The following is a 72089-nucleotide window of genomic DNA, read 5'->3' as shown; positions in this document are numbered from 1 at the left end:
TTGTAAAAAAGATTTTCAGTGCAGAAAAGTAAGGTCAAAAGGTTAATTTATTGGCTTAGATTTCAATAGTTATTAGCAAAGCATAACTGGAGTTCTGTTTATTTGAATCACATTTCTGTGAACAGAAATTGCTTTATTACAGAATCATTAATGGAATTATGCAGAAGTCAGGAGGAAATCAGAAAATTGGACCTTGAGCAAAAAATGTTTTTTGAGTTATGCTGTCATAGGAAAGTTCAAAAAACAAATCATACTTTAGGTATATTATTAGGTATGTGCTTGTATGTGTTAAAATATCTCTGTGGCATCAATTAGGGATTTCAACATCTTGACTTTTATTTATCCCCCACTCTAAATGTTAAGTGAAGGGGCTTATACCTTAAAAACTTTGAAAGGCTCTGGGAGTCCAACACATGGATACTGTGGAAAAAGACTAAAATAAGACTTTCAGTGATATTTAGAACTACAGGCCACTGTTATGCTACTCTTTAAAGGAGCACTTACAATTTTAGCTTGGCACTCATAATCCATTGATAAAAGAACCAGTCATTTGGTGGACAGTGAAGAGGAGAAATATTCTTTAATTTACTAACCTTTAGTTGAGAATGCCATAGGTGCATATGTCATTGTTCCTCCAGTGTTTAGAACTTTCATGCTATTACTTATTAGAATGGAGATATTTAGAATGCTGTTTCCATAAGCAACTTTATCCTTATCCCTTTTCATTGACATGGGAGAAATTTTTTTTCATTGTAATAAAGAAAGAATGAGTACATTTGATACTACTTTTGCTTTTTTATTAAAATGTACCTTTATTCCCCAGGTAAATTAATCTATTCAACATTATACAATGTAACCATTTTTTGTGGCCCTTTACCAATTTCTCACTAAACCCCCCTCTCCCTCTCCCGATTCTTTCCCCTTTCCCACCTCTGGTAACCCCAGTTCTGTTCTCTCCTTTTGAAAGCTCAACAAATTGTGATTGCTGTATTTTTCTTTCATTTAAAATTTTATTTGTTTGTTTGTTTGTTTGTTTGTTTGTTTGCTTATTGTTAGCGCACACTTATGAGTGAAAATGTGCAGTACTTTTCTTTCTGAGCAGGGCTTCTTTCACTTAACATAATTTCCTCTAAGTGCATCCATGTTGATGTGAATGGCAGAATTACATTCCTTTTTATGGCAGAGTAGTATTCCATTGAGTATGTATACTGTATTTTCCTTATCCAGTCATCCTTTGATGGACATTTTTGTTGGTTCCAACTCTTGGCTATTGTAAATAAGCTGTGATACACATGGGAGTGCAGGTATCCCTTTGAAATGATGATTTCCATTCCTTTGTAAACCAGAGAATCTTTTTTCTTTTTAATTTTTAAGACAATTTATTACACATACACGTGCAGTACAATGTTGATTCTCAAGAGTTGTGTACAATGTGTGATGGTTAGATCAGAATAGTAAGCTTATTCTTCATTACATTATGCAAACACTCTTTGTGGCTGTTGACCAGTTCCTCATTAACCTCCTCTTCCTCTCCAATCATTTTCTACCTCCAGTAACCATGTTTCCTTTCTCTCTTTCTAAAAGTTCAATATTCTACTGTGATTGTTGTTTCCTTCTTTTTCTTTCTTTGTCTTTCTCTGTTGTTTATTTGTTTATTTATGGATTCAGCTACTATTTATTCCCAAGAACACAAGGTATTTCTCTTTCTGTATCTGGGTTGTTTCACATAGGATAATTATCTCAGTCTTATCCATGTTGCTGCAAATGGCTGAATATCATCCTTTTTTATGGCTGAGTAGTATTCCATTGTGTGTATATATACCGCAGTTTCCTTGTCCAGTCATCCACTGATGGACATTTAGATTGGTTCCATTGCCTGGCTATTGTAAATAGAGCTGTAATAAACATGGGAGTGTAGGTATTCCTTCAACATGATGATTTCCAATCCTCTGGATATATCACCAGTAGTGGGATTGCTGGATTATATGGAAGTTCTATCTGTAGTTGTTTGAGGAACCTCCATACTGTTCTCCATAATAGCTGTACTAATTTACAGTCCCACCAACAGTGCATAGGGTTTCTCTTTCACCACATCCTCAACAGTATTTGTTATTCTCTGTATATTTTTATTATAGCCAGTCTAATTGGGGTGAATTGATATCTCAAAGTGGTTTTGATTTGCATTTCCCTGATTATTAGTGATGATGAGCGTTTTTTCACATATCCGTTGGTCATTTGAATGTCCTTCTTTGAGAAATGTGTATTCAACTCTTTTGTCCATTTTTAAATTATATTATTTCGGTTTTTTTTGCTGTAAAGCTGTTTGAGCTCTTTGTATATTCTGGTTATTAAATCTTTGTCAGATGAGTAGTTTTCCAATAATTTCTCCCATTCTGTAAGTTGTCTTATAACTTTGTTGATTGTTTCCTTTGCAGTGCCCAACTTTTTAGCTGGCTATACTCCCATTTGTTTAGTTTTTCTTTTGTTGTCTATGCTATTGGTGTTTTATTCATAAAGTATTTGTCCAGTCCTAAATCCTGGAGTGTTTCCCTTATATTTTCTTTTAGGGAGTTCTAAAGTTTCAGGTCTTATATTTAAGTCTTTAATCCATTTTGAGTTGATTTTGGTATATGGTGAGATGTACGGATCAAGTTTCATTCTTCTACCTAGGGGTATACAGTTTACTCAGCACCATTTATTGAAGAGGAAGTCTTTTCTTAAAAGCATATTCTTCATGCCCTTGTTGAAGATCAGTTGGCTGTAAGTACCTGGGTTAATTTTTGGGTTCTCTATTCTGTCCCACTGGTCCACATTTATTTATGTCAGTACTATACTTTTATTGTTACTATAGATTTGTAGTATAGTTTGAAGTCAGGAAATGTAATGCTTCTAGCTTTACTTTATTTTAGTTAGGATTGCTTTGGCTGTTCAGGGTCTTTTGTTGTTGTTCCTTATGAATGTTAAGATTGCTGTTTGCATTACTCTGAAGAATGTCATTGGTATTTTCATGGGGATCACATTGAATCTGTAGATGGCTTTGGGTATTTTTGATTATAAAAATGTACTTGATTTTGATTACAGCAATACAATATTCTCGATTAACTCACACATACAAGGGTACTTCAAAAAGTTAATGGAAAAATCAGAATTGAAAGATAGTAAAAATCTTTCCATGAACTTTTTGAAGTGTCCTTGTATATTTTCTGTTTTGCAAATGCATTCCTTTATGTGATCCTTCTGCAATTAATAATTGCCCATAAGTCAAGTATTGTTGTGTTGCCCTGGGGAGCAGAACCAGTAGAAGCAATTCTTTCCAAAATAATCCACTTAGAAAACTGTGTGAAAATACTCTCTTTGAGTTTCAAAACTGTCTTGAAATGCTATTTGGGCTTTGTTTGCAAGAACCATACACTTGAAAGGATTTTTTTTAAAAAAACATTTAATTCCAGTAAGTTTGGACTAAAAAATTAAAGTTTAACGATCTTGTAGCCTAAAGTACCAAGTGTGGAGAAATGTATGATGACACAATAAAAGGTAATTTCATGCAGAAAAAAGGTGTGTGGGGGAGAAAAACTAGGGGTAAAATCTCTGAAGAAGATTGAAAGAGAAGAGCATGAGTGTTTAGCTGTTAGTCTGGAGAAGAACTACCTCCTTACTTTTCCCTCATTGTGGATATCTGAGTGAAGATAGGGAGGATTTAGCACCAGAATTTCCAGAATGGCTTAGGGATGACAATCTGTTGATTAATGCCTCACTTTTTACAGTGTGAGCCAGGAATTTTACGCATGATCAATTGACACTGTGGTGGAAGAGTGAGTGAGCTCTTCAGGAGAGTGGGACTTAGGGCTGCCTCACAGAATATTGTGCACTGCAGTGAATGATAGGAGGAGCTAAAATTTCCTAATCTCCAGGAGGAATAAGAAGGGAAGTGGTCAGTAAAGAACATCTGAAAGGCTTGTGGTCAATAGGAAGAGCAGCAGAATATCTGAAACTGTTAATCAAATGACATATACTGACTATACATGTCAGCAGAGGATAAGATACAAATGTACTGTAAAAATCACCAGTGGAGAAGAGCTACTTCCCACAGGAGGCCAGCAGAGAATGGAAGATGACTTTCCACACAATAATGCTCCTTCAGTGGTAGGGCCATGCCTATATCCCTTTGAAGTCTAGGTCATTACCAAGCAGAAGAAATGGTGAGCAATGAGGGAGCAAATCCTGCATTTAGATCAAGTATTGTCCAGAAGAGACAAAATGGGTAAGATTTAAATTTTAACTGTAAATAAAAAGAGGAATGAAAAGCTAAATTATATTTGGTTTATAGTGATAATGTTTGCTGACTGCAGTTTTGTGAGCTGTCAGACTATGAAGTATGTTAGCTACATCAACAACCTTAGAAAACTACTATTTCTCCATAATAATGTATTTGGGAGAGTATGAACTTAAGTGGGAAAATATTTTTACTTGAATTGGTGCATATACTTATAAGATTATATTTATTACACCTAGGTTACTAAAATACAAACACACACACACACATGCACACACATGCACACCAAATTCAGTGTTTCCTAAACAGCCATCATCTGCTTACCATCTTTAGTACTTTTGTAATATCTATACCCACACTGATTTTAATTGATTTAATGTTTTCTTTATGCTTACTTTTAAAATATTACATACCTAATTATCTTAGCTCAAATCAATTGCATCAAATCAGTTACATCTTTATTATCATCATATGACTATTTTTACTTTATACATATTAATTATAAACAGTAATATTGGAAAAATAATAATAAATGCCATATTATAGCCCAAATCACAACCAATGCTATCAGGCATATATAATGTTATAAATACATGCACCAACTCAAATAAAAACATTTTTCTCATTTAAGTTCATACTCTCCCTTGTACAACATTATGGAGAAATAGTAGATTTCTAAGGTTATTAATGTAGCAAATATACTCACTACATTTTGGAAAATATTTATCTCCTTAATAATGAAGTAGAAAAACATTAAATGAAAGTCTGCTTATTCAGGGACCTAATATTCAGTATTTTCTAATGAGTTTAACATCTGGCATTTTTGAGGGGAATGGAGTGGAGGGAAATGCCTTTATTCTTTAAAATTTATCTCTCTTACAGGACATTAGCACCCCTCACTGTCATGTGCTAAATACCATGAGCACCTCACAATCAGTATGAAATCCATCCCCCCACCACCATTTCTAATCTCTTCCTATTAGATTTTGGTGACAATGGTCTCTATATCATGAATATGTATACACTCTAAAAAAAATGAATCTTTGATTAATTCAATTTCTTATTATAGTAAGTTTGATGGTTTGTAAAACAACAAACAAACAACAAAAAGCAAACAAACAAAACCCCAGAAAGGTAGAAACGAATTTTCAAAGAACTATAAATGAGCAGGACAGAATGGCAGGGCAGTAATATGTGTTTTGTAATTAAGATTTGGAAGAAATTAAGAACTATGAAAACACTCAAACTGGTGGACTAGGAATTATATTTATACATCTTATAAGAAAAGAGTTATCAAGGCTCATGCAAGAGGAACAGAGAGTGCCTTAGTTGTATCAAAGAACCAGTCAATTCCTTTCTAGATTCTGTCATGCCTTGGCATGAGGTTATGAAGAAATTGTGGGATAAACTAAAACTAACAGCCCTATGTACCAAGATGAAATTATCCCAGGGTATACTGCTGGTTCTCTTCAGGAGGCTGAGCTCAGAAAGATAAATAAATTTCACCCAAAGATTTTAGGTTACCAAGTAAAACTACTCCGTTTTTGGAGTTACTGTCTGTTCTTGAAATAAGAGCCAAGAATAAAAAAGAAATAATCCCCACAAATCTTTATTTCTGTGAATTCTAAAGTCTGCAAAAATATACGCCCTACTACAGTATTATGCAATGGATCTATTTTTGCAAATATGCAATAGTTTAAAATAAATAGGACAAGAGCACCTACAGGATCTGGGACAAAGTAAGTAATTTTAAAGTAATATGTTTGAGATTCTTATCTTATTATGTTATTATTTCTGGTGATATTACTAATGCTAATACTGATATAAAACATTTATATAAAACATGTTAAGGAATACCAATAATATCTAGTCGAATGTGGTATAGTTAGCTTCTATTTCCCAGTCCTTATACACATTCAAATATAAATCTATCAAACATATAAATAATTGTATACATACTTGAATTCTAAAATTTTCAATTATTTACATTGTTGAAAATTATTTCATTATACATGGCAATAAATATATTGTGAAATCTTATTAAAACTTCTATCTAGTAAAAATTATTACTGTGAAAATAATTGACATGGGAGTTCTTCAAGAAATCATTTTTAAAAAATAATGGTAGACACACCCATATAAAACACTTAAAAATTAAGTAAGAAAGTTGGAAAAATAAATTCCTAAGAGGAAAAATACATTTACTGAAGAAGAAAGAATTGGAAACAAATTTTTATTTAATGAAAACAAATCGTCTGAAGTTCTGCAGGACTTTATTTACATAAGTTCTCTTATTCCTTCAAACAACATCGTGAGGTGAGAATTATTATCCATCTATCTTTATGTCGCATATTTTAATTGAAACCCAAAGACATTGCGTTGCCTGAAGTGGGTGATGTAGTGGACTTTACCTCCTAGTCCAGTTAAATCTCCATATCCTCATTTAGTTATTCCTCAGAACTGTAGGTGAGAATCTGGACTCATTCAACTTTGCTTCATTTCAAAGCACAGAATATAATGACTTTCCAATGCTTTTCTAACTAGATATAATGGTAGAGTTTGGATATATTATATTTCAATTTGAGTATAATGCCCAAAATTACTATTACATTTGCTTGCTTGTGTTTTATGTTATAGGTCAAGTTTATATTGCTTAAAATAAATCTAACTTTAAAATTAAAGAGTCATGTCATGTTTAGAGAGGATTATGCTGAAGCTGACAGAAGCTGGAGGGGGAGAGTCAGTTGTAAATTAAATAGGTTTGTTGTACATGAAGAAAGGATAATGCGGATTTGCAGGGAGCACTGTGCAGTTAGTTACCACGATGGCAGAGGTGAACATTGTTCCCTTCTGGGTACCCCCAAACATACCAAGACAGGGATTCTGGGCAGACATCAGGTTATTTCCTCTTAATTTTCTTTTAGAGAGGAATAAGAAGAGAGAATAATACAAAAGGATGCTTTGCTTTCACTAGATCAGGAAACATAGCCAACAACTGCAGAGTCAAGTAAAGATTATGTGAATTAAGCTGCATGCTGGCATCATAGTAGTCAGCAGAAAAAGACTAACATTCACAATTGTGAGAATTTTATCATTGTTTAATAATTGCTTTCAGTCAAGTCAGTTATCTCTGCCATTAAAGAATCTGCTCTTTGGATCTTACTTCTCTACTTCTAAGGTGAAGGGCCAGGTTTAATGAGGTTTAAAGAGTTTTCTGCCTCTCATTTTATGATTTTACCTTTGTTTGCAATTTTCACAGAATGGCTCTTAAGTAAATGACATGTAATCATAAACCACAATACATTTGCAGTATTAAAAATTATTCCATTTTTTCCTAGAACTAAGTATAAGAATACAGTTATTTGCTAGTCTAAGTCTCCTTATTTTTAACATTAATTTTAGGAAGCTCAGCATATTAACTTTTTTATTATTAAAATATGATTCCATAAAACTAAATTGCTGAGACTATAAATAAAATGATCTTTTTTTCTTAATGTTGTACTATATGAAAAATTTGTTAAAATACTTATATTTAAATCAGATCATTTATGGATTCTTTTTCCTAATACATGCCTTTTTAAATTAGTCATACAATTGTAACATTTTCTAGTAAGAATAGAGGGATTGAAAACAGAAATCTTTACTTTACTGAGATATTTTACATCATACCAGATTAATATGAAAATCTTTATTATCAAACTATCTTTCAAAGCAAAGTAAAAACTAAAGTACATTGTAAACTATGTATTTTTTTGCTCTCCTATCAATTTAAATAAATTTGCTTGAGCTAGAAATCAATTTAGCTCAACCATTTCTCAGTTCCTGTTTGAAATTTTAAAATATATGTATACAGCTGACTGATTTGAATGCATTTCGGAATCTCTTCTTAAACCCAAGTTGAGACTCTAAAGCTCTCACTGACATGATCGCCTTTGCAATAACTATGCTGACTCCAAGGTTCCATTATGTAAATAAAGGAATACATCTATTTATGCCCTTCAGAGTGTGACTGAAAACTTCAAAGAAATACAGTGGAGCAGAATGTGACTGGAAAATTTTTACAGAGCTTTTTATGTCCAGTTATCAAATTCCACCAACTAATTACAGTCATAAAAATATAAAGAAAGGAAAAACACCCTTCCTTTACATTGAGTATAGTTTACAAAATAAAATGAGAACAGAGGCAAACATTCACTCTCATAAAATATGTTACTTCAATTTATTTACATTTAAAGCAAAAATTATTATTTTAACAGGCATGCTTTAAGGAAAGAGATGCATTAATCAAATTGTTGTCTGTTTTTGGCCTATGGTAATTCTGCTTATTTCTCATCAAACTATTATACTGAAATATATGACTTTGGGGATTTAATCATAAAGAAATTTTATTTTGGTTTCCTTCTATTCCTTTACATAGATACAGTAGAGCTAATTTTCTCACTGCGACTGGTCAAAATATAGAGAGCATTTTCTCTTATGACTTCTCACACTTTTTAAATACAAACTGTATTTACTTAGTTATTAGAATTCCCAATACCATGTCAAAATCAACCTTTGAACTTTATTGAACAGTTTGGATTCATAGCAGTGGAGAAGTCTCTAATGAAGGAAAAGGGACAATCGGCTGCTTCTACTTGACCACCTTGTGGACGGTTGCTTGTAATCCTCATCTGTCACCAATTTTGGAGTGGAGGAATTGGGGGAAAGATGAGCAGATTTTTTTTTGTGTGTGTGATTGGTAGTGTTGTGAGCAGGTGCACTCAGAACTGGGGATGTATTTAAAGATAATTCTCTCATGGGTGCTTTTACAGGGTCTTATACCCATTTTGGGCAAGATCTCATCTATAGTTTTCTTGTTGCAGATAATGCTTTTTCCTCTATCTCATTGGTTACCATTTATTTCTTAGACTCTGCAAATCTTGTGACTCACTTTGCCATGCTTGGTAGCCTTCTTAGAAAAAAACAAAATGAACTTCAGTTGATTTTCTGTCGTACGTGGCCCAAGTCTGGTCTATAAGAAAAGCTCACTGGCTAATTCCTACACAGGAGAATGAATACAAATAGAACAGGATCATTCAGTGGGAAAACTATGACAACTTTGAGGTTATAGTAAACAAAGAATACAACATAGGTAGATGCACAGAGAAATATTGATTATAATAAGTCGTAAATGTATTATTTATCTATTACTGTATAACTAATTATTTTAAAACTCAGTGGTTTAAAGTAATGAATATTTCTCCTGCCTAAGTGAAACTTTGTACACTTTGATCAACATCTCTTTCCCCATCCAGAGTAGATTTTAAATAATTTCACAACAAAATATAAATGTGTGAGGTGATGGATCTGTTAGTGCTGGATGGTGCTGATTTATTTAATCATTTCATATTGTACACCTACATCAAAACATCGCATTGTATCCCATAAATATATACAATTATTATTTGTCAATTAAAAATAAAATTAAAACATAATAAATACTTGTTATCTCGTAGTTTCCTTGTATCAGGAATCCAGGGGAAGCTTAGCTGGGTGGTTCGCTTGGAGCATCTCATAATGTAGATGCAAGCATTGCTGCAGTTATATGAAGGCTTGGGTTTTGGAGATTCTGCCTCCAAGATGGCTCATGTGTGTGGTAATAGTTATGCTCACTTAAGTGTCTCATGTCATGCTCTTGTCTTCACTCACAAAGAGTGAACAAAGGCAGAAAGACACAACCCAGATGGCTTTTATGACTTGGCCTCAAAAGTTACACTTCACCATTTCCACAGTATCTTAGATGTTACACAAGTTGGTTTTATTCAGTGTGAGAGAGGCCCTAATGAGTGTGAATACCAGGTGGCAGAAATCATCTGGGAGCTCTTAGAGGTTGGTTGCCACAGACATGCAGTTGAAAATATCCTATTCCACCTGAAGGAAATAATGCATTCTGATTTTAGCTTTAGTTTCTATTCCTTATTTCCTTAGCCAGCCAGCCTACCAATCATCTACACAGCCAAAAATGTCCAAATAAATTTAAGATGACAACAAAAAAGTATCAAAGCCATTTTTCTCTATATATTTCTATTAGGTATGACACACATAAAGTAGGTTACATTCAGGTATCAATAAAAATATTGTTATATTGCTAGGAAAAAATTGAAATTCAGAACAGTAAAATTAAAAGTTAAAAAGCAAGTATACAGAATTAATTTCTTCTACATAGAAGTACAAAGTGAAATTTAAAATGCAATACAAAATCAACATGCAAAAATCAGTAGTGCTTTTATAGTCCAATAAAAAACTTGCAGAAAAAAGAATCAAGAAAGCAAGCCCATTTAAAATAGTCACAAAAAATAAAGAAATACCTAGGAATCAATTTAACCATGAAGACGAAAGATCTCTACAATGAGAACTAAAAATCACTGCTGAAAGAAATTAAAGAGGACACAAAAAGATGAAAGACATTCCATGCTCTTGGATTAGAAGAATTAACATGGTGAAAATATCCATACTATCCAAAGTGATTTATGGGTTCAATGCAATCCCCATTAAAGTACCAATGCCATTCTTCACAGAAAGAAAAAAAAAATCCTAACATTCATATGGAACAACAAAAGACCCTGAATAACCAAAGCAATCTTGAGCAAAATAAATAAATATTCAATAAATAAATAAATAAGTAAAGCTGGAGGCATAACATTCCCTGACTTCAAACTATACTACAAAACTATTAGAATCAAAACAGCATGATACTGGCATAAAAACAGACACTCGACCAATGGAATAGAAGAGAGAACCCAGAAATCCACCTAGGTACTTATAGCCAAGTGATCTTCAACAAGGGTACCAAGAACATGCTTTTGAGAAAAGACTTCCTTTTCAATAAATGGGTGCTGGGGAAACTGGAAATCCATATGTAGAAAAATGAAGCTAGACCTGTACCTCTCACCACATACCAAAACAAACTCAAAATGGATTAAAAACTTAAATATAAGACCAGAAACTATAAAACAAAACTCCTAAAAGAAAACATAGGAGAAACACTTCAGGATATAGGACTAGGCAAAGCCTTTATGAATAAAATCTTGCCCCAAATCATAGGCAACAGAAGAAAAACAAACAAACAAACAAACAAGCAAAAAAAACCCCAAAAACAAATGGGATTATATCAAACTGAAAAGCTTCTGCACAGTAATAGAAACAACTAATAGAATGGAAAGACAACCTACATAATAGGAGAACATATTTGCAAAGTATACATTTGACAAGGGATTAATATCAAGAATGTATAAAGACCTCAAACAACTCAACAGTAAGAAAACAAGTAACCCAATTAAAAAATAGGCAAAGAAGCTTAAGACATTTCTTATATGAAGGTACACAAATGGACAACATACACATGAAGAAATGCTCAGTATCACTCAGCACCAGAGAAATGCAAGTTGAAACTATATTGAGATATCCCCAGTTAGACTGGCTATTTCTAAAAAGACCAAGAATAACAAATGCTGGTGAGGATGTGCGGAAAGAGCAACTCTTCTACACTCTTGGTGGGACTAGCACAGCCATTATGGAAAACAGTATGGAGGTTCCTCAAACAGCTGCAGATAGAACTGCCATACAATCCAGCATTCCCACTGCTGGGTATATACCCAAAGGAATAGAAATCATCATGTTTAAGGGATACCTGCACTCCCATGTTTATTGCAGCTCTATTTACAATAGCCAAGAGTTGGAATCAACCTAAATGTCCATCAATGGATGACTGGATAAGGAAAATGTGGTATAAATGTCCAATGAAATATTGCTCTGCTATAAAGAGAAATGAAATTCTGCCATTCGCAGAAACATAGACGAACTTAGAGAGAATTATGTGAAGTGAAATAAGCCAGGCACAGAAAGAGAAATACCAGATGTCCTCGCTCATAAGTGGGAGCAAAAAGGAAGAAAGAAATAAAAGAAAGAAAGTAAGAAAGAAAAAAAAAATCACAGTAATACATTAAACTTTCAAAGAAAGAAAGAAAGAAAGAAAGAGAACAGAACTGTGGTTTTTAGAGGTGGGAAAGGAGGGCAAAAAAGGGGTTAGTGAGAATTAGTTAAGGGTCACAAAGATTGACCACCTTTTATAAACGTGGGTATACTAATTATCCTGATTTAATCATCACATATTATGCACATGTATTGATATTCAATTCTTTACCTCACAATTGTATATATATATAATCAATTATCTTTCAATAACAACAACAAAAAAGCAACACAAAATCAAAGGCATTCAGTATTTTTAGAGGTCCTCTATCATTATGTCTTCATGAGAAACATAGAAGTAAAATGGGTTCTAACAGGTTAACACTTCAGTTTGTGTAAAGGACAGCAGACAAATAAAGCCTGAAGACCTTTGTTCATTCAGCTTTTACCTCTTCGGTCAGTTTTCCCCTTCTTCCTGGTCACTTGATTGCCTGGAAATAGTAAATTATCCAGACTAAGTTCTCACTCATGAGCCTATGTGCAACTTCTGCTTTATTTTCTTAAAAATGACCAAACAAGCAAAACAAAACAAAACAAAACAAAACAAACAAAAAAACAAACAAAAAAGCCCCACCTTTTTCTCCAGATATGTTTCCCTCTCCCCCTGACATTTTTTTTTTCCTGTTGACTGGAAAAGTGATGATTGGCATGAACTTGGAAGTTGTGTGTTGTAGATCACAGTGCTGCCCAACTGGTGAAGATTCCTAAAATGAATCCTGCAGCAGATTCTACCCACCCACTAGGGTCTGTTACATGAGTGAGAAATATACTTCTATATTGTTTGAGCTAATGCATTTTTGGATATCTTTGCTTTGTGGCTCAGGATTAACCAAAATAATTTAGGAAACATGGATGAAAAGGGAGAAAAATACCACAATGTGGCTGATCCAAAGAAGAAAGCCTGGAAAGGTAAAAGTGAAGAGTTCCCAGTAGAGTTCAAGCTAATAAAGACTCTTCTTTATAAGAAAAAGGTAATTCTTAATATTGCTCAAAAGGAGGAACTTGAATAATTTTGTTCCCAAATTTATTTAAAGACTACCATCGACTGAATGTCCTGGATTACATACCTGATTCTGTCATTCCTCTACTTAGAAAATTTCAGTGCACCTTCTGGACTATAAAAAAAAAAAAAAAGATCAGGTACTGTAGGCCAGAGGTCAAAAACTAGCAGCTGTGGCTTTATTTTATTTCATCAGCATTTTGCCTGAAAAACCCAAAACTAAATGTCTTAAGGAGATGAGGGACTGTCACTACAGGCTGCACCACAGAGATCATCATATGCAGGCTTATTCATACCCTTAGGTAGTATGTGTGGCACCAATAATCACTTAAGTTTGTGTCCTCTTCCATGCATTCCTCAGTCTGCTCCTACCAGACAAAAGTATGGGCCCTGAACTACCTCAACTATCTGGCTTTGATCGTGGTACTACCTCTCACAATTCATATTCCCAACTTTAAGGCACAGACCAAAGTATCTTTCTTTGAGTGAAGGTTCCCAGGAAAATCCTGGTGAAACTAATCTCCGTCTCTGGTGGATTCATTGGATATTGGATTTCTTCTTATAGCACTTGTTAATTATATATCAGTTAATTATTAAAATGACTTGTCTCATCTACTGCACAATAAGGTCACAATGAACTCATTATTCATTATTGTACTCCCTCAAGGCTCAGTACAATAGGCAATCAATACATTATCAAATTCTTTAATTGATTTTATTAATGAAGAATTAAATTTAAATGTCTTTGTTGATCTAAGGTAAATGAAAGTGTATCAAAGATATTTGTTGTAAGAATCAGAAATCTGTTGTGGCTGATTAATTAAAAATAATTAATTGAATTGTAGCTGAGAAATCACTGAGAACATAGAGAACCGAGTTCCTGCATTTGGAATGGAACAAAAGAAAACAAACAAACAAAAAATCCATGCAGGATTCCACCACTGCAGAGGTCCAGCCCTTGTAGTCTTCTAACAAGACAGTGATGATCTTGAAAAAGTAGGCTGACTGCAGCTGCAGCTACAACTGGGATGATTCCTCATGGAACTAATTGTTTTTTGTCAGTAGCTCTCAATTTAATATCTGTTGTGTTCATGTGTCTGCTTATAATACCTGTTCATATCCTACCTTCAAGGGAAGCTAAGGAAGCCAGTACCTGGGATTTTTATCTATCATAGTAGGATGTAGGATTTACTTCCCTCTAAACCTGGCAGGTGGTAAATGTCCGTGAGTAGAATAGGAACTCAAACTCAGAACAACAAAAAAGGATGAAAAGTGTATACTTTTCAAGTAATCCCTTGTTGACATCATTTTTGTGAGGATCAAGGGAGTTAACATGTAAGAAACACTTGAAAGAGTTATTGGCAAGTATTAAGTGTTATGAAAATTAATTATGATTATTATTATCATAAGAGAATTTTCATTTCATCAACAGATGTTTACTGAATACCTACCATGTATCAAGATGTCTATGTGGGCCGAATCTGAGATAGATTTGCAAAGGTGTGAAAACAGACAACAATGCTACCTGTCACATCTAAATTTCCTCTCATAGATTCTCCATGTTACCTGGGCAGAAAGAAAGATACTATTAACTTCTCAAGTTTTCTGACATAAATAATTGTATCCACATACTCTGATTTATCTTTGTCTAGAAAGAATCACACACAAAAAAACTTTTGATAATTCATGTCCAAGAATATTCTCATTTCTCAATGGCCTACTGCATTTCATGTGTGAACTGTAGCTTGTAAACTTTAATTTCAAGCTGACTAAAGCTGAAGTAATAGCATGAATGGTACTTTATTCCAAGGATCTAATATTACAACTTAGTGGACGTGAAAATTGTGACATATACGCATTCGAGGTAAGTTTAGACAGATTACAGAAGAAGAATTAGGCTTCTGTTGTTGTTGTTTCTGTTGTCTGTTTTTGCTTCACCAAAGCCATATTTTATTGAGAAAATAATCATCTTCCTATTTAGAGGTAATTCGTGGTTTGCTATTGTGGCCCTGTGGAAACCCAACCTGATCCTTGGTCCCTCAACATCCATATGACCCAAGGTTCCCTGGTCCACCAAACAATAGAACCAAGTATGTTGGGCAGCACTTCATCATCACATGGACTTGTGTCTCAAGACTGTGATTGTAAGCCTCCTGAGGGCTTTAATGCTAGTATGACAGCTGCACTACCTCCTCTTACACAGCTCGTGTGTATGGTTTCATGGAAAAAAAAAATTCTTATGACCTCTTCAGTCATGTGTAAGTGAACCTGGTTTACTGATAACTCTAACTGATAAGCTAGAAGCAATAGGAGAGTAAATATAGTTCTGTAGTGACACTTAGAAGGAGCACTTAACAATAGTGGAGAAAATAAATCTTTCCTCTAGAGGAAACATCTAGCAGCATGCCAAATTTCATTGAAAGAGAAGTTTTTAAAGTGAAGATATACAATACACTTATTTGGTGCAAAGGCTAATGGTTTTGACAGATTACCAGGGATTTGGAAAGAAAAAGTTTGGAGGAGAGGTGATGAAGAGATTTGGTCAAAATGTATGATTGAATCTCTCAAAATGGATACAAAATGTGAGGATGTTTTGCTGAACAAAAAATATCCTTGTAAAGAAAGTATTTAAAGTTAGATAGACAAGGTGACATGTTCTGTGGCTATTGACAAAATTTTATCAAAAAATTACAACCACATACATTTATCATGTTTAGAAATCAGAATTTAATACAATTCATTCAACCTGTTGTACAAGTCAAAATTCTTTCATGGAGGTAAAATCAACCAATACAGAAACTGCCTTTATAACGAGCAAGAGGAGTAACATGGACTAACTCAGGTTTACAGGGATCATTTGACTGATACTAAAAAAAAAAATTGTACAGAACAGGTACAGAAGCAGGAAGATAAGTTCAGTATGATTGCAATAGTCCAAATGAGGGCTGAGGTGGCTTTTACTTGGGGGGCAATCGTGGAATAACTAAGAAATGTGTAATTTCTCAATAGATTTCTATGAAAAGTGGATAAGGGTTGCTGACAGATGTCAACTTCAGAGAATGAAGATTTTAACCCTGAACATCTGGACTGAAAGTGCTATTAACCGATGAGGAAAAGACTGTAGAAAAAGTAACTTTTGGTAGTTTAGCTGTATTAAATTTGAGGAAGTTTAATAAAGATGCCAGTGAAGATTTCAAGTAGGAGTTTACATAATTGAGTCTAAAGTACAGGGAGGATATTAGGGTCAGAGATGTGAATTTGGGAGTAGCCAATGAGTAAGTAGCATTTATTGTCCTAGGACTGAGTGGTATCACTGTAGGAGTGAGTAGAGACAAAAGGACAAAAAGAAAAAAACAGCTGAAGCCTGATCCTAAGGAAAGCATTGTTTTCAATCTTGAGGAAAAGGAAGAAGAAATGAGTAAAGGGGGCCAAGAAAGAGTGGACTGCAGACAATCGAAGAGAGAGAACGATGACTCAGAAGTTAAGAGAAAAAAATATTTAAAAAATGAGGAATTAATAAGCTAGCTCAAATATTGCTAGTTGTCTGAGCAACTTAAGGATTGAGAACCACTGGCTCTGTCAATGTGGAGGTGATTAGTGACCATCACCAAAGCAGTTTCAGTTGGGTGGAGGGGAGAAAACCTGACTGGAATATGTTGCTAAGAAATAGAGAAAAGAGAGACAAGATAGAAACTATAGACAGCATTTTAAAATAATTTTATTATGGTAGCATGATAATGAATGGGGCAGAAGCCAGAGGGTGGTATAGGAACAATAGAAATACTTAAGACAGTAAATGATACAGTGTGTTTGAACACTGTTGACAGTTGATCAAGCAGAGAGAGGACAATTAAAAACATAGGAGATGGGCCAATTTAAAAAATAATGTTGAATAGACAACAGGATATAGCCAGTATCTTGATGGAAGAATAGGCATTATAAGCAATGATAGTTTACTCATAGTAACAGGCAAAAAAGCAGGATATCTAGGTATAGACGCTGGTTGATTTATTATCTCGGGTTTGTAAAATAATCAATGATATTTTAATTTAGGTCCCATTTAGTTGGTACTTTGTTACTCACAGTTTAAATCATCTTAAACAACATACTCGTCAAGGTCAGGAATTATCTCAATGCCTTCTTTGCATTCCCGAAGTATTGTTCAAAGATTGGCATTTACTTGGTCTCAATAAATATATGGTGAATAAACACATGTACTAAATGACATTAAAAGGAGTAGAAATACGATGTGTTAAAATGAGGCTTTTTTTAAAGCAATAATTCTAGTTCCGAACAGGTAAAATTTTCAATTTTCACAAGCAAAACAAAGTAAAGCGATTCAACCCTAACTGGCCATTTTAAATGGCCACCAACAGTTATATAGGCTTTCATTTGAGAGTATGGTAATGATGATGACAATGACAGTGCTGAAAAAGAAGAAAAAGGTTAATTTTGGTAAAAGTGACCTTGAAGACGAAGATGAAGATAGTGATGATGATGGTTATGCTGTTGATTAAGACTAACCTTTATTGCTTAAAGCACTGTGCTAGATAGTCTGCATTCAATACGTTAATCTCCACCACAACATTATTTATTAAGATGTAATAACATTACCTTCATTCTTCAAATTAGAATATTAACTGAGGGATAAATAGAATAATTAATCTTTCCAGGATCTGACAGCTATATTTTGCTAAGGTACTAAACACACTGGGGGTTCTCTGTTATTAAAATCACTTCTCTTAATCACTTCTTTGGTTTCACTATCACAGTTTGAATTTTATTTTCTAACTGGAGTTCAACAAAACCAGCCTTTAATGACATAATCTTTTCTGATAAATTTGAGGTGACCTTTCTTCAACTCCAAATTTTCACCTAGCTCTGAAGTTAACTAGTCTTGGGATTCTTTTCAGAGGTGGAAGCATTTTAACTCAACCAACTGGTAATTGGATTTATTTATGTTTTCACTAAAAAACAAAACAAAACAACAACAAAAAAAAATACAAGCAAAAAAAAAAAAACTATCAAAATACTGTACTGTCTTTTCATGTAATCATGAAGATTTGCTCCTAAGGGATAGGGCCATCAGTTATTTCCATTCTGACTGTCAGAGACTAAATCTCTCCATTCTAGAAAATAGGTATTATATATTCAGGGAAGGAAAAGGGAGCTATTAAGAAGAGATGTGATACAATTTTCATTGTATGTGTACAAATATTAATTTTGCCACACTCTCTTTTGTGTGTGTATACATAAACATATGAATGTATGGTGTCCGTGAATAAACAGTGAGGTGTTTGGTGAAGGAGCTGTGTGTAATTGTTGCTTTGTTCTTTGTTTATATTTGTCTTTTAGTGACAACTCAGCTTTTTGGATATACTGTTATTTTTGTAATTTTAATTTGACTACATCCTTTGATATAAAATGTGCTGTATACACTGTCAGATTGCAAACAAGTAGAACTATACGAAGTTCATCAGACAAGATGCCTGACTGGAGTGTGGTATTGCTTAATGAAAAAACTGTTATCTTATACCTACCAGCTTACCACACTTCTGACTAGTGTGAAGACTGGCACTAATTGTCACTGACTTTGGCAGACCTTGGAGACTATCCAGTTAAAGTGAGTGGACATGACATCTAGAATTCCTCTTCCCAATTAAAGACCCTTCCCAGAAAGAGGAAATTGTAACAAATGCATGGGAGTTACACCATAGAAAAATGTTCAGTAACTCTTCTGTATGGAGAGAACTTACACAATATCATGTTGCTTAAATAACTAGGAAAACAAAGTATGTGTCTAAGTGACAGTAAGGAATATAAATCCTTCCCTCTTAAGATCTAGGCTATAATGGACACTCAAGATTTATCATATTCAAGTAAAACCCACCTTACTCAAGAGGTCAATTAATAAATATTTTTGATAACTAGAATACAAATTCTATTTCTATCTCATTTTTTAAAGGAATTTATTTCTTAATTGAAACATATTGGTTGTACATATTTCTGGGTACAGAATTATATTTCAATATATGTATACAATGGGTAGTGATCAAGTTAGGATAGTTAGCAAATTCATCATTGCAAAAATTTATCCTTTCTTTGTGAGGAGAATACTTAAGTTCCTCTCTTCTAGCCATTTGAGAACAGACAATAAATTATTATGAATTATAGATGCTTAATACTACTGTAGACTACTAGAACTTATTTTTACTAGTTAGCTGTAATTTTGTGTCCATTAACCACCCTCTCACTATCCCCCCATTCCACCATCTCAGACTGTAGTAATCACAATTCTACTCTATTCTATTCTATTTCTAAAAATTCAACTTTATTTATTTTTTTTTTAGCTCCCACCTATGAGTGAAAACATGCAGTATTTATCTTTCTGTGCCTGACTTATTTCACTTAACAATATCTTCCAGGATCATCCATGTTGCTGCAAATGGATCTCATTCTTCTTTATTGCTGAGTCGTTTTCCACTGTGTACATACAGCACATTTTCCTTACCCAGTCATCTATTGATGTACATTTAGGTTGGTTCCGTATCTTGACTACTGTGACTAGTACTGCAATAAACATAAGGGTGCAGATACCTCTTTGGAATGTTCATTTCCTTTTCTTTAGGTAAATACCTAGCAGTGGGATGGCCAGATCATATGATAGTTCTATTTGTAGTTTTTTGAGGAAACTCTGTGCAATTTTTTGTAGTGGCTGTATTAATTTATATTCCCACCAACAGTGTATGAGTTCCACTTTCTCTGCATCCCTTCCAGCACTTATTTTTTACCTTTTGGATAATAGCTATTCTAACTGGGGTGAGATGATATCTCATTGTAATTTTAATTTGCATTTCCCTGATGATTAGTGAGGTTGAACATTTTTTCATATACCTATTGGTCACATGTATGTCTTCTTTTGAGAAAAGTCTATTCAAGTCATTTGGCAATTTTTTAATCAAATTGTTTGCTTTCTTGCTGTTGAGTTGTTTAAGTTCCTTGTATACTCTAGACATTAATCCCATGTGAGATGAGTCGTTTGCAAATATATTCTCCCATTCTGCTGGTTGCTTCTTCATGCTGTTGATACTTTTTTCTGTTGTTGTGCAGAAGCTTTTTCATTTGATGTAATCCCATTTGTCTATTATTGCTTTTGTTTCCTATACTTTAGAAGTCTTCTCCATAAAATTTTTACCCAAAACCACATCTTGGAGTTTTCTTCTAGTAGTTTTATAGTTTAAGGTCTTATATTTAATTCTATAATTCATTTTGAGTTGACTTTGGTATATAGTGAAAAATTGGGTCTAATTTCATTCTTCTGCACATGGATATACAGTTTTCCAAGCACCATTTATGGATCGGCTGTCGTTTCCCCATTGTATGCTCTTGGTGCACCTTTGTCAGAAGTCAACTGGCTGTAAATATGAGGGTATATTTTGGGGTTATATATTCTGTTCCATTGATCCATGTGTCTGTTTTTATGCTAGTACCATGCTGCTGTGGTTACTATAGCTTTGTAGTATATTTTGAAGTTGGGTAGTAATACCTCCAGCTTTATTCTTTTTGCTCAGGATTGCTTTGGCTCTTTTGTGGTTCCATATGAATGTTAGGATTTTTTTTTTTCTATTTCTGTGAAGAATGTCATTGGTATTTTGACAGGGGTTGCATTGAATCTGTAGATTGTTTCGGGTAGTGCGGTCATTTTGACATGAATTCTTCTAATCCATGATATATGAAATGTCTTCCTATTTCTTGTCTCCTCTTTAATTTCTTTCATCAGTATTTCAGTTTTCATTGTAAAGATCTTTCACATTCTTGGTTTAATTTATTCCTAGGAATTTTATTTTTTTGGTAGCTATTGTAGTCAGCACCACACTCAGCCAGTGAGCGAACCGGCCATCCGTATATGGGATCCGAACCCGGGGCCTTGGTGTTATCAGCACCGCACTCTCCCGAGTGAGCCACGGGCCAGCCCATTTTGGTAGCTGTTGTAAATGGGATTGCTTTCTTTATGTCTTTTTCAGCTAGTTCATTGCTGGAGTATACAAATGCTGCTGATATTGCATGCTGATTTTATATTCTGCAACTTTACTGAATTTATCTACCAGTTCTAAAAGTTTTTTGGTGGAGTCTTTAGGATTTTCTATGTATACGATCATGTCATCTGCAAACAGGGACAATTTGTGTTTCTTTTATTCAGTTTGGATGCCCTTTATTTCATCCTCTTGCCTAACTGATCTTGCTAGAACTTCTAGTACTATGTTCAACAGGACTGGTGAGAATGGGTATCTTTGTCTTCTTTTCTTCTTCTTAGAAGAAAATCTTCCAACTTTTCCTCACTCAGGGTGATGTCAGCTGTGGGATTGTCATATATGGCTTTTATTGTATTGATATACTTTCCTTCTATGCCTAATTTGTTGAGAGTTTTTATCATGAAATGCTTTTTCTGTGTCTATTGAGATGGTCATATGGTTTTTGTCCTTCATTTGGTTGAAGAGATGTCACATTTATTGATTTGCATGTGTTGAACCATCTTTGCATCTGTGGGGTAAATCCCACTTGATAATCTTTTTGATGTGCTGTTGAATTCGATTTGCTAGTGTTTTGTTGAGAATTTTTACATCTATGTTCATCGAGTATATTGGCCTGTCGTTTTCTATTTCTGTTGTGCCCTTGTCTGATTTTGGTAATAGGGGGATCATGGCCTCATAGAATAAGTTTGGGAGAATATCCTCTGCTCTGGCTTTTTGGAATAGACTGAAAAGTGCTGTAATTAATTCTTCTTTAAAAGTTTTGATGGGATTTATTTCTATTACATAAGCTTATGTTGCTTTGTATATGCATTTTTTGCCATGTGCAAATTGGGACAAGCAATGTATGACATGTAAAACTCCAGGTACTGAGAATGTAATTGTATTTGAATGTCGATGTTTTTCAACTAAAAATAAAAAAAGACAGTAGAAACTAGAAACTTTCCAAAAGTGTTTACAACTTATACCATTTCACTAGGACCATTCATATACTTATATTTTATTCATTCTTCCTATTACTTTTAATAATCAGTAAATACTCAGGTCCAGTTTTTTACTTTATTTTAAACTTGATAATATATTTATTTAAAGTCATATTTGCTACTTCTGAGTCATTCCAATCTAAAATGCCATGACGGAATAATTTCCAGAGCTTTATTATCATAATTCATGAACAAAATAAAAACAAATATTCCTAAGAGCACAAACTGAACAAACTACCATATGATTTTCTGTTGATTGCCATAATTTGGTAAACAAAATTTTTGAGAATCTATAAATGCTTGGTAGCCTTGTGTTAGCTGCTTTTCTATTTGCTTTGTCGTCATTTACATTTCACTATATGGAGAGTTACGGATGGAGATTTGATTTCTTTTTTCTGTAATTGTTTGCAGGTAAATACTTTTCACTAAGCAATAGCCACCAATTGGATGCTGTTATCCTTTGTCAAAGCCCACACAAGATAGGCCTGCTTTATAAATAGTAGATATTGATGACATTTTGAAAACGTTTTTAGTTGAAGATTTTAGGTTTGTTTTTCATCCTCCTACTGTTTACAGAATTGGGAGTGGAAGAGTGGAAAAGGATAGAACATCTTACAGCAGAACATCTCTCTCTACCTCTAGGGTACTTCAGAACGTTCATGGAAACGTTCATATTATTCAAACTTTTTGAAGTACCTTGTATTTTCTCTATATTTCTAAAAATGCAAACCTGCTTTTTTGATGTGACAGCAAATCACATCACCAAGAAAAAAAACTTAAAAGATGTTATTGTCCATATTATAGCAATTTGACTTGTTTTCTGTATATTAAAAATAAGCTACCTCATAACTTCGTACTTTTTAAGGAATTTCTTAAAGAATTGCATTTAGATATTATGTTGGAGATTGGTTAGTAATAAAGACATATCACTAGAAAGTAATACAAACCTTAAAAATGATGTTTTATTCTTTTGACCTGTAACATAGGTCCATAAGAATGAACAAACGATAAAAGTATAGCTTAATTAGTTACTTAAATTATGAAGAGAATCTTAGTGTAACCACTTTCCATATAAAGACATAGAATATTCATTCTAGCATTCCTAACCTACTAAAAATCCTTTGCAATCACCAACTCATCCTCTCTTTATGCAACCCAGAGTTTAATTCTAATCACTTTCCTGCTTTCCTTTATCCATTTATTCCAAAATAGTATAGTAGATTTTTGCTATTAGCCAAGCAGAATCATGTACTATGTGTTCTTTCTGACTTCTTCTGTTCAATATTATGCAAATGAGATCAATTCATCTTGTTATGTGTATTTGTATTTTATATATTTTTAAATGTGGCACAATTTATTAATTCTACTGTGTTTCAAATTATTACAAATGAGGGAGCTATAACTTGGTCTATATCTCTTGCTATGCATGCATGTCCACTTCTGTTGGGTATATACTTATAGTAGAATTGTTGAATTATAGGACACATGACAATTGCTAACTTGAAGGTATCACAATAGAAGATAATGGTAAACTTTTCTAAAGTGATTATTCCAGTTTACACTCCCACCATAAATGTGTGTGCGTTCTCATGCTTCACATCTTCACCAACACCTAATATTGTTTGTTTTCTATTTTTTTAAGCTCTTCTTGTGGGTGGGGGAGGCATCTCAATGTAAGCTTAATTAGCATTTCTCTATTTTTTCTAATAAAGTTAGACAATATTTTATGTTTTCTTTTTATTGTTATATTCTTTCTTTTGTGAAGTGCCGTCAAGTTTCTTGCTCATTTTTATATTAGAATGTCTGTCTTTTTCTTTTTAATCTTCAGGAGTTCTAACATATTCTGGACAGAAAAAATTATTCATTCAAAATGTTGCGATCATATTCTTCAACTCTACAATGTGCACATTTGACTATCTTGCTGATGTCTTTTGATAAAGAGATATCTTAAATTTATCTTTTTTATCTTTATTGTTTTTTATTTGTGTTTCTCCAAGAGGCTCTTGACACTGTAGATTGTGTGTTTATCATTATTTTTTATTGGTTTGTTTGTTTATAGTTAGAGTGACCATATGCCTTGGTTTTTAAGGGAAAGTATTGACTTACGCTAGTTGTCCTGGTATAATTATAAATATCACCCACTTTACATTCCAAAACTTATGAATTTCAGTGGAGGTTAGTCAGGATAACTGTTATCTTTTCTCCTGTCATGTTTAACTGCATGGGTGCAATAGCAAATTATGAAGAGATTTAGGCTTACCCAGACCTGTGTTTTTTGTCAAGGAAGTACAATTAAGTAAAAGATGGTAAGGGAGTTGAGGGCATAGGCTAAAAAGTAATTATGAAAATCTAACATTGAAATTAGGCTAGGTAAAGTAGGAAGAAAGTGGTGGTCAGAGAAGGGAACTGATAAAATTGAAAACATAGAAGAGTTGTTGTTAGTGATTATATGGTCTATGCAATGACTCTAGAGTGACAGGATGGAACAGAATGGAGTTCAAGATTATTAGAAGAGGGGAATTTAAATAATTGATATACTAAGGTTTTAGAGAGACCTCAAGTGCATCTAGAAGTTGTGGATAATTAAGATGCCAGTCAGATAATTTTGGTTGTATAGAACCAGTAATGTATGAAACTAAAATAAGGTTGGAGAAATCACTCAGCAAAAGATTGCTTCTGCTGATATACATTTACCAAATGTGGGAAGCAAAGGTATGCATTCATGTTTTCTCCTTTCACAGAAAATAGTGCATAAGAAAAGGAACTTAAAAAAAAATCAACACACAAAAATCAGTAGCATTTCTTTTCTCCAATAGTGATCATGCAGAACGAGAAATCAAGAAAGTCTGCCCATTTACAATAGCCACCAAAAAGATAAAATACTTAGGAATTGGGTTAACCAAGGAGGTGAAAAATCTCTATAATGAGAACTACAAACCACTGCTGAGAGAAATTAGAGAGGATACAAGAAGATGGAAAGATATCCCATGCTCTTGAATTGGAAGAATCAACATAGTGAAAATGTCCATACTACCCAAAGTGATATACAAATTCAATGCAATCCCCATCAAAATTCCAAAGACATTTTTCTCAGAAATGGAAAAAACTATCCAGTCATTTATATGAAACAATAAAAGACCATGCATAGCCAAAGCAATGCTGAGCAAAAAAAATAAAGCTGGAGGCATAACACTACCTGACTTTAAGCTATACTACAAAGCTATAATAACCAAAACAGTATGGTACTGGCATAAAAACAGACTCACTGACCAATGGAATAGAATAGAGAATCCAGAAATCAACCCACACACTTACTGCCAGCTGATCTTTGACAAAGGCACCAAGCCTATTCACTGGCGAAGGGACTGCCTCTTCAGCAAATGGTGCTGGGATAACTGGATATCCATATGCAGGAGAATGAAACTAGATCCATACCTCTCACCGTATACTAAAATCAACTCAAAATGGATTAAGGATTTAAATATTCACCCTGAAACAATAAAACTTCTTAAAGAAAACATAGGAGAAACACTTTAAGAAATAGGACTGGACACAGACTTCATGAATACGACCCCAAAAGCACGGGCAACCAAAGGAAAAATAAACAAATGGGATTATATCAAACTAAAAAGCTTCTGCACAGCAAAAGAAACAATTAAAAGAGTTAAAAGACAACCAACAGAGTTTGAGAAAATATTTGCAAAATATACATCTGACAAAGGATTAATATCCAGAATATATAAGGAACTCAAACCACTTTACAAGAAGAAAACAAGCAACCCAATTAAAAAATGGGCAAAAGAGCTAAGTAGGCATTTCTCTAAGGAAGATATCCAAATGGCCAACAGACATATGAAAAAATGCTCAACATCACTCAGCATCAGGGAAATGCAAATCAAAACCACATTGAGATACCATCTAACCCCAGTTAGGATGGCTAAAATCCAAAAGACTCTGAACAATAAATGCTGGCGAGGTTGCGGAGAAAAAGGAACTCTCATACATTGTTGGTGGGACTGCAAAATGGTGCAGCCTCTATGGAAAATGGTATGGAGGTTCCTCAAACAATTGCAGATAGATCTACCATACGACCCAGCTATCTCACTGTTGGGAATATACCCAGAGGAATGGAAATCATCAAGTCGAAGGTACACCTGTTCCCCAATGTTCATTGCAGCACTCTTTACAATAGCCAAGAGTTGGAACCAGCCAAAATGTCTATCATCAGATGAGTGGATACGGAAAATGTGGTACATCTACACAATGGAATACTACTCAGCTATAAAATCGAATGAAATACTGCCATTTACAACAACATGGATGGACCTTGAGAGAATTATATTAAGTGTAACAAGTCAGGCACAGAAAGAGAAATACCACTTGTTCTCACTTATTGGTGGGAGGTAAAAATTAATATATAAATTCACACACACACACACACACAAACACACACACACACACACACCAAACCGGGGGGGCAGGGGAAGAAGATATAACAGCCACAATTACTTGAAGTTGATACTACAAGCAAACAGAAAGGACATTGTTGGGAGGGAGGGGGGGAGGGAGAAGGGAGGGAGGTTTTGGTGATGGGGAGTAATAATCAGCCACAATGTATATCGACAAAATAAAATTTTTTAAAAAATAAAATAAATAAAATAAAATATTTAAAAATAAATAAAGAAAGAAAGAAAGAAAGAAAAGAAAAGAAAAGGAACTTAGACAAAATTATATTGAGAGATATAAGCCCGGTACAGAAAGAGAAATACCTCACATCCTTACTCACATGTGGGAGCTAAAAAAAAAAAAAAGAAAAGAAAAAGAAAAAAAACCCCAACAAACAAATAACAAAAGAAAGAAAGAAAGATACAACAATCACAATAATATATTGAACTTTCAAAAGGAGGAACAGAACTGAGGTTATCAGAGGAGGAAAAGGGGAGGAGGACGGAGGTTAAGGGAGGAAAAGGGCCATTGGTAAAAGACCATGAAAAGGGCCGAGCCCGTGGCGCACTCGGGAGAGTGTGGTGCTGGGAGCGCAGCGACGCTCCCGCCGCGGTTTCAGATCCCATATAGGAATAGCCGGTGCACTCACTGGCTGAGTGCCAGTCACTAAAAAGACAAAAAAAAAAAAAAAAAGACCGTGAAAAAATATTACATTTTATAAGGTTGAATATACTAATTATCCTGATTTAAGCATCACATATTGAACAAAGATATTGATATTCGACTCTGTACCCCAGAGACATGTACAATCAACTGTTTCAAAAAAAAAAAGTAAAGAAAAAAAAGAAAAATGGCCATAAAGAGGCTTCATTGCCCTTTTGAGAAATGTGCAGTCATGTCAGTCTCAGTCTAATACAAGGTTCCTTTGTCACCCTTCTAGTATATTCAAAGCCTCCTCATTAGTGCTTTCAATTCGTGTTCTGTATTTCTGGTACCCTCGGGCTGCATAGCGGGTGAGGTACTGACTAGTGACATAGCTTTCATTATCTTGGTGAGCAGGCATTTTCAGCCCCATGACAGAGATTGTTTCTACTGTACTCACTGTAGAATTTCCTGTACCTGTGAAAATTGTCCTTCTGGAAAAGTGTTCTCCATCAGTCCCTTTTTGATTCAGCTGAGTAGTCACCCTGTTCTGTGGTGTTTCCAAAGGTTGGGCCCTGATGTTCCTGGGGAGCACTGACCCCTTTTTCAACGTGCTCTGCTATGCCCTGGGCCATGTGGCGCTATCTGCATCTTTTCCTGCTGAAGTGAGCAGTGCCTCTGGTATTTTATTTATCTCTGGTTCTGAAAGTCATTTCAGGAGGACACACCTACATTTCTAAGTTAACACAATTTTAAAATTGATCCTTCTCTGTCTACACAAAGGCTAGTGCTATTTGCTACTTTCAAGCTCCTGATTTACCTTTTCTTTGTCTTCTGGACCAAATATTAGTTCTTCTAACACCCTCATCTACATTTTGTCTGGAAGAGTCTTCCACAGTTTCAGATATAGAATCAAGAAATTCTGACTCTACCAGAAACATCCATGATTCAATCAAATGATACCCACCTTTACCTGATCAATTGAATAGTCTTGCCATCTAACTCAGACTTGGATTCTATTTTCATTGTCTTGCCTCTAACTCCTTTAAAACATCTTATGATAATGTATGTTTCCTTAGAAGGCTAGTTCCATACATTTCTCAGGCCTCTTCCTTCAGGACATAGAAAATGCCCTCATCTCTGTGTCTCCAACTATGAGACATCCTGTTTCTGCCCTAAACACTGTATTTTGCTTAGAGCACACATTTGCTTAAGACACGAACTTGACACTTGGCTTTTTAAAAGTGAAAACTCACCTGTGCAAAAACAGCAACTCAATTTAGCTGTGCACTGAAATGATATCACTGCAAATTGCTTGGTTCTTGAAATTTTATTCTTTATTTATTTCTCAAGTTTTTCCGTCAAGTGGCTATGATGCTTAAGATTTTGTGGAAGCAGGAAAAAATGCACCACTCTTCTCCAGTTCAGATATAAAATAAATTAGATATGAAATAAAAGTGTCCACATATGGCAAATGATCAAATTTGTTACTGATATAAACTTAGTTGAATAACATGGCTTAGTATGCAAGAGTAAATAGGCTTGCTAATTTTCTCCCCTTAGTACAGATCTATGAATAGTCCATCCAATATTTAGGTCTGAAGAACAGACACTATTGCTAAATTTTTGACTCCCTTTGGCCTACATATAAAAAGAAGGAACATATATTCCGAAATGCTTGTACCCCTCCCACCATATATTACATTCACTCAATCTAGAAAAGAAAATTATTACTTGTCACATAACCTCCAGATTAATCACTCCACCTTCATGAAGAGGACCAAGAAGTGGAGCACGTGGCCAGGTCAGTTCATAGAAAATCCTTTCTTACCCAAACCAAGATAAGAGAATGGTATTCTATTATCCTAACATCCATAATGTATATATTCCTGTGAAAATATCATGATGTTAAATTCTCTTCTTATTTGTCTAAAAATAGTGTCTAAAAATAAATTGGATTAATATTGTAAAAATGAGCATTTCTCCACATAACAAAATGATATTTATATAATAAATAAAAGTAAAAACAATTCTTCTATGTGAGTTAATAACTATTTCATAGTCAAATATTTTCAGTTGCCCAAACTATGCCCTTTATGGCTGGTTTGTTCAAACCAGAACAAACCCAGGATCATACAATGCATCTCGTTTTATGTATTTTAAGTGCCTTTTAATTTAAAACGGTTTTATTTTGTTAAAGACTCTATGCTAGTTCTGGATATTTCAGATTGCCTCTTGGGGTATTTTTTGGTTTATTCCTTATTCTCTGTTATTGCCTATACATTGGTAGATAGTAGAGGCTAGATAAATTTAAGTCAGAATACATCATAGGTTATGTTGTATAGTTTTCGTCTCAGGAGACACATAATATCTAATAGCTGTAACAGTTCTGATGCTATGATTGATCATGGATTAGAGTGCTGTCAGCCTGTCATCTCCATTGTGTAGTTATATTTTTTCTTAAACTCATTCTTGAAAAATCGCTTTCATTTGGTGAAGGACTTTCATTAGACAGCTATTTTCTCTCCTCTTTTGAGGATAGTATTCCACTCTTTCTTGGCGTTTATTGTTACTGTCAATTTGATGTCCCTACATGGTGGGTAATTTGTCTCTCCTGTCTAGATACTTTTAAGATCTCCTCCATTTCTGGAGTTCTGCAATTTGACGATGATATCTAGATACAAGGATCTCTTTACTTACCATGTTTGAGATTTGTTGTGCTGTCAGAATCTGATATTTTATTTTCATGTATTCAACAAAACTCTCCGCTATTACCTTTTTGAATATTTTTTCTCTTCCAATTCTATTTTCCCCTTCTGCAATCCTGTAAAGATAAGCTTCTTTCTTTATGGTGTATGTCTTTTATCAAACTTTCACTTTTTCCATCTGTTTGCGCTACTCTTCTTATTTGTTCTCCAGTTCTAGGATTCTCTCTTTAGGTGGGATTAGTCAGCTGTTTAAGAAGTTTTCAGTTTTTAATCTCAGGAATCACATTTTGTATATCTGTTTTGGTTTCATTTCAAGTATCCCTGACATATTTTAAAACACACATTTTTATAAAAGTATGATATACATAAAGAAAAAAGCACATACATAAGGGTGCAGTTCAACAAATTCTCAAAACACAAACATACTTATGGACAATGACCCTGGCCAAAAAAAAGAACATTATTAGTGCTCTAGAGGCCTCTGACATGGCTCTCCCTAATTGCTACCTCTTCTTTCTCCCCAAAGGTAAACTCTCTCCTGATTTTTAATGCTATATATCAATTTTCTCTGTTTTTGAACTTTATATGTATGGAATTATATACTTTCTTTTGTGTCTGGATTATTTCACTCAGAATTATATTTGTGAGGGCCAAGCCTGTGGCGCACTCGGGAGAGTGTGGCGCTGGGAGCGCAGCAACGCTCCCGCCGCGGGTTCGGATCCTATATAGGAATGGCCGGTGCACTTACTGGCTGAGTACCGGTCATGAAAAAGACAAAAAAAAAAGAAAAAGAAAAAAAGAATTATATTTATGAGATTTACCAGTGTTATTTATTATATCTAGAAGTAGCTGGAATACTTTAACTGCTACATGGTATTGCATTTTATGAACATCCCGTACACTATTTATCTATCTAACAGCGAACAGACAATTGGCTTCTTTATAGTTTGAGACTATTAAAAACAAGGCTGCTGTAAAGACCCTTCTCTGTGTTTTTTGTCTGCATGTGTACTCAGTTCAATTAGGTATATATTCAACAGTGAATTATTTAGCCATTAAATATTCAATCTATTGTATAATGCCAAACAGTCCTCTTGAATGGCTGTGTGTGGCTGCACCGTTTTCACTCCCATTGTCAGTGTATGACAGCTGCAGTTGCTCCACATTCTCACCATGCTTGCTCTTGACAGTCTTTTTAATTTTAGCTATTTTGGTGGTATTGATTGCTATAGCATTGCAGTTTTAATTTCTTTGATAACTAACAATGTTGTGTACATTTTCATGTTTGATATTTTGAATATATTTGTGTGTGTGTATGTGTGAAGTATCCATTAAAAATATTGACTTAAAAATTGGGGGCGGCCCGTGGCTCACTTGGGAGAGTGTGGTGCAGATAACAACAAGGCTATGGGTTTGGATCTATACAGGGATGGCCAGTTAGCTCACTTGGGAGAGTGTGGTGCCCACAATACCAAGACAAGGGTTAAGATCCCCTTACTAGTCATCTTTTAAATAAAGCTGGAGGCGTAACACTACCTGACTTTAAACTATAATACAAAGCTATAATAACCAAAACAGTATGGTACTGGCATGAAAACAGACACACTGATCAATGGAATAGAATAGAGAATCCAGAAATCAACCCACACACTTACTGCCATTTGATCTTTGACAAAGGCACCAAGCCTATACACTGGGGAAGAGACTGCCTCTTCAGCAAATGGTGCTGGGATAACTGGATATCCATATGCAAGAGAATGAAACTAGACCCATACCTCTCACCATATACTAAAATCAACTCAAAATGGATTAAGGATTTAAATACACCCTGAACAATAAAACTTCTTAAAGAAAACATAGAAGAAACACTTCAGGAAATAGGACTGGACACAGACTTCATGAATACGACCCCAAAAGCACAGGCAACCAAAGGAAAAATAAACAAATGGGATTATATCAAACTAAAGAGCTTCTGCACAGCAAAAGAAACAATTAACAGAGTTAAAAGACAACCAACAGAGTGGGAGAGAATATTTGCAAAATATACATCTGACAAAGGATTAATATCCAGAATATATAAGGAACTCAAACAACTTTACAAGAAAAAAACAAGCAACCCAATTAAAAAATGGGCAAAAGAGCTAAGTAGGCATTTCTCTAAGGAAGATATACAAATGGCCAACAGGCATATGAAAAAATGCTCAACATCACTCAGCATCCGGGAAATGCAAATCAAAACCACACTGAGATACCATCTAACCCCAGTTAGGATGGCTAAAATCCAAAAGACTATGAACGATAAATGCTGGCGAGGTTGAGGAGAAAAAGGAACTCTCATACATTGTTGGTGGGACTGCAAAATGGTGCTGCCTCTATGGAAAATGGTATGGAGGTTCCTCAAACAATTGCAGATAGATCTACCATATGACCCAGCTATCCCACTGTTGGGATTATACCGAGAGGAATGGAAATCATCAAGTCGAAGGTATACCTGTTTCCCAATGTTCATTGCAGCACTCTTTACAATAGCCAAGAGTTGGAACCAGCCCAAATGTCCATCATCGGATGAGTGGATACGGAAAATGTGGTATATCTACACAGTGGAATACTACTCAGCTATAAAAATGAATGAAATACTGCCATTTGCAACAACATGGATGGACCTTGAGAGAATTATATTAAGTGAAACAAGTCAGGCACAGAAAGAGAAATACCACATGTTCTCGCTTATTGGTAGGAGCTAAAAAGAAATAAATAAATTCACACACAAACACACACACAAAAACCGGGGGTGGGGGGGAGAGAAGACATAACTATAATTCCTTGAATTTGATATGAAAAGCAAACAGAAAGGACATTGTTGGGTGGGAGGGAGGAGAGGGAGGAGGGAGGGAGGTTTCGGTAATGGGCCACAATAATCAACCACATTGTATTATCGACAAAATAAAATTTAAAAATAAATTAATTAATTAATTATTAAATAAAGTTAATACAACTTAAAAAAAATCTTTATAAAACAATCAAATTGGTTTTTCGGCATTCTTTTATAAATTGCTTATCTTTTAACTCTCATTATATTAGTGTACATGTTAGCCAAACAAATTTCTATATATATTTTCATCTGGTTTCACAGAACTCATATAGTCTAGGATTTTCATTTAATTGCTAGCCAGCCCCAGACCCCAAACTCCAGATTCATTTATTTCACCCCTACTGAAAGCTCCACTTGTTTCTCTATCTAATAGGCAACTCGAGCTTAAAGTGTCTAAATCTTTGCCACTTATATTCCTCCAAACCAGCTCCTGCCAAAATCCTCTACTTCTCAGTTTGTAGCAATTCCAGTCTTCTAATTGCTCAGGCCATATCCTTTGGTTCTTCATTTTATCCATTCCCTTACATTCAGTCCATTAACAATTATTTTCAGCTCATTCTTCAAAATGTATACAAAAGTAGACCATATTTCACCACTCCACTGCCAAAACTTTGCATTTTTAAAAATTTATTATTATTTTTTATTTTAATTTATCATTATACAGTGTAGTTGATTTTTGTGTCCCCTTACCAATTCCTATTTCTCCCCTCTCTCCCTCCCATCAACATCATATCAGTTCACTTGTCTTCTTTCCCCCACCCCGTGTATTTGTTTATATATTTATTTATTTACTTATTTATCTATTTATCTATAACCCCCACAAATAAGTGAGAACCTGTGGCATTTCTCTTTCTGTGCCTGGCTTATTTCACTTAATGTAATTTTCTCTAAGTCCATCCATGTTGCTGTGGATAGTACTATTTCATTCTTTTTTATAGCAGAGAAATATTCCACTGTGTAGATATACCACATTTTCCTTGTACATTCATCTGATGGTGGACATTTGGGCTTGTTCCAGCTCTTGGCTATTGTAAATAGTGCTGCAATAAACATGGGAGTACAGGTATGCCTTCGGCATGATGATTTCCATTCCTCTGTGGATATACCCAGCAGTGAAATAGCTGGGTCATATAGTAGATCTATCTGTAATTGTTTGAGGAACCTCCATACCATTTTCCATAAAAGCTGCACCATTTTGCAGTCCCACCAACAGTCTAGGGGAGTTCCTTTTTCTCTGCAACCTTGCCAACACTTATCATTCTCAGTCTTTTGAATATTAGCCATCCTAACTGGAGTGAGATGGTATCGCAAAGTGGTTTTGATTTGCATTTCCCAAATACTGAGTGATGTTGAGGATTTTTTCATGTGTCTCTTGGCCATTCATATATTTTCCTTTGAGAAATGCCTATTTAGCTCCTTTGCTCATTTTTTAATTGCGTTACTTGTTTTTTGGCTGTAAAATTGTTTGAGTTCTTTGTACATTCTGGATATCAATCCTTTGTCAGATATATATTTAGGAAATATTTTCTTCCACTCTGTTCATTGTCTTTTTAACTCGTTAATTATTTCTTTTCCTGTGCAGAAGCTTTTAAGTTTCATATAATCCCATTTTATAATTTTTCCTTAGGTTATCTGTGCCTTTGGGGTTGTATTAATGAAGTCTGTACCCAATCCTTCTTCCTAGAGTGTTTCCCCTATGTCTTCTTTAAGGAGTTTTATTGTTTCAGGATGTGTATTTAATTCCTTAATACATTTTGAATTAATTTTGGTATATGGTGAGAGGTACGGGGTAGTCTCATTTTCCTACATATGAATATCCAGTTTTTCCAGCACCATTTGCTGAAGAGGCAGTCTCTTCCCCAGTGTGTAGAGTTGGTGCCTTTGTCAAAGATCATATAGCTGTAGGTATATGGGTTGATTTCTGAATTCTCTATCTTGTTCCATTGATGCATATGTCAGTCTTTATGCCTGCACCATGCTCTTTTGGTTATTATAGGTTTGTAATATAAAGTCAGGTAAAGTAATGCATCCAGCTTTATTTATTTATATATTTTTTTGCTCAGGATTGCTTCACTTATTCATGGTCTTTTCTTATTCCATATAAATGTTAGGATAATTTTTTTTTCTATTTCTGAGAAAAATGTCATTGGAATTTTGATGGAGATTGCATTGAATCTGTAGATTACTTTGGATATTATGGACATTTTCATAATGTTAATTCTTCCAATCCAAGAACATATGATATCTTTCCATCTTCTTGTGTCCTCTTTAACAGTGGTTTGTAGTTATCTTCATAGAGATTTTTCACATCCTTGGTTAACTTTATTCCTAAGTATTTTATTTTTTTGGTGGCTATTGTAAACGGCCAACTTCCTTGATTATTTTTTTTTCTGCATGTTCACTGTTGGAGTACAGAAAGGCTACTGATTTTTGTGTGTTGATTTTGTATCCTGCAACATTGCTGAAATAATTTGTCAACTCTAAGAGGTTTTTTGTATAGGTTTTAGGCTGTTCAAGATTAGGATCATATCATCTGCAAATAGTGACAGTTTGACTTCATCTTTTCCAATCTGGATGCCCATTATTTCCTTCTTCTCTCTGATTGCTCTGGCTGGTACTTCCAGCACTATGTTGAATAGGAGTGGTGAGAGTGGGCTTCCTTGTCTAGTTCCCGTTCTTAAAGGAAAAACTTTCAGCTTTTCTCCATTTAGGATGATATTGGCAGTAGGCTTATCATATATGGCTTTAATTGTGTTGACATACATTCTGCCTATACCAAACTTGTAGAGAGTCTTTATCATGAACAAATGTTGGATTTTGTCAAATGCTTTTTCAGCATCTATAGAGATGATCATATGGTTTTTGTCTTTGATTTTATTGATATGATGTATCACATTTACTGATTTGCATATGTTGAACCAACCTTGCATCCTTGGGATGAATCCCATTTGATCACAGTGTATGATTTTGTGTATGTGTTGCTGTATTCTGTTAGCTAGTATTTTATTGAGGATTTTTGCATCTATATTCAATGCCACAACTTTGGCCCAAGGTACTATCATCTGGGATATTGCAGTAGTGTCAAAATTGGTTTTTTGGTTATTCTCTTGTCTCAGTAATGTCTAGTCTCAACACAGATGATGGGATAATCCTGTTAAAATATAAATGTGGGCTAAGCTTCCCAAAGATCTTCATGTCCCTGAAAATGAAGACCAAGTACTTATGATGACTCACAAATGTTAAGGGAGGCTGTGGGATCAGCCTACCAGGTGCATCTCTGGTTCCTCTCCACCTGCCCTCTCCGGTTCCTCTCCACCTGCCCTCTCCTTCACCTGCCCCATCACCATGGTCTCTTTTCTGTGTCTAGAACAGTCCAGGCAATACTTCCTTTCTCAAGACCTTTACACTTAGTGTTTTCTCTACCTAGAAAGTTTTACTACCAGCCATCTGCAAGACAGGTATTCACTTAAAAATCACCTGCTTTCTTGGTCACACAATCTAACATTCCAAAACTAACCTCCTCTGACATTTCATGTTCTGCTATTCTGCTTTAGCATTTATCACTATCTAACATACTGTATACTTTATGTATATATTTATTAAATATAAACACTTTATTAAATATAAACGTCTCAAACACTTGAAAGCATTTTCCATGAAGGCATGGATTTTTGTCTGTATTGGTTACTACTATATCCCTATCTCCAAGAACAATGCCTAGAATACAATAGGTACTCAAAAGATTTATAGTATGAATAAATCAGAATATAAACAAATCCACTGTAAAGTTCTATTGCAGTGTATCTTCTCCCTGCTACCACCGGAAATGTTTTTCTGTGCACCTTAGGAGTAAACTTTCATGTACATTTCAGAATCCTTTGATGTGCTTAGATTCATATATGTTCATTATTGTTGCTGGATCCAGTCAGTGTTTTTATCTAAAGCAGAGTTTAATTGAGACTGAATCTGTGCCTTTATTTTTTTATTTTTATTTATCTCCTCCTTCTTCCCATGCCCCCCTCCAACTCATGCTTCACCTGGAGCTATTTCCAGCTCTCTACTTTTAGATATTAAGTTGACCTACAAGAAGAAGTGCACACATGTTAGTCAAAATTCTGGATGATAATCTCCTGTGGTTCTGATAGACTGAAGTAGAAGATTCACTGTTAATTTTTCTGCTTATGAGAAAGCAAATAAATTTCTATGGACTTTGGGAATATTCAAGCTTTCATTTTGCCTTAAAGCATGTATTTAAAAACATAATCCCCGATAATAATCCTTATACTGTACATGCTCTTTCCAGTTTTCTTTCTTTATCTACTGCCCTTGACCTTAAATGAACAATCCAGGATATAATGTTGAAAATTTATGTGGCAGGAAAATACTGACATGTGTAAAGAAAAGCATGGCTCAAACACGTAGACATTGACCTTAACATTGAGATTATTGTCAACATGGCCTACTTATTTCCTCTCCCTCTGTGTTTCTCTATGGTGTAGGAGTGAGCTACTAGAGATTTTAAAATTTGACTTCTCTCATATTTAAGTTAATGAAAAATTCAGTTCAAAGATTCACAAATCATGAACCTTTGATTTCCAGGGCTGTTATTACTGAAGCCCTTTTTTCTCCGATTTCATTTGTATTTTAATAGGAAAGAAGAGGAGAGCAAATATGACATTTCTGTGAGCTGTGATTACAGCCAGTTTTTGCTGTTAAACCTGTAAATATTATTTTTAATATTTGGTCAATATTTTGTTGTCACTAACTTGAAATATTATTTTTACCCACTTGCTGCATACACATGGTGTGAGAAAAACAAATGGTGGTAAAAGCTTATAAAAAAAACCAAAAATGAACCTAACAATCCCTGGCCATCACTGTGCCTCACAGTTTTCCCATTTTTCACTCCAGAGAAAACTACTTTACAGTCTTTTAAATATATCCAGTGTGTTTCCCTTCATATTAGCATTTTTCTGTCTGTTTACTCAGCATTTTAGATACTATCTCAGCACTCTTCAACCACCACTACACTCGGCCCTTACTCCCAACATAGCTATGCTGCCAATTTGAATAAATACATATTTAGTGTTCTTATTTTTTCCTGGCTTTTAAAATATTACAAACTGCTGTTCTAAGTGACATACCATGGGTATATTCCCTTTCTTGTATATATTTTGCATTTTCCCGGGGTTAATAATTGGCTCTTTTTAAAACTTGCTTTTCTTGGAAATTTTAGCATAGCCATGTTGCAATTTATAAATTGTGTAAAACGTTTGTATAATACAATTTTCAAAAGTGTCATGTTGGCCAAATAACGTATTAGCTGCTTTTTCTTTTTTCCCCAGGCTTTCCTGGAATTCTGGATCCTTCTCAGATTGCTTTGTAAATGTGCTGCACCTTTGCAATCCTTGAAATTCCCTTCACCTCTTTCAAATACTGGGTATTCTCTGTCCTACGTATCTGATTACACTTTTCCTCATTTAGTTACTTGTTTTGTTGAAACACACATTCAAGTAGCTTCCGGAGAAAGGGGTAATGAAAGCTACATTTGTTTTTCAAACTTTACATGTATAAAATCTATTTATTTTACCCTTATACTTGAGTGCCAGTTTATTGAATTAGAATTCTAGCTTGGAAACTATTTACTTACAAGTTCGAATGCATTTTCCCCCTATTTCTTCTGTCTTCTGGTGTTTCTATTAGGAACTCAGATGCTCTTTTGATTCTCAAACTTCTGTATTTTTTTTCCTCTCTGGAAAATTTTAGAGTGGTTAAAAGTGGCATTTCATGTTCAATGTTCTAAACTTTAACAAAATGAGCATTGTTTGCTACCACTATAGTCTGTCCCCCCAAGACTAATGACCTCTTGCTTTAGAAAAACAAAAAGCAAACAACAACAAAACTTATAAAAAGTAACATCAAAATTTTTTGCTTGCTCTTGCTAAACCTCTGTTAATCAAATTATACATATATCTATCTCTGCCCCTCAACATTTACTCTTTTATGTTTGTTTTGGTTTCTGTACTTTGTGTTGGAAGCTTTCCTTATGATTATGGAAGAATTTGTTCACCCACACTTACAAGAGAGGCAGAGATCTCTCTGTGCATGCCTTCCTACTGGTGAGCTAGTGTGGAATGAAAGTGTTGCTTTCAGATTTGTTGCTGGAGACCCTCACATATCAGAACATTTAGGCTTTTTCTCTGCGATGCTCACTTACTTCATGGAAGATAATCCTGTCCCTTGCCTATGGGATTAGTAACCTGGGTGTTGATATCCCAGAGCTTGGCAGTGAGCAACTGGAGTTTCACAACTGAGAAAAGAGGCTTTTACTTAATTTTCAGGTTTTCTGTCTCAGGACTCACTTCTTCCCACGCCCACACCTTTTGCCTACTACCTTTGAGTCAGGATTATTACCTTCTAAAAAAAGATGGAAGAGATAGCCTCCTGAATACACATCAAAAAATATAAATTGAGGGTTTAAATTGCTATTTATATTGACTTTTTTACAATCTGCTTGTTTTCTGGACTCCTGATCCTCATTCTGCCTTCTATGGCACGCAGTGCTTCCAATCAGCTTAATATCAATACTTTCAACTGTGGGCAGAAGGAATTACCTTTCGGGAGCTTACCAATTTATTGCAGAGACAGAGCAAAGCAGCTTTTATAAAATATAGACCAAAGCAAATAAACAAACAAACAAAAAATCCCCGGAAACATTTGAATAGATAATGAAAGTTATCATTATATTCAGCAAGTAGGAATCTAGAGCAAGAGAATTTTGGGATCAGAATGAGAAGACCAGGAGCCAGGTATTATTATTACATAAAAGGCTCTTAAACAGATTTTGAAGGTGGAGTATACCTTGTTTTGAAAGAGAGAAACTTAGCTTTCTGACAGATAATGATTTTGTATTTTCCACTAACAACATCTCATTTTAGTGAGAGTGAATTATATCCATCAAACCAAAAATATAGGCTTAGTAACAGCCCATTTCTTTCTGAGAATAACATGCCGATTTTCATGACAAACCATCTGAACAAAACTTGTTAGTTTTCAGCACTAAGCAAAGAATATTTGAACATGATGACACTTCTTTAGTATTTTTAGTATGTGATTTCATATTTTCAAATATTAGTTAACATTCAAATGTTATCCCTGGATCTGAGTATTCTCAATTTCTGGTTATCCCAAAAGACAGAAGATAACTATATTTTCAAGAAATCATATAATAAAAATCATTATAATAAGTATTTTAATATATAATAAATAAATAAATAAATATTTATTTATTTATTTATTTTTATGATTCGTAAAATTTATTTTATCTTTAATTTCACAAATATCTGACTGAGCTGTCTTTATGTAGATGAGCATAACATATAAAACAACAACTAGGAACAAGTAATAGAAATCATATTTGACAGGGTTTCATGTGGTCAACTTTAGTTTTTCTGCAAACAGCCACTACAGCTATAGACTTGTCAACAGCCTTGTCCTATAATAAGACTGTTTGCAAGCATTTGACAAGATGAATTTGAGGCTCATTTCTGTAAAGTATTTGCACATATGCTTTTCTGGTGTAAAAAATATATGTACAAAACATAATGAAATTAAAAATTCTTTGAAGCTGAGACAAAATGATGTAAATGTACACATGTAAACATATTATCTAAAGTATTTCATGGCTGTCACCCTAAATCCAGAACATTCTAGTCTAGGAGCAAGCATGTCTTCATAAATTATAAAATGACTTCATCTTCTATCATGACTCTATCTTCTCTTGCTTAATTTGTAAAACTATAGACTATTTATTGCATCTTTAAATTATGACTTGTACTCTACTACATGCTTCTCTTTCATTAATTGTCTTTATCTTGAATATATTAAAAAAATCCCGTGAAATATACACTGTCATGGCCCTTTTATGGATGAGGAAATAGAGCTCAGTAAAACTTACACTATATATAAGTGACAAAATACTGCATAAGAACACAAATCCCTAAATATAACTGGGGTTTATACCCAAGTGGTCTGACTCTGTGGACTTTGGATTCATGCATAATTAGTGATGGAGATCAGTTTGTTTCTAGAAGGATACTATACAATTTTATTGTCATTTTTAATGATAGTGCTGAAGAAAGACATGGAATTGCGAGGTGGGTGAGAAAGAGGGGAGATGCTGTAAGTGTTTATTTCTGGTGTGTGATTAGATTTGAGATGCAAGAAGAAAGTATAAACTTCTTCAGCTGGTATAAGAAGGGTTATGAAAGGCAGTTTATTATGGAGTGCTCAGTATTTGTTAGACATTGTGCTAATTGCTTAAAATGTGCCATATCATTCAATCTTCCAGAAAATCAGGCTAGGTAGATATTAACGTTTCTATTTTAACTCAAATAATCTAACCTTCAGAGAGGCAACAAGAACTCCCAAAGGCAAACACCTAATCCGAGAATATAGGAATTACTATTTAATGGTTAGATCATTAAAATAATTATTAAATAATCAAAAACTTCTCTGCTCATGACATCCAGACAGAATCCCAAGACTATCAAATCTATGCTTGGCCAGCTGTTTGTACTGTGCTTTCCTTTCAGCTTCATTGTTCTTGTTATAGTTTACGTGTTCTTACGTTTTGATTGTACCCTGAATACACTGAGAGTGGAAGAGCAACGAGTCTTGCCTTCCAGATCCTCCCCAGGGCAGGTGCTCCTTGTTTAAATCAGAAGGTGGGTCCTGATATCTCTACTTAATTTTTACGTGTACCGCACAGAGTACCACAAGCAAAACAGCACTGAATACATGCTTTTGAAATTATCAGTAAACATAGGATGTTTAAAGTTTAAGTGTAAAGAAAAACACAACTTCACCTTCACAGTGAATCATTTTCATTGTTAAACATATGATATTTTCAGAAGCCCAGGTGAGTAACTAGATTTTTGAGAAGGCAAGCTGTTATGGTATGAGAATTATATAATTGTTTATGATCAGATAAATACACAGGTACTTCAAAAAGTCTGTGGAAAAATAGAATTAAAAGATAATACAAATTGTTCCATGAAATTTTGAAGTACCCTTGTATTCGAAACATATGTTTATTAGTTTTCTCACTGAATCATGCCATTATTTTGAGTTTAAATTAACCAAGAAGAAACATAGTACTTTTTGTTTCATAAAATTTTTCTTCACTCTGTTTTTTTGAGCCTTAGAGATAAAAACTTCTCTCCTGTAGTCCCAAATCTAAATTTAAAAATTTATACACCAAAACAATTTATTACTTTGTTCTTTTTTTTCTTGCGTTATTCTTTCCTTTTTTCAATTTTATTACTCTCCCCAACTTCACTTCATATTTCTCCCTTTTTGCACCCTACGATAAGTCCTTGTTTGTTGTCTAGTACACTCCCCTACATTAGAATAATAGCTTCCCAAATTAAAGACACTATTACTTATGAAGAACTGCATCAGAATGCTTTTGGATGTTATCAATTTACATTATATACTTAAAATAATATTTTATAATATATTAATATTTAAGATGAATATACCTTGGTATATACAAGGCCCCTTTTTCCTAAGTTTATCATCAATTTAATAGCACATTAGCATACTGTGTTTTGATACTACTGTGTTAAGGTTATCAACACAGCTTTCAACAGTGTATAATCTTCTAAATAATAATTTCCACATTGAAAGCATATTTTAATATTTCTATAGTATCAGTGAGGACTCTCAGGCTGAAAGGAATTCTATTATTATTTTAGTGTGATAACATTAAATCAATGTAACATTTAGCAAGACAGCCAAGCAGCCTTCCATAATTTCCACAATGGAATTAATGTCACTTAAACTAGATATTGTGGGGAGTATTTAACTTCAAGATTGTTTTATAGTAAAGCCTTTTAAGAGATCCTGAGCGTTTTTGTTAAATATATGTATAAATATATAAAAATAATTTATGGTTTGGATCATAAATAGGCAGGAAAACTCATGGTTAAGTTCTTCCTAGAAACTCTCATTTTCATTATCAGTTCATAGAACTGGTCTTGATATATGTGAATTTGTTGACTAGGCAATTCCATTAACTTAGAGACAGGATTTACTATAAAATGAAAGAGGTTGGGAAATTTTCCAGAAAATATGTTTGTTTAATATTTAAGCTTTATTATTTCAAAGAAATAATATTTCAAAAACATTTATCTTGATTTTATCATTTTAATAAATATATTCAGAATTATATGATTCTAATTGTAGCAAAAATATATTTGTATTTAATAAGAACACAGATACAGTAGATCCCATGTAATGCTTATATTCCTTTAAAGTTTGTATTTCGGATTGTTTTTCTCTGTAATTTCCCTTTCTTTCTAATTCATACTCAATAAGAATTTATTGTTGAATGAATTATTGAAGGTTAGCATTTATGTCATACCACAGATGAATGACTAACCTTCAACTCAATACTGAAAAACAAAACACCCTTAAAATATAGATATATTTCCAAGGAGAATTCCATCCAAGTTATCCATATAGTATTCAGAAAAAGACTAAGAATTACTTATCTTTTAGTTAATATATATAAATTAATTTTTTCCAGGTTAATTGCCAGAAACCAAATCAAGGAAAGAAATGGGAAGTGGATCTCTAAACAATTAAAAATAAATAGCTTTTAAAATTTCTAAGGACTTGATGTCTTGAAACCTCTTCATTCTTATTAGTCTCCGTGAAAGAAGAAGGTCTATTGAATATCCGGCAGTGATACTTGGTGCCATGACCTTAAAGTACATCCCACTTTTTTGCCAAAAATGTCTCCCAACTTCTTTTAGTCTGAAAAGAAAGAAGAGATCTCGTTCTGTCTAACTGCATTGATAATCCTCTACTAGAATCTCCTATTTGAGGAAAGAGTGAAATGACTGCACTAACTCACATCCTCTTTATATCTTAACAAATATTTCTGATAAATAAGAATTTTTTAAAAAGTTTTCTTATCAGGAGAATCATTTATTTAAACTTTTGGTTAAAAAAAGGCAATAGTTTGGTAACACAGTAAAATGCCAGGCACTTTACTTTGCGCTGTAGACAGGAAGATGATAAAACCTGGCTGTGGGCTTCAAGGAACTCATGCTCTGGAACCATAACAGAGTAATTGATGTGAACATTCCAATGGGTATAAAACTTGCTTAAATTCAGAGAATTATTTCATATCACTTAAAAGCTTTGAAACAATTACCTTTGCTAGAGCTAAACAGAATTAAAAAATTTTACCCATAATAACTGCTTTTCTTAAAATTGTATTACACTTAGCAACCAAAAAAAATTTTGTCAGACCTTGAATGCCTCAGAAGTCTGCACTTTTGTCTGTGTACTTCCTGCACTCTTAACTAATGAGCCCCATGTTGTAATTTGTATGTGTGTATCCTGTTTTTCCAGTTAAAATATTACCTTTAAATGGCAGGTATATTTGTCTTACATATCTTAGCATCTGATTACCCTAGAAGAAAACTGTGTGCAAAATAGGTTCCCATGAAATTGTTGGTCTTGGTCATTTACTTACAGGTTGGTGGGTACTGGACAGAAAGGGACAAGGGGTAAGGTGGCTAGCTCAAAGAGCTAGGGATTATCCAAAACTAGAATGTTAGGTATTAAGTGTCATTTGTTCTCATATGTGGACTTTAGTCACCAATTCTAGGAAAAGAGTAAAATATCTTGCTGGGAATCTCATTCCATCCACACAAAATAGAGGCAGCATATGCAAAAACCTCATATCAACTATTGCTGTACAGAGAAAACCAGATAATATTTCTTTACAGAACAACTAGAACTTGCTACAGCTCTATAAGCGAGATCCTGCCCTCCTCATATCAAGTGTGAAGGTTGCACTAACCTCCTTCTTGTGAAAGTTATATCCACATGTTTGAACTCACATTTTTAATAACAGAAAAGAGTAGATTTTGTGATTTCCGCAAACATTTCTGATAAGTCACTATGTTAGCAAGTTAGTTCAATGCTAATTTCTTGACAATTTATAGGAGTTCTGTGAATTTTCAAAATTCTTAATTGGGATAGAAGAACAATATCCATTTTTATTAGTTCCTTATTTCTTTCTACTTTTAAGAGTACTTAGTGTACTGGGGTTCTCCAGAGATTCAGAACCACTATAATAGGATGTGTCTGTGCGTGCATGTGCGTGCATGCTCGTGTGTGTGTGTGTGTGTGGTAGATTATCTATTTATCTATCTACTAGTATCTATTTGTCATCTATCTACACAAAGAGAGACAGATTTATTTAATTAGATTGCACAGTTGTGGACACTAGTTAGAGGCACCAGGAAGTGCTGATGTTGTAGCTTGAGTCAAAGGCGGTCTGGAACAGAATTCCCTCTGTCTTTGTTCTAATAAAGACTTCAGCTGATTGGATAAGGTCCATCCATTACTATCTGCTTTACTTAAAGTGTACTGACTTAGATATTAATCTCATCTAAAAATACCTTTGCAGTAACGTATAGACTGTTTGACCAAATATCTAGGTACCGTTGCCTAGCTAAATTGACATACAAACTTCACCATCACATCTGATATTTTGTTATCTTTGAATAGTCACTTTTATTTTCCTCCAAGTTCAGTTCCTTAGTCATAACATTTTCTCTGCAGGCTTTTCTACCAAGGGAAGCGGGGGTTGAAATTGTACACTGTATTCTTGGCTGTGCTATTACTGTTGATAAGTTCATATTCATTTATATATTCTACACATTATGTAATAGAGGATTGACCATCTTTCCTCCTTGATTCATAAGGTCTTTGATGGGAATTAGGAAAAGGAGAAATCAGATTAATAAAAGTTAGGAATTAAAGTTAACAATGAAGTCAAGAGAAACATTTAGATTTTATATAGATTGTGAAGTTGATTACACTTCCTTTGCACTCAAACTGAAACATCAACTCTTCCTCAGTCACATGCCTGCTGGCCTTTGGACTGGAACTCTAAAATTACACCACTGGCTCTCTTGGATCTCCCGCTTGCTGACTCATCCACAGATCTTGGGATTTGCCAGCTTCCATAATTGCATGAGCCAATTTCTCACAATTAATAAGGAAATAAATAAACAAACAAACATGCACACACACATCCTATCGGTTCTGTTATTCTGGAGAACACTTACTAATACGGTGATCTTTGGTTGTTTGTGTCTTTTAAGGAATATGTCTATTTTATAAAAGTTGTCAAATTGACTTGCATGAAGTTGTTTAAGATTTTTTTTACTATCTTTTTTATGTCTGTACAACCTGTGGTGATGTTAACTCTCTCATATCTGATGTTAGTGTTTTATGCTTTCTCTCAGTTGTTTCTAATAAGGTTAATGCTGCAAGGATATTGTTGAGGATATTGTTGAGAATTTTTGGCATCTAGTAAGTTAGACGATATGAAACTTTTAGCAAGAGAAAGGGGACGATTTCTAACGTAACTGCAGTTAGATGACAACAATTTTCTGAGAATATGGCCAATCGTATTATATATTACAGTCAATCTTTTTTAAAAATTTGGTATACAGTGTTTTTCTTCATTCCTACTAATCGTGCATTAATTCAGAATATGATGGTTTTACCCATCACAGTCACTTTGAAAGGTTGATCTACTGCTACCAAGGACTATGATATGTTTTTTTTTTTTTGTCAGAGTTCCAATTAGTGAATTTTCATGTATGCATAGCCACCTTTTAACTTCTACTTCTACACTGGTTAAAATAATCCTCTGATATTTTGAATTTTATGTTTAATAGCAAATATTATGTGAGATGACTTAACACACACAAATACCTGAATTATCTCCTCCTACCTTTTCACATTAAATAAATCCATATATAGGTAGATGATTTTAAGTTCACAAGTTTTGAGTTGGATAATGTCTTTAACTTTGATAATTAAATTACCTAGAAGAAACTTTATAATGCATTTTTCTGATGAAACCAATCTAGACAAACTTTAACCTCTAGCAAAATAGAATATGGAATCTGCCAGCTTTACATAGGGAGAAGAAGGAAACAACTGCATAACAACGCATACATACGCCTTTCTTGTAGTCTGTAAAGCACAACATTCAGATTACTGAAGCTTATGGTTAAGGTCATTATTTTCTGTCCCGAAGTCTGCACAAAATCGTTATTTTGTATTACATTTGAATTGGCCATACATGTTCTTTAGAGTGAAACAATTAGGAAGACATTTTGAGATACTTAAATATAACTCTGTCAATAAAATTTTATAGTGGAAATAGATCTGAGTTTTACTTTTAAAAGTATATCAGTAAACTATTCTTATTAGACTTTCCTCTCAAAACTGCTTTTTATTAAAGTAATGAAATTATGTTTGACCTGTTATTTTTAATAAAAACTATATGAAGACTGTATTATATTCTGTTTTGTGTCTACATTAAAATTTTCATTGGATCTTCAAAGGCTTAAATTTCACTTATTCGGAAAAACACATTATTTGCAAACCTGTAACACATAATCCCTATGTGCTAAGTGTAGTGACAAATATGAAAAGTATACGATGACTTCCATGTCAGGTCATGACTTAATAGCTGATGTATTAGTATCCTGTTTCCATTGTAAAAAATGTACCACAAACTCAGTAGCTTAAAACAGCACAAATTTATTTTCTTATACTTAGGAAAGTCAAAAGTCTAAAATGGGTCATTGAGGCTATATTCCCTCTGGAGAAAGAATCAAGAGAATTTGTTCTTTTGATTTTTCTAGCATCTCGAGCTGTTTGGCTCATGGCCACATCACTCTGATCTTTCCTGCTGTTGTCAGATCTACTCTGATCTCCTGCATTAAATATTTTCAAATAGTGCACAAATTCTATGCTAGGTATATCACATTTGACTCAACTAACCTCTAGCAGACATCATAACTGTTTATCCTCTTGACTCATTGCTAGTGTCATAAGAGGTAGCGATATTGTTTCTGTGAGGTCCTTTCATATAAGACTGGAAATACAATGTTTCATATTCAAATTATCAGCAGTTTTGTTCTTTATTAAATAGTACTTACGAAGAAGTAATTGTAGAATGTTTCTTCTGAATTTATTTTTTATCTCATTCTCTTTCTGCTCATAAAGAATACGTGGGAAAGGAAAACACATCTACATAAGGTAAATTACTCTCTAAGAGGACTGGGTGGTATTTGAAAAATATTCTACAAAGACAAATAACAAGTAATATGCTTTTGTAGTGATATCTAGAGATGAAAAGACTTGTAAACATTTAAAGCACATCAAAGAAAATTTAGTATGCTGCTTTCAGATCATCATAGAACTTTTATGAAACAATTACAATTTCAAATAAAATATTGTATGAAATATTTAAAATGTTTATGATGATTCTAAAACACTTTAACCCCCTGAAATAAAACCTATTGCCTGAAATCAGTATTTCCCTTGGAAATTCTGGTCAATGCACTAAAATAATTTAATTATGTGTTGACTTTTAAAAATATTAAGTTATTCAACAAAATTTTACCTAACCCATTTTGGTTTTATTTTGAATTCCATTTTATTTTTTTATATACATACTTTTTCTTCCTTTATCTGGAAGCACTAGAGCTATATTTACGTGTGACATTTTCCAAATTAAACTATGGCAGAGTTAAACCAATACACACTGTAATATAATCTTTTGTATCTTTTAACATCTTACATTTTACTGTTGACTGCATTTTCATGCAACTCCAGCAACAATAACAAAATAATTCATATGGTTTTTTGGGTTTTTTTTTTATCCTCCCCTTCTCACCGTGGAGGTGCAATGAATTTGTAACATGCTGTGAAGTCTGAATTGTGCCTCTGAGCCGTGCTTGAATGAGGTCCTCCTGAATAAACGCTCTCAAGCTTGACTTTCCTATCTTGTACATTATCTCAGTAAGTTGCTACCTGGGGTCATATTCTGTATTAAGTAGTTTTAATTTGTTGAAACACTGAATTATGTTATGAAAGCAAATTTATTTTTTACAGTTGATGTGAAGAAAGAAAATGCAATTGCCCACAACTTATACTAACCAAATTAATGGTTAAAATATTTTAGTGGAAGCAGGAAAGAGTGTGGATAAATACTATGCATTTTGTTTAGAGAAAAAAATTAAATTTTAGGAAAATATAGGAATAAAAAAGATTTACTAATAGATACAGTAATTGATGTGGAAGTAGCATTGAACTCAGAGTAATGATTAGAGTGATTTGGGATAGTTATCTCAATTCTCTGACCCTCAATTTCCTCATCTACTAATACTTAACTTATTTTATTTTTAAAAATCAGGTTAAGATGAATACAAGTAATAGCACTTTGAATGTTGCAGAACACGCATCATTAATATATCATTTGATTCTGATAATTAATTTAGTTATTAACTCATAGGCCATGTTTGAGAAATAAATTTTAAATCCCCTAGTATAAATGTAACCTATTTTCAACCAAAAGAAAATGCTATTTTAATAAACATAATCTATTAATGAGCTAGAGATCTTGCTGGCATGTTGTTTTGTCATAAGTCGCTATCTCTGTTTCTCTGCCTCTGCTCTCCCAAGCTCTTTATTCAGAGATGCAGCTGCTCATTCCAAATTCCAAAGTCCTAAGGAAAGGTCATTGATTGGCTCACACTGATAATCTATCCCACTTTGATCCAATTAACCATGTTCAGGGTCTAGTTCAGGTTTTGTATTATGATTACCAGGGGCCACCAGTGTTGGTAAGGGGAGAGGGTAATGAACACGAGAAGAAGTTTAATATAGTTGTTAAGAATTGGGGCTTATAATAAGTCAGATCATTTGGTTTAGAATCCTGACTCTGCTGTTTCCAAGCTACAGAAAATTCGACTATTTAACCTTCCCAATTTATATTAAAAAAGGATAATAATAGCCCAAACTTCATGGCACCATTGTGGAGATTACATTAATCATGGCAAATGCTTTGTAAGATGTCTGACATACAGTGAACACTCTATAAATGGTGGCTGATATATTATCTTCACTATAAACCAGGAAAAGTTATTTAGATATTAATTTCTGTTTTCTTTCTTGCTCTATTTTTCTTACTGTGATTTACTTACATAGCTACATGCTTGTATTTCCTTTGTGTTTCAGGCTTAAATGCAGATGTTATTTTCATAAAACCAGCATTGTTGGATTGAACTTGAAGGGATTAGTAGAATTAAAGAGACAAGTTTGTTCAAAGACAGATGGAAACAAAGACTCCCTAAGATCAAGAAACACTGAAAAAAAAGGAATGTTCTATTTCTGTTGCACACATGCAAGACTTTCTCTTATATATGTTGCTAAGAGTGGAATGATGCAGCTGAGAAATATAGGGAAAATAGTCAACTCTAAAAAATATCTCAAATTATTTTCTAAATGTCCTAAACTCACATAAGCCATTTATAAAATATCTCATTGGCTTGTATTCCCTTTATCATTTAGTATTGTCAAACTCATATTTTTCCATTCCATTGGTTGTGAATGGCCTCATTAAGACCATGATTTATGTCTCCCTCATTGCTTTTTATCTCATATGTTTATTGGCCATATGCATTTCCTATTCTGTGGAATGCCTGTTTATGGAGTGATATTCGAAACATTTAGCAACTGATACGGGAAAGGAACAACAAACGTAGACAGATATCAGGCCAGTCAGAACAGAAGCTGGATGTGCAGGATGTTAAGCTTGTGTTATTTCACACAGGCTGGACCTTACCCCAAGCTTTTCACATCTTTTGTCCATTTTCTGCAGGTCCGTATGTTTTTTTATTGTTCATGTATAGTTTCCATACTTTATAATCAATCCTCTATCAGACATACGTATGACAAGTATTTTTTCCCAGGTGGAGCTTATTATTTTTTCCAAAAAATCCTAATTTTATTGTAATTTAATTTAGCAATCTTTTATTAAGAGCCACAGTTGTTGCTGCTACTATTGTTGTTTTTATGTCTTGTTTAAGAAATCTTATACCAAGATCTGGGAGGTATTCTTCTTTATTTTCCTCTAAATATTTAAAATGTTTCCATTAGATCATTAAATACTTAAATGTTCTGGGTTTGAATTCTGATTAATGTGAGGCAGAGATCCGTTTTCATGTTTTTATTTTCTTTATGGATAACGAGTTTTTCTATTTGATTATTTAGTCTCTTCTTTCTTCATAAGTCGTGCATACCATTGTTTTCATATATTAAAGTTACATTTCTGCATGATCTCTTTCTTTTATACTCTCTTCATTGTTTTATGGTCTGTATGTCTATTCTTGTGCCAATATCATTGTCATAATGACTATAGTGTTAGATTAAGTCTTGATATTTTATAGCTTTGACTATTTGCTTATTATTATTAATTTTCAAGAAAAAACAAACCCTTCTAATTCTGCATAAAATCCTGTTAGTATTGTGGATAGGGTTGCATTATGTTTATATATTATTTAAGGGAGGGTTGACATCTTTATCCAAACAAATCTCTGTGCAAAAATAATGTGTGTGAGTGTGTGTGTGTGTGTGTCTTAATTTGCTCAGATCTTCATTAATGTATTTCAGTAGAATTTTATAATTTTATGTACACAAGTATTACAAGCTTTTGTTAGATTAAAAAAGAGGGTTAAAATGTAAAAGGATGTTATCCTTATGCTAACTTAAGTTTGTGGCATAACATTTAAATATACTACAATGAGAAGCTAGAATAACTAGGTTCCTCTCTGCATTTCTGAGGGAGAATGTATACATATACTTCCTCAGAGTATTGGTCATAATTTTCCAGTTTGAAATCTCCATTTGAAGTCTAATCTACATTAATTATATCTCCTCTTAAACTTCTGTTGCATTTGTATTTTGTAATTTTTAATTTAAGAATTACATTTCCCTCTGTGGCTGAAATGTAAGGAAGTCAGTTCAGGAAAATCTCTTTCCTTTCAGGATCTCCCTCATCCCTAATTTCTTGGCTTGTTTCTAAGTTGCACAGTCTTACATTAGAACAAGCCACTGTAGGGGGGTTGATGGTATATCTGGACTGAATCACTGCCATTTATTCACATTGGATTAGACAGTGTTCATATTTCTGTCTGGTCCAGAGATTTTCTATTCTACTGTTCACAAACTCTTCTGGTCTTCAGGAGATTCTACACAACAACTCAAATCCTTTGAGTAGGCATCACACACAGCCATCTTTAATCTATGCAAGAAAGGCAGTCTGTGTTCTGAAAAGAGGGTATATTTATTCACATTTGGAGGGAAATGTCTGTGATTATTTATATAATTTAACAGCTTACTGTCAATTAGTGTACTTTGGTGAAACCTTATGACCTACGTAAACTTGTCTCCAAGAGATTCATGGAAAAACGGCTTTATTACAAAGAATGACATATGCCTCATTAAATATCATATTTCATTTTGTAATTACTTTTTAAGTTACAAAATAATTTTACTAATCATAGATCTAACTATATCTAATAATTATATTATTCACATTATTGATGTTTTAACATTACCTTTTCTATCAGGGCCTGAGAAAAAGTTTAATATGACTTTTTACTCTTTCGTTAGTTACATTTCCTTAGAAATTTTATTTTACCTTTATCTACTTAGATATATGTTATTAAATGTTCAAAACAATTTTTTATCTATTGCATATTTTCAAGATGGACTTTGTTTGTTAGGTTGAAGCCAGGATAAGGTTTCATTAGTCTACCTTCATATATTCTAGGGTTAATTAAAGAGTTTCCCATTACTTATTTTAGGTTGTCTATCAGCCTGAGCTATTGGTTGTGATATGTACTTTGTCATGGTTTGTGTCTTAACATGGAATCAAGCAAAATATCAATAGATAATGAAATAAGGGGATTGGATACCATTTTAAACCTCAAATACCAATATTTAAAGACATTTTCTTAATGTCTTTATAAAAGTTTATGTGTGTGTGTGTATGTGTGTATGTACACACACACATAATATTCTAATAAATTGTACCTTTTATTTCTCAGCCTGGATGACTTTTATTTGCCCACATTCACTCTTACTAGTTCTACTTCTTTAAGAAATAAAATACAATTTCCATTTTTCTTATCTTGGTCTTTGTGTTTAAATCTTGTCTTTACTCATAATAAAATAGTGCTCACTGTTCCATTATTTTTCTCTTACGTTCTTTGGTGTAGGATACGGTGACATTTGTTTTTAATTATAGATATATTTAGATCCACTTTTCTATCCTACATTTTTCCTTTTGTTGCACTTAATACATTTTCCCTTCAAAAAATGCTTATGACTTAATAGTTTAATAGATGTGGTTTGTTTTAGAAAAATTGTCTTTCCTTCAGTAAGATCTATTTATTAACGTTTATCTGAAATGACTTTTAAAAGATGATGGCTGTTCATCTTCTGCATTTTGTACAGTCTTAATAAACTGTGCTCTGAAATTAGATATTTGGGACCTATTATTCCATCTATTTTATCTGTTCCAATATAAGACTGCAAAAATTATTTTTTAATTACGTTACCTCATTTTTCACTTAGGCTATTGTAGTTATTTATTACTGTCAAAAATAAAATTAGATCAAATTCAAAATTTTAAAAGTACCACATGGTGATTATAGTTAATAACAATATATTGCATTCTTGAAAAATGTTGATTATAAGCGTTCTCCTCACAGAAATGACAGCTATGTGATGTTATGCATGTTAGTTAACTTGATTTAGCCATCTTACAATATATATATATATTTCAAAACATTATGTTGTACACGATAAATGTATACAATTTTACCTGTCAATTTAAAAAATTAATCAAAAGAAGTTTATTTTGCATAGAAACAAATAATTCATGAAGTGAGAGACCTACAACCAAAAGTGTTTAGAGGAAGCTCAAAAGCATAGCTTTATAGGCCGGCTTATAAAGAGAAAATGAAGTTGTTTAACCTTTATAATGATTGTTATTAAAATGGGAGTTTTCAGGCTGCAGAAGATTGGTTAAAAGTGGTCATCTTATGCCATTTTAGGAAGGCTACTTAAGTTTCACTTATGATTATTAGAGGCATTTATAAGAAATGAGTTTTTGCTTATAAAGCTAAAGTTTTGCTTATGTGGACAAACTGGTTTTATCTGCTCTGGGGATTCCCAAACTTGGTCTCCATTTTATTTTATATTAACACTACAAATAAATAGTATAATTAAAGTCCCTAATACAACTTTCCCAATTTTAATACGGTATTTAGTGAACTCAGGAAATAATGAAAGTCAGTTTTGACCTCAGTACTTTTTCACAGTGGGGTACTCCCTCTTGTCAGTTTTTTAAAAAAAATATTTTATTTTATTTAACTTTATTAATGTTACATTTTTACATTCTAGGATATTGTTGCAGAGCAGTTGGGAGGGGGGAGAGAGGCCTACGGCACCCCCGACATTCCCACAGGGGAAACTGGGGGGCTTCCAGTGGTGGCTTGGTCATTGCTGGGCTGGGTGCAGATGTCAGGGGCGTGTAGCTAAAGCCCTCACCTCCCTCGTCCCCAGCTCGGGAACCCGGGGCCCTTCTTGCTGTGGCTTGGTGGTTGTCGCTGGGCTGGTGCAGGTGTGTGGGGGGCCTGGCCGAGGCCCTCGGTCTTGTCGGTTGTTAACAGAATTTCTGGTATTTATGTCAGGCTGCCTCATAATTGCTGGTGAATAATTAAAACAAACACACACACAAATAAAAAAACAACTGTCAATATTAAGTTACTGGCCTATGTTTCACTGAAAGCAAAATCAGTATATAAGACTGCTTAAAGTTGTCAGAATCTCGATGTTTTTCTAGTATGTTAAACATGAGTGTTCACCTACAGTGGGAAGTTACTGAAGGCAAAAAAACCATTTTATTCCTCTAACTGGAATTTGTGTGGTCTGAAATAATTAAAGCAGGTTTCAATGTGCTTAACATAAAGGATATATGTCATAGTTAATCCTTGGATTGGTAAATACAATGTACAGGGTAGGGTGAAGGAAAGAAATGACTTAATTGTGCAGGAATGATGTCTCTAATTATAGCTTATTTGATTTTTGGTAATGTATAGGGGATTAATATCTGGTTCAAAAAGAGCAAATAGTAAAGGGACAGAGTAATTAAAAAACAAAAAACTGTCTTGTGCAATAATTCATGAGAGTGTTTGTTGAAAGGCCTGGGTTTCATCCCTCACTGTGACTGCTGTGTGGCCTTAGGCCAATGACTTACAATCTATGAAACTTTTCCCACTGGATGAATCGTATAAAAATAAAACTTTTAGTATAGCTCTGCAGTGTTACCCTGAGATATGAGTTTTAACTTCTAGAAAGTATATTCAGAGAAGAGATTATTAATTTAGCTGTCACCACCATAGTTATTAATGTGTTACATAATACAAAGTATAGTAATAGGCTAATGATTAGCCTTAAAATTTGTATTGAATTTGAGTCTTTGTCACTTAGTATAGATAGATATGACTTTTACTGATTGACTAATGGCTGATCAGTGGATTGGATTACCAATGTCTAACACCATTTGCTGCAATCAGTGAAGGCTCTGACTATCCATTGCTTGGTAACTTATATTTGTGACTGATCAAACAATAACAACACCTGAGTTTGTTATTTAAGGCAAAAAGATGAGAGGAGATTTATCTCCCCAAATATGAAGTGGATACATGATTGTGGACTGTTAGATTTCTGAGTGCTTCTGGGCAGAGTCCTGGACATGATTGAACAAGGTGTACCTCAGAGTATGGCTGTATTGTGGCACCAGGGAGGCTAGACTTAAGCATCAGGATTTTATTCTTGGCAGTAATTTTTGTTCTCCACTGGTGTTGCAGAAGTGGTCAGCAGCCCACAGGACCGGAGGCCAGTGTGACTTAGGTAAAAAGAAAAGTTAGATCATATTGGGTCAGACATTAGAGATCCTTCTTCCATTTTCCAAGAGATCTCCTAGATCTTTGCAGGTCCTGAGAGAGCACACACAGGCTCTAACAAGTGCCTGAGCTGGATTTTCCTGTCAGTTCAGCATAATGTGTTCTCTGAGTTGTACGTCAATTATATAAACACCACTAAGAAATGCAATATTTATAACACAATTGAATCTCTGGTTTGAGTGATGCCTCCTACATTTATTTGGAATGTACTGAATTTTAGTATTTTCAAACAATATTTAGAGAACATCAGGAACAATTCTGATTCAAAGACTCAGGAGATGGAAGTAAGGAAGGCACTATTAGGTAAAGAAAAAGACACAAGAGACAGTCCATTAAAAACTTGCATTGATAGAACCAAAGGATGAAAGTCATCTTCCAGGGAAGTTTCCTGGATCTTCTTATCTCACCCCCCACCCCAATTCACTACCTGCCATGCCTCTTTTGGGCTCAGTCTCTGTTTCAACATCTCCATCTCTTTGCCACCCACTCTTCCTTTTTATCTTGCCCAGGCTAGACAGAAGATCAACACAGTCAGTGAATTCTGTTTATATCTAGCGCTAATGGAGTATTTCCAGTTAAAATAAAATTTCTGCAAGTTACCCCTACTAACCTGGGAGATCTCCATACACCACATAAAAGGGATCTATATCTTTGCTGAAAATCGTTACAATAATTCAGCAATTTTCACACCAAAATTAAAGGACCTGGACCTTTCAAGACCATTTTTATCTGAGGTTAGAATGGAACAGTGTAAGAGAAAAGGAAAGGGAAGGGGAGCAAAAATGCTGACTTTGCACATGTGTAATTAGGATCTTTGGGTGGATGAAACCTTGGTAAGGATATTATATTGAGATAAACCTTGAAGTAGGTGTATTCCTCTACCTTTCAGATTTGGGGATTTAGGCCACTGTGATGGTCTACTCAAAAATACTTTTCCACATTACAAATCACAATTGCACATTCCAAGGTTACAGAATTAATAAGAAATACTGTTATTTTTCCAAAGCACTCAATAACTTACACAAGTCATCAGTTCAACTGATTTATTATTCAGTGTGATTTAAAATTAGATGGAAAAAGAAGCAGGGCAAGATTATTTTGCCTATCCCTGATTATATTGAATTTTGTACATAAATCTACAAGTAGTTATAATGTGCCTATACAGATAAATGTTTTTATTTAAAGAGGTTGCTTTGGGGCTTACAGAATATATAGTGTTATAGAATTATTTTAACAAACATTTCTATGTTATTTTAAAAATGTAGCTTATGATCTATATGGAGGCTTTGTCTTTTTTTCAAATAAGGTCTCTAAAATCAGACTTCCCTGATTAAGTTTTACATATTATGAATTATTCATTGGTGATTCATTATGAACCAAATAGGTTGATATTACAGAACTCATAAAACAAGGTTATAATGTAACACTAAATCAAAACCAGCCAGTGTAAAAGCAGAGCTCTCTTGTTTTCATGTGTTTCTTATTCTAAATATGTCAGATGGTACCACAACATTCGTGTCACATGAGAAATGCACATAGAAAATTTACTATACTATTTTTCTTGTTCAAGTTTATCATATATTTCAAATGCCATGCTTTAAAGCTTGAAAATCTTCCAAAAACATAGCTGAACACAAGCAATAAGATGGCTAATCTAGAAATGCATTTTGGATAATTTTATCAGTTTCTTATGAGTAGTTGAATTTCTTGTTCTTTTTGCTTCTAATGTAAAAAAGGTACATCGCATGTTTATTTGTTGTTTTTGTTACACAATAGTTCTTTTTCATTTTAGTGAGTTATGAGTGTTTGGCAGTGGTAGCATAGAAACAAGTGTTGTTTCCTAGTTAAAGGTCGCTTGTGCTTCAACTGGCAGAAACTAAAGTCTGGGAAAGACTTTACATACACAGCGGAACTGGGACTTAGGGAGACTCAGAAAAGTAGACTCAGTCTAGATGAATTCTAGACCATATGAACTTGGTGAGGGGATAAGACTCTGAGGAATTTCAGACACGGTTTAAATTTTCAAAGAAAATATTTCACCTACCTGGGGTATGCATGTAGGCATGGATAATGATATGTATTTATTATCCCCTGTCCCATTCCAAAGTAATTTTAGTTAGCTTTACAAAATTTATACTATATGAGTCATCCCAAAACTGATTAATAGAAAAAAATATTGAGCAGTTACCAAATGCTAGACATCATTCTGAGGTCTTTATGTGAATTAATTCACTTGCTTAAAGCAAAAACCCTATGAGGCAAGTGACTTTATTATGAACACTTTATGGATCTAAAAACTAAGACCCAGAAAATGTATGCACTTGCTGATTGTCATCCAGGTAGCACATTATCAGAGGTGGGAAAAGGAGGAGGGGGAGCGAGGTAAGAGAAGAATTGGTGAAGGGACATAAAAAACAATTACATTGTATAATGCTGAATATACTAGTTATCCTGATTTGAGTACCACATATCACACACAGGTACTTATATTCAACTCTACCCCACAGATATGTGCAATCAACTATGTTTTAATAAAAAAGGACTTTTTTCATAGAAAAATAACTTTTATGCTTTCTCCTGTTAAAAAAAACAAACCAAAAACACATTCCCCCCCCCCCCACAAAAAATAGTTGATTTCAGAATAAATGACGTTCTTTCTCTACACAGGAATAGGTAGAAGTAATTGCTAGATACCAATATTTACTTTAAACAAGAGTTCTGAATCTTTTCCAATGTACATCAAATAGGCAATATATCAATGACATTAAAATCATGTTTCCTGCATTGCTAAAGTTCAAGACAGGGGTAGCAGTGGTGGGTCAGAGGGCAGGCACAATGGGCAGAGTGGTGGACTGGATTTCATGTCTTGTTCCTTCTTTGTTTATGAAATTTAGCTTTAATGTAAAATTCCATTAAAGATTCAATTGAAGTAGCCTACTAATGAAAACAAGTAGCTTGAACATATTTTCCAAACTCTTGGATGATAGTGATTGGAATGTCTCCTTACTTGAATCTTCTACTGACTCTAACTATATTCCTCTCCTGAAAAAAGTAGCTGCTAGTTCTCTCTGACAATTGGGACTTGTAGTACAAAAATGTGGCCGTTGGCTTAGTAAAATCCTGACTGGGGGAGTTTCTGTGGTTTCTTCTCATCTCTGGACTATATGAGACCCTACGAGTAAGCTTGGAAGTGGATTCTCCAGTTGCAGCCAAGCTTTCAGATGACTCTGCTATCCTGACTGACATCCTGCCTGCAACTGCATGAGATGCTAAGCCACTTTTTTCATGAAGCTGTTTGCACCAATCCAAGGCTTAATAAATTGTGGTTATATATCATGGTCTTAGGACACAATACATACAAACAAATGTTATTTGATGAGATGAACTGTAAGATAGGTATAGGCTTTGTTCAGAGTGGACTGTAATTGTAGGGGGGATTCAGAAGAGAGCAGAGTCAAATAAATCAAATAGCAGAAGAATTTAAGGAAGGATAGAGGTTTGTAAAAGCCCTCCTTGCATTTCAGCTTTCTTTTTGGTTTCATTTCTATGCCACTCTCCTGAAACTTAATTCATTCTAAAAATTATCTTTCTTATGTGAAACCATCCTTTTCTTCTGCAACTTGATTTAAACATTTCCTTATTTTTCACTTTTTCACACTAATTTGTCATTTAACTATGTTTTATCATTGACAAATTGGTTGACATATGTGTCTTTTAACTACATTGCAGCTGATAATTAGGCAATGCTATTCATATCACTTAGCATAGGATCCAGCATATAGTATATTCTGAGCATATATTCCTTTCATTTAATAAAAGGTGGCATCAAGGAGGGTTGAAACAAAGTATAGCGAGGCATCCATAGAACTTCAGCTCAGACACATAACTCCAGGTTTTGTAGGGAAAAGCCAAGATAATTGGGATGTATAGAGGGTTAAAAATCCTCATTCTCATTTGATTTTTAGTATAGGTTTTATTAAGTAATGCATGTATGGGGCAAAAGCCCTTGGCTAGAGGTCAAAAGCCCACAGCTAGCAGGCAATGGCCCATCTAATCGATTCTAATCACTGTTTAGGGATGGGATTGTGTACTTTGATTATTTAACATACTGACTGTTGTTAAAAGATGGTGAAAGAATTGCTGTAGTGAAAAATGTGAAAAAATGTTTGATAAGGACAAGCTGTTCGTTGGTGGAAACTTTAGAGACAATTATACTCAGAATTTAATCATAAGAATATAACTCTTCCTTAAATCATTTAAGGAGAGGTTATATTTTAGATTAGATAATGATCACAGTTTGATCAACAAATATCACAAGTTGTTTTTCATAATGTTACATTGTTAATTTAAATGATGTTACTAGTTTCTATTGTTTAAGATATACTTAGCCATAGATAACTTTTGTCACATTGCCAATGTCTTTGTGGTCCTTTTGAAATTACTGAATCAACTGATTTTTCTTGTGAAACTTCCTTGTCTTTATAACAAAAACAGATGCTAACTGAATCAGGGCTGTACCCAGTTCCTCCTTCTAATAAAGAAGTTGCTGAGGTGTACTCCCTTTGGGCCTCTCATTGCATTCATGTTGCTTTGAGTAATCAATCTTTTTTTGTCTCTCTTACACAGTGAGAAGTGTAACAGGGACTGACCCCCTCAAGAAAAGGATATAAATATAAGTGATAAAATGTAACGTAGGGGTTGTGTACAGAAAGAATGTAGAAACCCTAGGTCTGAGAAGTAACTGATTAGCTGCTGAGTCATGTGAATGCACAGCTAGAGTTCTTCAGGAGCCTTTTACAAAAGGGCGATATTAATTTCCAAAAACTTCAGATGAGGCTAAGTTGGCAGAAAGAATGGAAGTAGAGTGAGTGAGCTTTAAGAGGCTGATAAGAAGGGAATCAGGCAGTTTACTACATGTAGCTGATTCTGAGTAAAGTAATTATAGATAGATATAAAAAGCTAATAATACCTGAGATACAGATTCCCTCAGTTTGGGATTAGTCCCCTCTTTTCCTATGTTATATTAAGGGCTTTTTATAAGAGTAACACAAATTAACTCTTAGGTTATGCAATGTGGTTTTGAGAAACAAATTTAGTGAGATAAGACTTTAGGCTAGATCTGAGACAAAGCATAATTAATTAATAAACTATATCATTAGAATAACTACTCATCATAGACAATTTTCATGACTAAAATCATTTTTCATTCATGTCAATTATGTATTACTATCATTCCCAAAACTTTTACTGATGTTTGTTTTTAAGGTTCTCTTTTACAGGTCAGGTATAGAAAATGTAAATATCTACAGAAGACACAGTGCTGACCTTTTCCTAGTGTACATATTTTAAATACTCACTAATGGAATTCAATAAAGGCATGGGTACTATCACATGGACATCCAGTGTGGTGGCCATAAGTCAGTTCCTGATCCCACTCTGCCTTACACTTTCATCCAAGGTAACAGAGAAGAGTTAAAAATAGCTGACATCAAACATGAATCACATGATCTTGAAAAAGGCTACTTTTGATGCAGTTGAATCTGGAAAGTATTAACATATAGCAGGCTTTTTTCTCTTCACTGTCATTATCAAGCTTTCTCAACTAGACTAAAATAGACAACATATTGTTTTTGGTATTACGTGCACATGAGTACACACACACACACACACACACACACACATAAAATATATATGTTTACATAGGTTTGTGAATGTGTATATATTATTCCTCTTAATTTCTCCCCACAGTCTTCCACACACCCATTATAAAGGTCGTACCATGGCAAGCCCCTATATGCTTATTATTTTGAGTTAATAAAACATCATTTTTATTGCCTTATATATATATATGTTAGTATACATTTAAATTATCTGCTTTTTGATTAATGAACTGCAGTAATGATCAGCAAATAGCGGAAGGATTACAATTGAAGTATTTAGATCTATGAGATCTTTGTGAATAGACTTTGTTTCTTAATCATTGAACCAAGTGACATTCATTTGCTACAAGAAACAGTAGTTTCTTTTTCTCTATTCAGATTTTAAATCAATAGATAAGTTTTCTTTGTCAGTGATATGCAGTTGGTAATGGCAATGGTTGGTACTGATGACAAATTGGGGGTTTTTCGTTCACTCTCTAAAAGCATCAGAGTAGACGGTAACTTGCTGAAATAGCACTTATAATTTAAAAGATGACTCTGGGTGAAACCACAGAATGCAACTGAGCCTTTTTATATTTTATTTACTGAAGATAAAACTCTTAAAATATAGTGTAATCCATATTTAAAACTGGAGCATAAATAATTAATTAGATCAATGAGCAACATTTGAAGAGTTTTGATAAACCAAAGCAAATCCTCCTCTTTCTGAGGGAATGGTGTAATAGATTGATGGAGATTTCATCAAAATAAGTTTGGGAAGTATTTAATTCTACCTGACAAATTTTCAAGCAAACTAAAATTGATTAGAAGATAAATAGCATATTATAGATACATTTTCTTTTCTTGTTAAGTTTTTAACTTTAATTTCAATACACTTACTGCTTTGAAGAAATGTTCTTTGCAGATCTTTACTACAAGGCCTAAATTTAGTATTTGATAAATTAATCTATTCATAATTTGGGTTTCTTTTTAAGCTTAGGAGCACATACACCATATTACATTGGAGAAGATATTTCAAACCCAAGGTAGTTTAATATTATATCACAAAGGCAAAGAGAAAATAATTATTATTGAGATAGACCTTTTCCTTATGTTATGTGTTGAGAAATAACTTTGGTAAACAATAAGTTAAATTCTCATAGAAATTTACCATGGTAATAAATGATATTAATATATTCATTTTTCAAGCTCATTTCAAGCTCACACAGTTTTCATTTTCTCTCATTATATGCACAAAAGCCATCTATACTACTTTATGTACATGACCAATGCGTGTATCCCACAGTGCAAAGCATTGTTTCCTGTGCATATTCTATAAACAATTGGAAGAGAGCTCAAATGTATAGTTTTAGGGATACTGGTTTCCAGTCCTGTAGAAGTTTTCAGAATGTTTAACATGCTTATTTACACTGTGAATCTTAAAAGAACTGAAAAGACATTCAACATATCACAAAATTTGCTTGGCAAAAGACATTTCACTGAATACTGTTCTGCTTATGCACTTTAAGAAATGCTAGAGTTTTGAGTGCAGTGTAATTAATATAATTACACTATTCCTCATTTTAAATGCTCCCTATTTGTTTTATATTTTTATGCATGAAATTCACATATTATTGCAAAAATATAGCCTTATTTGGAAAAATAATTTCAAATTACACCATTTAGAAAAAAATACACTTTTTAGAAAAAGCCACTTAGCTTTGGTTTCATCCCACACCCACCAGACACCAAAAAAACCCCACAAAAAAACCCCAAACACTTTGGTTTTATTCTTGTCATTATAAACACCTAAACTCACACCCTAAAACACATTTAAATATATAAATATTTATAATTATAAATATTTCATATACATATATGAGAATATTTAGTAGTTTTATATCCTACCTTCTCAATTTAACAGAATTTTGTAAGGTTTTTTCCAGTGATTAACTACTCAAGAAAGTATTTACTGTTTAACTTATGGATAATAAAATAATAAATATTAAAATATAGGTAAAATTTGTCAGACAAATGTAGACAAAGATAATGTAATGATCACACTATCAATACTAACCAGAGTAATATCAATGATGTTCATTTATAAAATCTTAAATTGGAAATAGCCCAAATGTCCATTAGCTTTTGGAAGGATGAACATATTGTGATATATTCATAGGATAAAATTCTGAATAAAAAGAATTGTACTACTTACATGTGTAATAACACAGGTAACTCTCAAAAGCATTAGGCTGCTAAGTAAAAGAAGACAACCACAAGAGATAACATACTAAATAATTCCACTTATGTAAAACTCTAGAAAAGGCAAAATTATTGTGATAAAAAGCAGCTTAGTGTTTGCCAGGGTTGAGGAAAGTGGATTGACTACAAAAGGCCATGAGGAATTTTTGAGTTGATGGTATACATTTTCTATAGCATGACTGTGGTAGCACTTACACTACTGTGTACACTTTTCAAAATTTATAAACTTTTATGCTTACCATTAGAAAATTTAATTTTATATGACTTTAACTCAATAATCGTGTTTTAATTAAAAACAAAACAAAACAAAACAAAAGTCCTTCATGCAGCCTTTTTTAGCAGCCAATCCCCATTTACTGCACTGCACTCCTGTTGTACCACACACATTGTTTTGTTGTAGTATTTATCTTTGCTCTAGTGCTGTAGGTTTTTGTTGTTGTTGTTGTTGTTTTGCTGTTTATTGACTCCCCACTACGTTTTCCTTTTAGAGAAAGAAAAATATTTTATCTACCTCTCTATGTCAGTTCTTGGCAATAAATAGTCATGTAACAGTCCAGAGAATAAAGAATTAAAAGAAGAATGGCATATAATGTTATGCCTATGTGTATTAGTCAGGGATCTCCAAAAAGATGGAACCAATAAGATATGTATATAAATATATGAGAGGGAATTTATTAGAGGAATTGGCTTATGTGATTTTTTTAGTCCGTTTTGCATTGCTATAACAGAATTACCTGAGAATGGGTAATTTACAAAGAAGAGAGGTTGGCTTACGATTTGGGACAGCTGCATCTGGCATGGGCCTCAGGCTGCTTCTACTCATGGCGGAAAATGGCAGGCAGCCGGCGGGTACAAGCAGATCACATGGTGAGAGGAAGCAAGAGAAAGGAAGCAAAAGAGGAGAGAAGGTGCCAGGGTCTTTTTAAGCAACAAACTCTCAGGGGAACTAATAGTGCGAGAACTCACTCATTACTCCCCCCTCCCCCAGGGAGAGCATTAATTCATTCATGAGGGATCCGCCCCCATGACTCAATCAGCTTCCAACACTGCCACATTGGAGATCAAATTTCCACATGAGTTTTGGAGGGGACAACACATCCAAACTCCATCAGTGATCATGAAAATTGAAGAGTCCCATTATCGGCTGTTTGCAAACTGCATGTCAGTAACATGGCTCAGTATGAATCCAGAAGCCTCAGAACCAGAGAAGCTGATGGCCTGATGGTCTCAGGCCAAGGCCTGAGAGCAGCGGAAGCCACTGGTTTAAGTCCTAGAATCCAAAAGCTGAAGAGACTTGGATGTCCACAGACGAGAGAAGACTGTATCCCAGCTCCAGCAAAACAGAATGAGAGATTTGCCTTTTCTTCCATTTTTGTTTTCTCTGGGGCCCCAGTGGATTGGATACTGCCCATCCATATTAAGGGTAGATCTTTCCCAGTCAGTCCACTCAGGCTTACATGCTAATCTCTTCTGGAAAAATCCTTATAGACACACCGCCAAAATACTGCTTTACCAGGTTTCTATGTATTCCTTAATCTATTCAAGTTGGCACCTAAAATTAGTCATCACAAGTCCATTCTTAAACCATATTTAATATTCAGATAGGACAATAACTATGTAATAGTTCCACCTAACATGATGCAATTATGCTGCATACAACTGAAAACATGTTAATCTCTTTCCAAGAAGAGGAGGTAAAGTCCTTGCGTGATATCTTCTCCTGATATCCAGTGACTTAAATACAAATACTATGATGCAAATTTAACAAAATTTAAATACTGGTATAAAGTTAATAAGTCTTATGCTACATGACAGAGCAGCAACAAAATCAAAAATAATTGTTTAATATATGCACAGCATATAGATAGATAGATACACGCACAGGTAGACAGATAGACCCAGATAGACAGATATACCCTATACTTAGCAAAATAGGGAGGACAATTACAGTCCTTATTTCTGTAACTGATCACATGATCAAAGCTGGTATTTATAACTACCTTCTTCTACTACCCATTCTGTATTCTCTTTGCCTTCAGCAAGCACCTCAGTTGGTTGTGGTTCTTTACCCAAAAGAAAGGCCCAAACTTTCATCCTTGAAGAGTCTGGGCCATTCTTAGTCTTGCCTGGATTGGGTCATTGTAATTTCTCACTTAACTTAATCACAGAATGGTAGTATGAAGAGACGGTAGTACAGAAGGGATCTCCTGTATTCCACCATAATCTCCCTTACCTCCATTGTGAAGTAGTAGTCCAACTTCTCCTTGGTAGTCTGGGTTAATCACCTCAGCCAACACTGTAATTCCTTTCTTAGTCTGTTGATTCAGAGGCATGAGGAAAACACAGTGGCTGGGTGGCAGCCTTAGCTTCCAGTTCAATGGGATCATTGTTGTGTCTATTGGTGGAAGCCTTCCTCACTCTGGAATGAAGACCTCTAGACCAGCAGATCACAAAGTCGTGGAGACAGAAAGCAAAAAGTTAGCTAGAGGTTCAGCAGGGGTAATGGTGAGTGGTGTCACTCCTATTCCCAATCCTTGATTTCTGAACCTGTAAATCCTGGCTATGGGAAAAACAATACCATAGATTTGGGGGTTGATTTAGAACATATACAGCCTTCTGGAGACTCTTGACCCAGCTTTGCAGGGTATTGTCACCTAGCTGAAGCTATAACTGTGATTTCAAAAGTCCATCCCACAGTTCTATCAGACTGGCTGCTTCAGGATGGTGAACAGGGTAAGACCAGTGAATTCCTTAAGCATGAGCCCATTGCTGCACTTCTTTGGCTGTGCAGTGAGTTCCTTGGTCAGAAGCAATGCTGTGTGGAATACCATGAGGGTGAATAAAGAATCACACAAGGCCACGGATGGTAGTTTTGGCAGAATTATTCTGTGCAGGGAGGGGAAATCTATGTTCAGAGTAAGTGTCTATACCAGTAAGGACAAAACACTGCCTTTTCCGTAATGGAAGCAGTCCAATGTAATCAACCTCCCACCAGATGGCTGGATGATCACCCCAGAGAATGGTACCATATTGGGTCCCCAGTGTTGGTCTCTGCTGCTGGCAGATTGGGCACTCAGTAGGGGCCATAGTCAGGTTGATATTGCTGAGTGGAAATCCATCGTGCTGAGTCCATGGGTACCACCATCCCTGCCACCATAGCCATTTTGTGAACCCATTGAGTGGTGACAGTTGCAGCTGGGAAAAGAGGCTGATTAGTACCCAGAGAACAGGTCATCTTATCCATCTGATTATTAAAGTCCTCCTTGGCTGAGCTCACCCTTTGGTGAGCATTCACATGAGAAACAAACATCTTCACATCCTTTTCCCACTCAGAGAAGTCTATCCACATACCTTTTTCTCAAATTTCCTTGTCACCAGTTTTTCAGTCATGTTCTCCCAAGTTCCTTATCATCTGGTCAAACTATTGGCTATCACCCGAGAATCTATATAATCACAAATCTGCCATTTCTCCTTTCAAGCAAAGTGCACAACCAGGTACACTGCCCAAAGTTCTGCCCTTCAGGAAGATTTCCCTTCACCATTTTTCATCCTTCAGGGATGTCCCAGAAAGGGCCTGTAGTGCTACATCTGTCTACTTTAGGGTGGTGCCTGCATATTGGGCATAACCATCTGTAACCAAGCCCTAGTACTCTCTTCCTCTGTCAACTGATCATAGGGTACTCCCCATGAGGCCACAGGTGCAGGCTGGGGAGAGAAGACAGTGTAACTGAAGTAGGAACCATGGGCATTTGGACCACTTCTTCATGTAACTTACTGTGCCTTCAGGACCTGCTTGGGACCTATCACTTGTATACACCATTTCCATTTGATGATCTCATGTATACATCATTTCCATTTGATGATTGAGTGCTGCTGTACACGCCCAACCTTATGGCTTGCTGGGTCAGATAACACCCACTTCGTGATAAGCAGCTCAGGTTTCAGGGCAACTTGGTGGCCCTTAGTCAAGCATTCAGTTTCTACTAAGGCCCAGTAGCAGGCCAGGAGCTATTTCTCAAAAGGAGATTAGTTATCCGAGGATGATGGCAGGGCCTTGCTCCAAAATCCTAAGGGTCTCTGCTGTGATTCACCTATAAGGGCCTGCCAAAGTCTCCAAACAGCATCCCTATCTGCCACTGATATCTCAAGGACCATTGGGTCTGCTGGATCATGTGGTCCAAGGGGCAGAGCAGCTTTCACATCAAGTTGAACCTATTGAAGATTCTTCTCCTGTGCCCCACTCAAAACTTTTGGGCCACTTGGCAGATAGGCCAGAGTGACATACGCAAGTAAGGAATGTGTTGCCCCCAAATCCAAATAGGATGATTAGGTATTGTGCCTCTTTCTTGGTTGTAGGAGGGGACAGATGCAATAACTTATCCTTCAACTTAGAAGGGATATCTCAGTATATCCCACACCATTGAACCCCCAGAAATTTAACTAAGGTAGTAGGTCCATGAATTTTAGTTGGATTTATTTCCCATCCTCTGACATGCAAATGTCTTACCGGAAGTCCAGAGTAGTTGCTACTTTATGCTCACTAGGTCCAACCAGCATAATGTCATCAATGTGATGGACCAGCATAATGTCTTGCAAAAGGGAAAAGTGATCAAGATCCCTTCAAACTAGATTGTGAGTTAGGGCTGAAGAGTTGTGATACCCTTGAGGTAAGACAGTAAAGGTGTATCACTTGCCCTGCCAGATGAAAGAAAACTGATTCTGGTGGGCTTTATGGGCTTTATGGAAAAAGAAAAAGGTACCAGTTGTGTTAATTTGCCCAAGCAATGAAACCACATCTGGTACAGCAGCTGCAATTACAGTCATCAGTTGTGTAAATTTATGTAATCCACTGTCATTCACCAGGATATATCTGTCTTGTTCACAGGCCAAATAAGAGAGTTGAATGGGGATGTGGTGGGAATCACCACTGCTGCCTCATTCAAGTTCTTGATAGCAACACTAATCTCTGCAGTAGCTCCAGGGATTCATTATTGGTTTTGGTTTTCTATTTTCCCAGGTAGAGGGAGCTCTAATGGATTTCACTTAGCCTTTTCCACCATAATAGTCCTCACTCCACAGGTCGGGGAACCAGTGTGGGAATTTTGCCAGATGCTAAGTATGTCTGTTCCGATTATGCATTCTGGAACTGGGGAGATATCCACAGGGTGGTTTTCAAGATCCACTATACCCACTGTAAGTTGGACCGGGACTAAAGTTCCATTAATCACCTGACCCCCATAAGCTCCTATTCTAACAAATTGCCACTGTGATGTTTTGGGTCTCATAGAATCAATATCAGTTCTGATCCAGTGTCCAGTAGTCCCTGAAAGGTCTGATCATTTCCCTTTCCCTAATGCACAGTTATTCTGGTAAAAGATTATAGGACCCTTGGGACAGGCACAGATGGGAGAAACAGTAATAGCATAAATTTTTGATAGTGTACCAGGGTCTTTCCTCAATAGGGAGGAAACACCTTCATTAAAGGGGTTCTGGGTCTGTAATCTTGCTCAAGTTTGGGAATTGACTGAGGAATTGACAAGTCTGCGATGCTCTGTTTTTGATTCATGTTAGGCTTTTGTTCACTTGACCTATAAGTTTTCTGCTTATACAGATCAAGTAAAAGTAAATTGAATTCCTTATCACCCTGGAATTCAATTAGTATCATATCATTTAAGTCTTCCAATTGAGTGGCTGAGGTTCCCACTGTAAGGTCTGGTCTACAGAGAAGAGCAATCGCAGAGCTCTTCATGCTGTAGCTCCCCTCACAAATCTATTTCTCAAGGTCTTGATAAAAGGAATGTCTCTAACAGCTCCCAGAATGGGCAGAGCAAGTTTTACATGACAAATCCACTCTAGTATTCTGGTCTCCCTGAGCCTTTGAATTGCTTCCCCTACAGTTAATCAATGGAATTTGGGCATCTCTAACTCACTCACAGTGGGCCATCTTTTGATCCTTATTTCAGCCAGCCAACTAAACTGTCATTACCTTTCCTAACTCCCCAAGCTGCAACGTTAAATACAGAATCTCTACTTAGTGAGCCCATATTCTTGGACTGAAAAGGACTAAAGTCGTGTTGGGACCTAAAACCACATGAGCCTTAGAGAAAGGGGGAAAAAAGGGACAGTCTTTTTCTTAGCATGCATTTCTCTGGGTTCTCTCTTTTCCCGTGGTTATTTGATATTTTGAAACTTGTTTATGGGGCAAGATGACATCATTTACATAAACGTAAAGTTGTTTTCCACTAAGCTTGGAGATGCAAACTTGTCAGGAGTCATGCACTATCCAGACCCTGAGAAACCAAGGGAGACATTACTAAAGCTATGCTGATTCCACCCCAAAGCAGGACCCTAAGACAACATCAAGGATGAGAACAGAAGCCAGACAGAGCCTTGGTCAGTATTTGCACCTTGCCTCCTACATGTCCCCCTCCTTCCAGCTTTTCACTTTCCACATTCCATTTCTCAAACCCCTCTTTAAAAATCTGGGTATTTGAGATAGTTTCAGTCTGGTCATTCTCCTTCAAGTTTACCAGAGAGATGCATAACCCTAACTTCTTTCCTCAGGCCACTGATATTCCTGAATAAAAGCTGATTTCCTATTCCACCAACAATTTGACTTTCAAGTTGTTTGTTTTCATTTGGAGCAGGCAATAGATTTGGGTTCACTAACACGATTTTGGTGAGCCTAAACCAGAAGCTGAATGATGTGAGTTCTGTGACAGATTGTCGTGAGCCAAAGCCTGGGTTTTGTATGGGGCAGGCAGCCAAACTTGGGTTCTGTAACAATATCAATAAATTAGGCCTGATTCAACTTTACATTTCTTCCACCAGTATCCCACACCCAATATCCATTTCCTTACATGTTTTCCCGATTTCTGCTTGTACGAATTAGAAAACCCAGATAGTTCTTCTGCATTGTAATGCACCTCCTCATGGGTCACACTTTGTACCTCACCTTTAGGGTCCTGCTGGGACTTGAGTCTAGTTGTAGGTCTAGAATCAAAGAGGGTTGGTGAGGGTAGTTCCAGAGGAGAATCAGCTTTGTCCTGCTTGGTAACTGCCTCAGAGAAAGCCATTACTGTTTCATTAGTCAATGCAGAGTTAATCTCCTCAGACAGAAGTGGAAAGGCTACTGCCTCTGGGTATGGGAGTGGGGAATTCAATTTTACCAAACAGAACTCATTGGGATTTAGGGGATCAATATCCCCATATCACCTAAAATTAGCCATCACTATGGAAATGCCTGATTGAAATTCCAGAAGAGTATTAGAGAAAATATTAGACAGTTATTACTCACAGAATGGGGCATACCAGTTAGGTGTGTGGTCAAATAACTATAGTAAAGAATTGTGAAAAGCCCATTTCGAAAATATGATACATTTAAAAAATTTTTAAATATAGTCTGTTAAGTGTGAGCGTGTGTGTGTGTATGATTGAGGGAAAATACACTAAACACTTTTAGCCCTTTGTGAAATATCCTAGAACATCTACAAGAACAAGATATGGCAGTTTATTAAATTATTTTCTGTAGTAGGTTAGAAATCTTGATTCTCCTTTGATCTTAGAATAGGATTTTCAGGTAATGCATGAATGAGCCAAAAGGCTCTTGAGTAGGGGACAAAAGTCCACAGATAAGTTTGTCAAAAGCCATCTAATCAATTCTAAACACTGTTTAGGGATGGGATTGTGTACTTTGACTGTTTTAGGTTGCTGGTTTGATTCTGGCTTGAATGACTATTGACTATTTAATCTACTGATTGTTCTTTAGATATGTTAAGAAAACTGCTTGAATGCTGTTTAACCATGCTAAAGAAATCACTGTAGGAAGTATGTAGAAAAGAAAGTGTTTACTAAGGAGAAGCTATTTGTTAGTGAATTGAACTAACTTTTTACAAATTACATTCTGGAATGTCACATTGTTAATTTACTGCTGTTATTAGTTTTACACTGCCTGTTTTTATGTCCTTCTTTGATGATTGAATCAACTGATTTTTCTTGTGAAACTTCTGTGTCTTGTCAATAAAAAGAAAGGCTGATTTTGAATCCGGGCTGCTCCCTTAATGGGTGGCAGTCCCTCCAGGCCTCATTGATGATACTTTGAGTGAATTCTTTCTTTCTCTTTTTTGCATCTCGGTTACACAGAGGAAAGTGTAATAATTTTCAAAATGATCTTAAAAAATAAAGGCAACTGTCTTTTGCTTCTAGTTTATTCCTGTTTTAGAATGAAAGGTATTTATTTTTTTTTACTGTCTCACATATAAAAATGCCAATTCAGCATGAATTATATGAGGGGTCT

The sequence above is a fragment of the Cynocephalus volans genome, chromosome 15, assembly GCF_027409185.1.
Source record: "Cynocephalus volans isolate mCynVol1 chromosome 15, mCynVol1.pri, whole genome shotgun sequence".
Lineage (NCBI taxonomy): Eukaryota > Metazoa > Chordata > Mammalia > Dermoptera > Cynocephalidae > Cynocephalus > Cynocephalus volans.
This window is presented reverse-complemented; position numbering follows the sequence as displayed.